Here is a 72089-nt window from a genome sequence, read left to right as displayed (position 1 = left end):
TGAGTTGTTTCGCAACCCTTAAGGTATCTACTTCTAAGAAACTCATGTTACCAGCTGTTCGTGTTTCAAATTCTGGAATATTCCATTCGTCTTCCCTGGTGAAGGAATTTCGGAAAACTGCGTTCAATAACTCCGCTTTAGCGGCACAGTCGTCGGTAACAGTACCATCGGCACTGCGCAGCGAAGGTATTGACTGCGTCTTGCCGCTTTTGTACTTTACATACGACCAGAATTTCTTCGGATTTTCGACCAAATTTCGAGACAATGTTTCTTTGTGGAACCTATTAAAGGCATCTCGCATTGAAGTCCGCGCCAAATTTCGCGCGTCTGTAAATTTTAGCCAATCTTCGGGATTTCGCGTTCTTCTGAACTTCGCATGCTTTTTCCGTTGCCTCTGCAACAGCGTTAGGACCTGTTTTGTATACCATGGGGGATCAGTTCCATCTCTTACCAATTTATGAGGTATGAATCTCTCAATTGCTGTTGCTACTATATCTTTGAATTTGAGCAACATCTCGTCTACATTTGCATAGTCGGATCGGAAGGAATGGAGATTGTCTCTTAGGAAAGCTTCTAGTGACACTTTATCCACTTTTTTAAATGAAATTATTTTGCGCTTGTTTCTCGTGGATTTGGAAGAAACGGTATTGAGCCTAGCTACAACGACCTTGTGATCACTAATCCCTGTATCACTCATGATGCTCTCTATCAGCTCTGGATTGTTTGTGGCTAAGTGGTCAAGTGTGTTTTCGCAACCATTTACAATTCGCGTGGGTTCGTGGACTAACTGCTCGAAATAATTTTTGGAGAAAGCATTTAGGACAATCTCGGAAGATGTTTTCTGCCTACCACCGGTTTTGAAGAAGTATTTTTGCCAACATATCGAGGAAAGGTTGAAGTCCCCACCAACTATAACCGTATGAGTGGGGTATTTATTTGTTACGAGACTCAAATTTGCTCTGAATTGTTCAGCAACTATATCATCAGAGTCTGGTGGTCGGTAGAAGGAGCCAATTATTAACTTAGCTCGGCTGTTAAGTATAACCTCCACCCATACCAATTCGCACGGAGTATCTACTTCGACTTCACTACAAGATAAACCACTACTGACAGACACAAACATTCCACCACCAATTCTGCCTAATTTATCTTTCCTGAACACCGTCTGAAACTTCATAAAAATTTCTGCAGAACTCATTTCAGGCTTTAGCCAGCTTTCTGTACCTATAACGATTTCAGCTTCTGTGCTTTCTATTAGCGCTTGAAGCTCAGGGACTTTCTCAGCACAACTACAACAATTTACAACTACAATTCCGACTGTTCCTTGATCCAAGAACGTCCTGTATTTGCCATGCACCCTTTGAGATTGCATCCCACCCCGTACTTTCCCGAGGCCTTCTAACCTAAAAAACCGCCCAGTCCACGCCACACAGTCTCCGCTACCCGTGTAGCCGCCAGCTGAGTGTAGTGAACTCCTGACCTATTCAGCGGAACCCGAACCCCACCACCCTATGGCGCAAATCAAGGAATCTGCAGCCAACACGGTCGCAAAACCGTCTGAACCTCTGATTCAGACCCTCCACCCGGCTCTGCACCAAAGGTCCGCAGTCGGTTCTGTCAACGATGCTGCAGATGGTGAGCTCTGCCTTCATCTCGTAAGCAAGACCGGCAGCCTTCACCAAATCAGATAGCCGCTGGAATCCAGAGAGAATTTCCTCAGATCCAAAGCGACACACGTCATTAGTGCCGACATGTGCCACCACCTGCAGCTGGCTGCACCCTGTGCTCTTCATGGCATCCGGAAGGACCCTTTCCACATCAGGAATGACTCCACCCGGAATGCACACGGATTTCTTCCCCTCCTTAGCCGCCATATCCCTAAGGGGCCCCATTACGCGCCTAACATTGGAGCTCCCAACTACCAATAAGCTCACCCTCTGTGATTCCCCGGACCTTGAAGGCTGAGAAATCCTCTGAAACAGGGCAGGCAGCTGCATCTGGCTCAGCCAGAGACAGTGCCTGAAACTTGTTTGTCAGACGCACCGGGGAGGCTTTCTGATCAGCCTCTGGGGACGTCTTTCGCTGCCTGCCACGTCTTGGAACGACCTCCCAATCAACCACAGGCGAGGGCTCAGCCCCACTGCGTGCAGCAACCGGCGCAACCACAGCGGCAGACCGATCAGGGGACAGACGGGACGAGGTTGACATCCCCGTGATACCCAAGTCCGGCTCCCCACAGTGGTGCCCATTGGCAACAGCCTCAAGCTGCGCGACCGAAGTCAGCGCCGCTTGCAGCTGTGAGCGAAGGGATGCCAACTCAGCCCTCATCCGAACACAGCAATCACAGTCCCTGTCCATTCTAATCGATGTTGAACAACAGCTACTGAAACACGAGTCAGTGCCTAGATTACGCAAGGGAAACACGCAAAGAATGTATTAACTAACCTGTACAAATGCCTAACGACTGCGCTACAATCTGCCTGAATTTACGATTACAGTCACTAAAACTCGAAATTACACCTCCTATACGAAACTCACACGCAATTTAAGTACGAATCTACGAAGTAAACGCTAAAGTGCGATGCTACAACTCTCAAATACTATAATACGCCCGAAATTTATGAATTAAACAAAGCAAGTACCCAAAAACACGCAAAGAAATTAAGAATTAAACTATGTAACAAATAAGTAAGCTAGGGGTATACGACTTGCTGCTGCTGCTGCTTATCCAACGGCGGCAGGGAGCACACTGGCTGTGACCAACCGACACAGGCCGTTCAAAACAAAAACTGGACGACTACGCGAATTTACACTATTCAGGCGCTAAAGCGCGTTGCTACAACTCTCAAATACTATAATACGCCCGAAATTTATGAATTAAACAATGCAAGTACCCAAAAACACGCAAAGAAATTAGGAATTAAACTATGTAACAAATAAGTAAGCTAGGGGTATACGACTTGCTGCTGCAAGTCACGGTCATCGGCGCTCAGATGGCGCTTAAGAAGCCTGCCTGTACTGCCTCGGTTTTGACTCTGCAAGCGGTAACTGCTGAGTTTAGAGGTGAACAGTGTTCGCGATATTAATTCTAGGGTACAACCATGCCTCGCCGACCAGTACTCCTGCTGAACAGCGCACATGTTGCACCTATTGTTTGATCAGGGACCATTGGGGACCATCTTCTTGCAACAGGATTGAGAAGATTGCGGCTCCAGTCTGGCTACCACTGACACCACGACACCACCAAGAAATTGCTACTCTGGTATCGTGGAATAGTTGACTGGAGTCTGTAATGGCATTCTGTTGTCTTCAGTGATGGAAATAATTTCTATCTGTATGCGAGTCATGGTCGTACACGTGTATTGCGTAGACTTGGTTAGATGGGTATTCCAGAGTGCATTACCTCACGATACACAGCTCCCATCCGAGGTTTCATAATAAGGAGGGGGAAGGGAGGAGCATTAATTATAACTCACTGTGACAGACATCTGGCGTTTCTGGAGGGCAAAGTAACCAGTTACCGCCACATTGCACAGCCTGTTACCTCTGTTCCTTCGACAGGAAAGTACATGATTTTTCAGCGCGACAGTGTATTATGATGTATCATGCAGCGTAACTTGCTGTGACAGTGCGAGAGAGAGACAAAGATATTGTTTATTACTCTGTGGCGGTCAACGCTCACATAATTATTCTTAGGATATAGAGTTTTTTTGTTCTTGTTAAGAGTAATTTTAGGGGAGGAGAGCCATTCTTGTGATGTAAAAAATCGACGCCATTGCGAGTTTTTGATTCACATTGTAAAATATAAAAGCATATGGAAGGAAATCAGTTAATAGAACAATAAAATATTGTTCATTTCAAAAAGGTACGTCTTATTATACACCCAGCGATATACTGCTATTGTGATTTACTAATAACCACCAGCTGAGAACAGTTCCAACGGGAGCGTTCAGTTCTAGTGAAATAGTTCGATGTTTTCTTCGGAAAAGAAGTCACTTCATGGATCATTCAAATCCACAATAGTAACTGGACATTTCTCAGAACTGAAAGCAATCTGATTGCTATGCAACAGAGCCCCGAAGAATATTTCTCCGTACTTTGGTTACCACTTTCAGCTCAACAGGGTATCTGCAGCATCTGGAGCAGATTTCTACAACAGCGGAAGCGTGTAATCGCTGTCAGTTTCACACACCGCCCTGTGTACGCTGTATGTATTTACCCACAACAGTGAACATACAGTTACTCACACACATAGAAAGACAACACTAGGTGGTGTGGGGAAACATTTCAGTATAAAGGCCCTGTAGAACTAAACAGTAATTAGCCTAGTAAGAAAGGGAGTCTTTAATAGATGTCTACCGTTAGATAGGACACGATCCTGATACAACACTCATAGTGAACCTGCAATAGGAATATGTTAGTAATTTAGTAATTAATGTTTCATTGTGTGTATATATGTCTAATTTTATAGAGTAACTACATTATGGTTCTTTGTATGTTTCATGCTAACTGAACGTGCGGGAGTATCTTGTGAAGAGAACGAGTGCGCTGTCCCAGCAGCCGAGCAGAAACTTCAAAAAGGCCAGAGCATTTGAATTACAAGCTTTCTTGAGCATTTATGCATTGTAGTGACCTTTCATGTATTAATTTTCTAAGTATAAATAGTGTTGCTATATTACTTTTACTAGAATTCCAGTATTTCAGTAGATATAGTAAGACAATATTTTATGTGTTATCTATGTACTGTTTTTGTGTCACATTGTAAAGTGTACATTAACAGCATTAGGACATTAACGTTTCTTGCGTGTGTAGAAGTTTAATAGTCACTTTTGTAGGACTTATTTAGAGGAGAAACTGTCAATTGCTCATTTACATGGTGATAACTAGATCTATGTTCAAAGCCAATAAGCAAGCACGCATCACAATGCCACAAAATGAATTAAGTAGTGTGAATGCATCGTCAACTAGTGCCACAGAATTTAATACCGCCGTAGTTAGCGATATGTCGATTACGGCTGAGCAACTAGCAATAATTAATGCGCTCGCGCCGTCCACACAAACGGTTGCTAGTTCCGACATTCATATGTCGAAAGAAGTCCAGAGAAATATGCAGCAACCAACAAACAACATGAATTTCATCTCTGACACAGACGCGTGCGAAAACGAAATGACTGTACCGAAAATTGTGTCGGTACAATCCTCATTAGGCTCAGTGCAATCGCCAATTGCTGAGATTACCGATTTGTTGTCCCAGCTGATGTCAAGTTTGACTGTCATAACACAAGGGATTAAGGCATTGGAAAACTCGCAATCTAATCTTGCAACGGCACAATCCACGTTTGCAAACGACATGAATCGTAGATTCCAGGCATTGGAAACTACGCAATCCACTTTTGCAAATGACATGAATCGTAGATTCCAAGTATTGGAGAGTGCGCAATTTAATAATAAACTAAAAGGAATAAATGATAAGATTACTGAAAAATTCCAGATTTTGGAAACAAAGCAGACTCACTTGATTACCAGTCAGGCACAACTCATAGTTACACTAGAACAACAGTATCAGGAATTAACAAACAAATACAAAGACAACTTATGTCGTCAAGATACACTAAATCATCAAGTGCAAGAAGTTATTCATGTACAGAACACTATTGCGCAAGACGTGAATACAATTAAGCACGATAACGAGCAAGCTGTCATTGAGCTTACTCGGAGGATAGACACTCTCAGCCTCGAAGGCGAGAAACACATAGAGAAACTTTTCAAAGAACATAAGATCGCATTCTCTAAGGAGATTGAAGATTGGGCGAAAGAGCAAACCGAGACAGTGCGAAATTATGTTGACAAAACCTTGAAAGAAACGGTTTCTAACGTGCAAGTTAACAACGAAGCTGCACAAGAACAACTTAAAGCAGAAGTTAAAGAGATTAAGGAGAATATAGGAGATGAATTTCCTGCTTGGAAAGCAAAGATAGAAAATACATTAAAAGCATGCCAGCAAGGTCTAGTTAATACTAGAGGGGCACATACTACTTGCAGTTTATCAAAAGCAGACATTATTCCTGATGAAACCAGTGAAACCGAATCCATGCAACAATATCCATGTATTGGTGCATATTTACGTAATGAACCAGAGACAAATTATCGAGATTATCATTCACCGCGTAGTAGCCACCAGAATACACCTGTGACTATGAATGAAGAAAAAATGCTTAAATATCGTCAATTACAGATATTTATTCCCGAAAGGAAGTCGATCAATCCCGTGGTATTTATCAAGCAATTTAAAGGGATATTGCCGCGAATGTGGACTGAGCAACAAAAAAATTATGTACGTTGCAGGATTCATACATGGAGATGGATCGATGTGGGCGTCAGAAGCATCCAATTTGAACGCGCTTTCTTGCACAAATACTGGAATAAGGGAGTACAAGAAAGACTGCGTAAGGAAGTTTTTGACCCACAACCTTTTTCTTTCAGAAATGGATCTTTAAGAAAGTATTTCGAGAAGTATATAAATAAAAGTAAATACTGGAATGAACCAATCCCGACGCAGGATATCATTCGAATATTAAAGGGCAAACTTCCACTTGAAGCTAAGGAAAAACTTCTACATGTGCCTGAACAACATGTGGAAGATTTTCTAGCCACATAGGATTCAATAGACATTCTGTTCGAAGAATCACGTGTGCGCTATAACCAACCAAGTTACCAACCTAGCAATACAATAGTAACAACAAACAGTATGGAAACAAACCTTTTGCACACAATTCACCAAACCCACAGATGAATTATTTCCAGAAAAACGTGAAATTTGGTAACGAAAATCCCGACCAGTGTAATCATGACCAACAATGTGAACAAACATATAAACGGAAATGGAGGAAGAATAATAAGAAGAGGAAAGGATACTATCAAGAAGGGAATTATCAGCAAAAACGCCGATATCAGCAACCAACCCAAGAATATCACAACCAACCACAAACTTCAGGTTGGGTACCACATGATAATGCAAATGAATGGAGAAATCAACCACCAATAATAACCGACGTTACGGAGCAGACATCTACTAATAATGGACAATCGTCAAACTAAACTCGACTGTCAGAAGCCCCGACGGTGCAGTCGAGGAGGTTTTCAGGGGCGAAAATTCAAGCGTCAATTTTTTTCGGTACAATGATGGCAGATTATTAATAGAAAAACTTCAGCAGGATATGATGCCTTGTCAAGAGGAACATATCACTGTACCCGTTGCGAAAATTCAGGCGGCAATTGAAGGCATTACTGTGCAAGTTACTTTAGATACAGGAGCAGCAGTAAATGTCGTTTCTGAGAAGTTATTTCAAAGAATACTTCAGAAAGCAAATCCACCGATTTTTCCTGTTCAATGTTGTAGAATTGTAGGTCCTACTGGTCATAAGTCTTCTCAGGTTAAAGTGCAGACTCAACTCCAGTTAGATATAGGAAATGTAGCTATAAATTGCACGTTCCTTGTAATAGAAAAATTGGTTGAGGACTGTATCCTGGGTATAGATGAATTTAGAGAGAGAAATTGGCATATCGATTTTTCTCTAGGCCGTACCAGTTTTACAATAATGGATCAGAAACATCAACTGAATCTTTTCAGGGAATATAGTACCCATGGAAAGTATTGTCAGGGACGAAAGCTGCAAATAAAGTGGATACATAGCAAACCTGTACGGTATTACCTAACTAATTACTTGCAACCAGTTTCAAACCCTGAAGATATGGTATATGAAAAGGTGCAAGAACCTGAATATTTGCAACAACACCAAATAAAGCAATTATATGATCTTCTACAGGAATATCATGAAGTCTTTCAAGAAAGACCTGGTGTAATCAAGGGATACACATGCCACTTAGATGTGATACCACACCAAGTTTTCTGCCGTATTTTTTATCCAGTACCGTGGCACCAACGAAAGGCAGTTGATGCGGAAATCCACCAGATGCTTGAATGGGATCTGATCGAACCTTCGACGAGTCCATACTGTAGTCCGTTTCATGTTGTCTCGAAAAAGGGAGGAAAAGTTCGTCTCGCGCTAGACGCACGGCAGATAAATAAGATTATCGTGCCCGTGCGAACTCATCCGGAAAATATCGATGAGCTAATTCAAAAGTTCCAGGGGATGAAATACTTAACAAATATTGATTTGAGAAGTTCATTTTGGCAGGTGGCTCTAGACGAACCATCAAAAAAGTACACCGCGTTTGTACATGCAGGTAGAAGCTATCAATTTAAGGTTTTACCTTTCGAGCTAAACGTGAGCTCAGGAGTTTTTATAAATGCTCTAGATTATGCATTGGGACCTGCACTTCGAAGCAATTTAACTTTGTTTGTGGACGACATGCTCATAGCTACGACCACATGGAAGGAGCACCTTGATTTATTGAGAAGAGTGTTAGAACGTTTCAAGGAAGCAGGCGTAACCGCAAATGTGCAAAAGTCCCATTTTGCTCGAGATAAAATCAAATTTTTGGGTCATCTTATCAATGGAAAAGGCATCTTACCGGACTCCGAGAAACTAAAGGCAATCAAAAACTTTGCAGTTCCAACAACAAAAAGGCAGTTAAAGGGCTTCCTCGGAGTTGTCTCTTTTTTCAGGCGTTTCATTCACGACCACTCTATTAATGCAGAACCGTTGTACAGCTTGTTGCGCAAAAATACTCCGTGGGTGTGGACGCAACAATGTCAGAACGCATTTGAAGCAATAAAACATGCCTTAGTCAATCCACAAATATTATATCATCCAGATATGAGCCAAGAATTCGGTTTAATGGCAGATGCTTCGGAAATTGGAATAGGTTCATGCCTCTTCCAAGTAAAGATGATAGATAGAAAATCTACTTTCTGTCCAATAGTCCTTGCTAGCCGACTCTTAACTGCTTGTGAAAGAACATATACGACTACCGAAAGGGAAGCATTGGCCGTAGTCTGGTCATTTAAGAAATTTTACTATTACTTATATGGAACGAAGACAACAGTATACTGTGACCACAAAGCGTTAAGTTTTTTGCAAACATGTAAATTATTACATCCAAGATTAGCAAGATGGACGCTCTCACTCCAAGAGTTTCAATTTGAAATTAAATACCTAAGCGGACAGGATAATTTCATCGCTGATGCACTGTCTAGAATGCCAGATAGAGATTTGTCAACTATCAACATCACGGGCAATCGGTCCGAATTTAATGTTCTTATAATGACTGATAGAATATATAGGATACATTTTCTTGACATGTGTAAGAACATGGAAAAACTACAGAATGAAGATCCTCGTTGGCATTCAATAAAGGAAACTTTAGCAAAGCCTGGAAACGATGATCTGAAGAGACTGTACAAAGTTGAGGACGACGTCTTATTTTTCAAAGAGCATGTTGATTCAGATAATTGGAAAGTGTGTATTCCCGAGAAGAATGAGAATGACTTAATTTTGCACACGCACATCACTTGGGGACATTTCGGAGTATTAAAGTGTGCTCGGAAGTTTCAAGCATATTGCTACTTCCCAAACATTCGCAGGAAAGTGCACAGACAGTTAAGGAAATGTAAAATTTGTCAGCTAGCCAAACCAGGAAATTTTTGTGTGAAAGATTTCCTACATCCTATTATACCCACTAAACCGCTGTCAATCATTTCGGTCGACGTCTGTGGTCCTCTACCATTATCAAAGGGAGGATGCAAATATATTGTAGCTTTTCTTGATATATTCACTAAGTATGTCAAACTTTATCCATTAAAATCAGCTACTGCTGCATCCATAGCCAAGAAACTGGTCAAGGATTATTGTTGTGGACTGGCAAGACAGCCAATCCACAAGAAAAGTACTTAGCTGCTGGAATACTTAACTTTAATCCATAAGTGGTGAACATCGGTCTGACGGTACATGTATCACAAGATAAATAGCAATTGATAATGGCGCCTTGCTAGGTCGTAGCAAATGACGTAGCTGAAGGCTATGCTAACTATCGTCTCGGCAAATGAGAGCGTAATTTGTCAGTGAACCATCGCTAGCAAAGTCGGCTGTACAACTGGGGCGAGTGCTAGGAAGTCTCTCTAGACCTGCCGTGTGGCGGCGCTAGGTCTGCAATCACTGACAGTGGCGACACGCGGGTCCGACGTATACTAACAGACCGCGGCCGATTTAAAGGCTACCACCTAGCAAGTGTGGTGTCTGGCGGTGACACCACAATTATATAGTCAAGGTAGGCAAACCAGAGGCTATTCTTTCTGACAATGGGTCAATGTTCACTGGATTTCGTTGGAGGCAAACATTAGCCAGTTGTGGTATAAAACAAATTCTAACATCAGTGTGCCACCCTTCGGCGAATCCCGTGGAACGAATTTTTCGTGAATTAAACCGGTTCATGAGAACATATTGCCACAACCAGCAACCCAAATGGATCGATTATCTTCACGATTTTCAGGAAATTGTAAACAATATGCCACATACTACGACAGAATACACCCCATACGAACTGATGTTTGGAAAACAGGAACAGAGTGACTGGATTCGACCAATTCCTAAAGTAGCTATGAACAAAATAGACCTACAAAATAAAGTACGACAATCCTTACTCAATATAATGGACAAGGCAAGAAAAAGGAAAATATATTTTGACAATCGACTTGGAAAAATAAAAACATATAAAGTGAAAGACCAAGTTTTAGTAAAAACGCATCCTAAGGCTTCACTTATACAGAGGAAGAACACAAAATGGCAATTATTGTATCAAGGACCATTTGTGATTACCAAAATACCCCATCCAGGAACTTATGTTTTGAAGGATGTGAAGAATGGAAAGGTGAAAGGAATGTATCCTCATCACTTGTTAAAGCAATTTCATGATGACTGAAGATTCTGAATATTGAAAATACTATTCTTATCAAATAATATTGATTAGAGAATTTTCATTAAACCTATGAATCATACTTACGATAGTTTTTTTTTTTTTTGTAATTTAGTAGTTAGTTTTTCTTTTCAGGCATAATGTACGAGAGATATGCAGACATTATGTATTGGTTTTCCACTGTAAAGATAAGTTTTCTTTTCAGTATGCAGAGAATTTAGTTATACTATGAATGATTTCTTCTTAAAAAAATTTTATTTTAGTAGATAGTAACTTCAATCGGGTTTCACAATGCATAATGACCATGGGTTAGTGACTCAAATGAATCTGGTCTATGGCAAGATATTTTTTCTTATGTCAAATTAATAATGTCAGTGTGTGCTTGTATTTGCTTTTTTACTCGCTGAGCTGAAGTCATGCTGTTCGGAAGGGGTAACCCGTTCTCAGTTTTAAAAGGACGCCTATTACTTTGTTTCAATCTTTTGTGATGAACATTGTCTTTATAATTGTACTATTGTTGTAACATACCTGTGTATGTAAATAATGTTTTGTCAATTGTTGCTCGCGAAGTTACCAACTGAGCGAATGCCTTTCAGTTATAAGCACATCAACAAGTGTTAAAGTCCATCTGAAAGATGACGAGCATAAGTTGACACGGCAGCACCAGTTGGATTTGTGTAGAGTGCATTCTAGGGTTGTTGATAGAAATGAAGAACACCTTACGACTTCCGAATATTTCGAATTCAGGACAGAGAATTAGAAAGAACTTTAGATTAGATTCTATTTCAGCTCAGCATAGATCAAATACCTTTTCCACGGAACTTACACTGACTCTTATTTTCATGTTAACCATATGCGGAAAACCATAATACCCACGAGGAGACGGTGAAATGGGAATAGAATTCCATCAGTTACCCGGAGATGACAGATAGAAGGGAATCGTAGATGGACGTAAACCAACGCGTCGACGGTTCACCTCAAGACACAGAAGATTAAGTGTTGTGTTTCTTTTGTGAACAGTGTTTAAATTCATCCAAAAAAAATCCATATTGTAAATATTTTTTTATTCTCCATTGTAATTCAATTAATTTTCTTTGCAAATGAGAAATACGAGGATGGTAAATCTACACCCAGATTTTCCTTGGTTTTCCTTTGTGGGGCTTGGCCGAATGGCTAGATTATCCGTTTGAGACATCCCAAGGCGAGTGACAGAAGCTTTGAGTGATGATAAAAAAGGTTTCTGATCACATCTCATGCCATCCTCGACAAATGAATAAAAACAAGCATGTAAGCTGTGCGTATATGCTGCATCAGGAATTCAGCACAGGCTCTGTCAGCAGTATATGCACCGAAATCTATAATTTACATTTAGATAGTCATTCACTAATACCAAAATATCATAAGAAATACAGTTGGCATTAATACTCTAGTGGACATTAATACAGCGTCATAAACACTCACCGATATAGTGTTGTGTGAACGCTCGTGTTTGTTTTTGCCCAAAAACGTTCGTCCGCAAGAGGGGCATATATGATGTATCATGCAGCGTAACTTGCTGTGTCAGTGCGAGAGAGAGACAAAGATATTGTTTATTACTCTGTGGCGGACAGCGCTCACATAATTATTCTTAGGATACAGAGTTTTTTTTGTTCTTGTTAAGAGTAATTTTAGGGGGGGAGAGCCATTCTTGTGATGTAAAAAATCGACGCCATTGCGAGTTTTTGATTCACATTGTAAAATATAAAAGCATATGGAAGGAAATCAGTTAATAGAACAATAAAATATTGTTCATTTCAAGAAGGTACGTCTTATTATACACCCAGCGATATACTGCTATTGTGATTTACTAATAAACACCAGCTGAGAACAGTTCCGACGGGAGCGTTCAGTTCTAGTGAAATAGTTCGATGTTTTCTTCGGAAAAGAAGTCACTTCATGGATCATTCAAATCCACAATAGTAACTGGACATTTCTCAGAACTGAAAGCAATCTGATTGCTATGCAACAGAGCCCCGAAGAATATTTCTCCGTACTTTGGTTACCACTTTCAGCTCAACAGGGCATCTGCAGCATCTGGAGCAGATTTCTACAACAGCGGAAGCGTGTAATCGCTGTCAGTTTCACACACCGCCCTGTGTACGCTGTATGTATTTACCCACAACAGTGAACATACAGTTACTCACACACATAGCAAGACAATACTAGGTGGTGCGGGGAAACATTTCAGTATAAAGGCCCTGTAGAGCTAAACAGTAATTAGCCTAGTAAGAAAGGGAGTCTTTATAGTATGTACACGTACGGCTGCTGCTACGAAATGTGCTCTTCATGGTTTACTACAATTGCTCTGACCATCAAGAACACCAGATCTCTTGCCACTTGAACACGTATGGGACATGTTGAAGCTGTTTTTCTGATCCAACAAGAACCAGTGCCGTATTGCGACAACAGATGCAAGATACTTGTGTCAGTCTATCACAAGAAGCTGTTCGGAAACATTTTGGTCATTTGTATGTGAGAATATACACCAATGTTGCCTCCAGAGGGGACTACACTGTGTATTGATGCTACTGTCTGGGCACCCGTCAATGTGACATCTATGTTCCATTTGGGCTGAAAGTACCATACACTCCCACAATAATGAACTACCTGGAACTTCAACTTTCAATAAAACGACAGCGTCGCAGAGGGTGTTACATTTTTTCTGGCAGTGCACACTGGCTCATCAGTAATGTCTGCGAGCTGGCTCGACTCAAATGAGCTGGCAGGAATGAAGAATGAATCTCTGAAAATGCCAATCATGACTGATGGTGAAACGTCTGAGAAACCATTGACCGACTGTTTTGCAAAGATCCTGAGATGAGTTAATAATCTTTATGGACTGTATATTTTATCTGCATATTGTAGAGGGAAACCAAGAAATGAATACACTAAACAGTTTCAGAATGATGTAGGTTGCAGTAGGTACTGGGAGAGGATAGAGTAGCATGGAGAGCCGCATCAAATCAGTCTTTGTACTGAAGACTACAACAAAAACAAGAGTGATAAGAAACTAGGTACACATTAAATAAACATTGTCCAAGAAATCTAGCAAACGAATGTCTTTATGAAGAAAATACATGAAAAAATTGCAAATATACAGACATAACTTGTCGCCGTTTTTAGCTGATTCCAAAAGCTTTATGTAATTATTGTTAATCAGAAGCAGAACACAGACGCTTCCTAGATGTAGCTGGCTGCGGCGATTTGTTAACAACATGCCACGTCATTAAAGCACCGTTCACTAGGAGCATTTGTTGCTGTGTGAATACAATTCATCTTACAACTATGCCCAAATGTAGCTTTTTTGACAGTACAAGGTTAACATACATCCAGAATCTAAGTGTATATTACTACAATTTTTACTGGACAGAATTCCATCATGAATTATTGTATCATCTGCTAGAACTGTGAGATTAAAGTTAATGCTATCGGCTGTGTCTTTAAGGGGAAATTGAATTGATGTCTTCACAATGTAAAATTTTGTGTTATGTAAGATATATGTTTAAGAGTCTATTTCAGTTAGAGATCCAGTTTTTTTACAATTTATGTTCACCAGCATCCCGTCAACATATAAACAACTATATTTCATAGTCTTTTTGACAACGTGAATGTAAATTCTTTGCCACCAGAGATACATTTTTAAAAAATTCTTTCTTTTACCGTCTGTAAGTTTCTATTGTAAACAAGATAATATTTTGCAGTACATACACACAACTGTCTAAACACTCACAGAAAATTTTATGTGTCTACGTTTAGTGAACGTTGAGAAGAGCTACATTAAATATGGAGAAAGGAAACTTATAGGAAACTTGCCCTACTGCATAGTCTTCAACTTCAAATGCATTGTGGAATTTTACTACGACACCTATACCTATCTGTTGTGTTTTCTGTACTAATCATTTCAGACAGCAGTTTGCATTTTGTAGCCTAGACTGATCTAAGGCCAACATGGCACTCCCACCATCCGTGAGCCTTCAGGAAATCCAAGTACCTCACGAACCTGGCATTTTATGATACTACCAGTGAACTGATCGATCGTCAAAATTATGTTTGTACTCCATCCAGGTATTACAAAAAGAAAGTTCGCCAAAATAATGCCCCTCATTCCAAATTCCAACTTATTCCACATTTTGCCATTTTACTCATTCTTCCTGTAGCTAGCAAAGCTTTAAATCTGGACACAAATGTTTCTATTACCTCATTAAGTCAATGACACGCCAAGTTGGATACACAGCATCCCATCAGATTACCAAGGTTAAGCACTATCAGGAATGGCAAATAATTCGATGGGTGACTGCGTGTTGTTGATAATTTTTATTCGGGCTTATGGATGGAACAGACGACAGGAGACATAGTGACATAAAGTTCCCGATCACCTGTAATGAACTCCAAAACTCCAAAACTCGGCACAGTGTTTCGTGGAGTGATGGCATGCAACACTGTTGATGGTGATCTGTCCGCTGGATGGCGATGTTGAGCTTGGCGCCTTCCTTGGAGATTTTTGAGAGGAGTGGGTACTGGGTTTCAAACCTTTCACTTCTCTCATCATCATCATCATCATCATCATCACTTCTGCACACAGCTCTCATACTTTACGATTGAACGGTGCCTCTGAGAGCGAAGTACAAGACAGACATTAACAATTAGGTAGTTCAACCTGCCCTTTGTGGCCTCCCAGCAATCCATACCACACAATTTTATTTCCATCTCATTGCACAGTTTTATAAATTTAAAAATGTTTTCTGAGACTGAATTAATTTCAATCCTTGTCTCTAACACACCTTTATCCTCACACGTACTTCAAATAAAAAATGCAGATCATAAGCGAGAACATTCTTGAAATGACAGTCGCATTCACCACCCATAAACCAACACTATAGTTAAAGGTATAAACAGAAACAAGAGCATATTCTCCAGGTTGACAATGAGTGAAACTTTATGGATGACAAATACAACACAAACCAGTGACTTTGAAATAAGAGGCTTTAAATAATATTGATAGATTTACAGGCATGCACAACGTTTAAATGGCAGAAACTGTATGCACTACGACAGAAAACCGATGATTAATATCATTCCATTTGAAGTACAGTCGCCTCAAATACATCGTTTTAAAGAGGACCTCCTATAAAACATCTTAAGATGGCTAATAAAATTAGTTATTTTTATCTAAAATCCGTTTGCATGTCCCCTCATTATGGAACATTAACAAAACTGGCGCCATCACACTCCCTGGAATTCATGAGATACGTCTCTAGGATCCGAAACTGACTCTCCTGTCCGGAGATTTTCGATACAGGTGATGTGGTAGTAAGTCAAAAGCCTCTCGATAATCGAGAAGCACCGAAACAACCGTTCTTCATCTATCCATTGAACTGAGCAAGTCCTGTGTGAAAAGTGCGATTTTCAATTTATGTCATCGAAGTTCCAGAACCCATAATGATTTTCATGAAGAACGTCATTTCGTCCCAAGTAGGTCATTGTCTGGAACTCACAATGGCTCTAGTAATCCGCTACAAACAGATGCAAAAGTTATAGGATGGTAGTGCTGTGGATTTATTCCTCTTCCCTGTTTGTAAATAGCCATGCGTGTGCTCTGTGGCAATCACGTGAAACAAACGTTTGCTCAACAGCGATGAACATGGAATATGTTCAGGGTTCCTGTTCCCCCGTATCAGGAAATTTTCGATCCAGTCACAAAGCCAGTTTGATGTGCAGTGGAAACGCATTTCTTAAATGCCACTAGTGTGATACGAATCGACGTTACATGCAAACCTTAAGCTGATGCTTTCAGCGAAATGACAGATGAGCTTATTGTTCTCCTCGTGTTTTCCTACGCAGGTACATTCATCCTGGTGTCCAATGTAGATGCAACACCGGCCGCGGTGGCCGACGGTTCTGGGCGCTTCAGTCCAGAACCGCGAGACTGCTACGGTCGTAGGTTCGAATCCTGCCTCGGGCATGGATGTGTGTGGTGTCCGTAGGTTAGTTAGGTGTAAGTAGCTCTAAGTTCTAGGGGACTGATGACCTCAGATATTCCCACAGTGCTCAGAGCCATTTTGTAGATGCAACATCGATGTACAGTTACGGAATTTCGAATAGTTTTTGAGATACAAGAAGTCCTCGACCTGTGTGCCTGAAAGTCATAGCCAAAAATCTTCCTACTGGTAACTTAGAATTACTTTGCAACACTATTTAGTAAATTTTGGAGAAGGACCTGTACAACTTGGTTCGCAAACATCTACTATGTGACAAGAATCCAAACTGTGACCTCTGAGTCAGTAAGCACGCTTTATCTGTTGAGGTTTATCATTACTGCTCTCCTACTTTTTCTGTTCTACAAAAAGGATAACGTTTTCCCGCAGTTTGTGACGTGAGATGTAATTTAATAACCAATTTCCCGTCAGTTTCCAATAGAGCTGTTCGCTAAAATGTATTTGAGTCCAGGAGTTATCTCTTGATTAAAACTGTATTTATTAGGTATGCTGCGATGAAAATAATAATGTCAAAGTTGATTGCCGCTGGTTGCAGTCCAACGGCTAGCTGACTGCTGCGTGGCGGCAATGTAGTTCAGAGGGTAGAGGAACAGTTATGAGTGATGTAAGGATTTAAATACGTGGCACATTTTGAATCCAAATAACGCGCATATATACTATCTGTATACCGACTATAGTGCCTTACGGTACGTAATAAGCTATGCTAATCTAATAACCACTGGGGAATGGAGCTCGGTAGCTAGGAAAAGAACGGAAGAAGTAGTTGCGGGACAGTGTGGGGTTGATAGCAGTAATGAGAAGTGTGAATGACTAACTGAGTTTTACAGTAAATTTCAGTTAGTAACAGCGAATGAACTATTCACAGTTTAGAAGAAGAAGTGATATCTTTGAAAAAGATAGGCAGTAATGGCAAATCCCAGATAGACTATATCATGATCACAAAGAGACCGCGAAATTTGATACCGTCAGGCATACACAAGAGCAGCTACGGACTCAGGTCAAAATTTAGTAATGTTAAATAACAGACTGAAGTTTGACTCATCTAGAAAAGTCAGTGTGCAAGAAAGTGAGATTATGATGTAGTGATGAATAATGAGGTGCATCTGAAGTTATGCTACACATAACTTTACATAAGGCCTGCCGCAGTAAATACACTCCTGGAAATTGAAATAAGAACACCGTGAATTCATTGTCCCAGGAAGGGGAAACTTTATTGACACATTCCTGGGGTCAGATACATCACATGATCACACTGACAGAACCACAGGCACATAGACACAGGCAACAGAGCATGCACAATGTCGGCACTAGTACAGTGTATATCCACCTTTCGCAGCAATGCAGGCTGCTATTCTCCCATGGAGACGATCGTAGAGATGCTAGATGTAGTCCTGTGGAACGGCTTGCCATGCCATTTCCACCTGGCGCCTCAGTTGGACCAGCGTTCGTGCTGGACGTGCAGACCGCGTGAGACGACGCTTCATCCAGTCCCAAACATGCTCAATGGGGGACAGATCCGGAGATCTTGCTGGCCAGGGAAGTTGACTTACACCTTCTAGAGCACGTTGGGTGGCACGGGATACATGCGGACGTGCATTGTCCTGTTGGAACAGCAAGTTCCCTTGCCGGTCTAGGAATGGTAGAACGATGGGTTCGATGACGGTTTGGATGTACCGTGCACTATTCAGTGTCCCCTCGACGATCACCAGTGGTGTACGGCCAGTGTAGGAGATCGCTCCCCATACCATGATGCCGGGTGTTGGCCCTGTGTGCCTCGGTCGTATGCAGTCCTGATTGTGGCGCTCACCTGCACGGCGCCAAACACGCATACGACCATCATTGGCACCAAGGCAGAAGCGACTCTCATCGCTGAAGACGACAGGTCTCCATTCGTCCCTCCAATTACGCCTGTCGCGACACCACTGGAGGCGGGCTGCACGATGTTGGGGCGTGAGCGGAAGACGGCCTAACGGTGTGCGGGACCGTAGCCCAGCTTCATGGAGACGGTTGCGAATGGTCCTCGCCGATACCCCAGGAGCAACAGTGTCCCTAATTTGCTGGGAAGTGGCGGTGCGGTCCCCTACGGCACTGCGTAGGATCCTACGGTCTTGGCGTGCATCCGTGCGTCGCTGCGGTCCGGTCCCAGGTCGACGGGCACGTGCACCTTCCGCCGACCACTGGCGACAACATCGATGTACTGTGGAAACCTCACGCCCCACGTGTTGAGCAATTCGGCGGTACGTCCACCCGGCCTCCCGCATGCCCACTATACGCCCTCGCTCAAAGTCCGTCAACTGCACATACGGTTCACGTCCACGCTGTCGCGGCATGCTACCAGTGTTAAAGACTGCGATGGAGCTCCGTACGCCACGGCAAACTGGCTGACACTGACGGCGGCGGTGCACAAATGCTGCGCAGCTAGCGCCATTCGACGGCCAACACCGCGGTTCCTGGTGTGTCCGCTGTGCCGTGCGTGTGATCATTGCTTGTACAGCCCTCTCGCAGTGTCCGGAGCAAGTATGGTGGGTCTGACACACCGGTGTCAATGTGTTCTTTTTTCCATTTCCAGGAGTATAGGTCAGTGGAAGAGGAATGGACATCTCTAAGAGGGGCAGTCACAGGAGATGGACAGATAAAGGAAAGTACAGAGAAAGTAACTGCGCAGAAACATTTGGAAAAAGAAGAAAAGCTTCCACTGATCGAGGACGAAGGTAGCACAAAAATATTCAGAAAAAGACAGTAAGAGCAATATAGGTAACTTAGGAATGAATCAAATAAGAATAGCTTGGAAGTCAAGGCGAAATAGTGGCAGGAAAAACGTCAGTAAATCTAAAAGGAAATCGTCGTCGGAAGGGTGATTTAGCGTATAGAAAACCAGAAACAACGTTCAGTGAAACTGAAAGCAATGGCGCCAACATTAAGAGTGCTGGAGGAATTCCACTGTTAAACAGAGGGGAGGGGGCGAAGAAATGGGAAGGGTATATTAAAGACGGAGTACTTATCTGACGATATGCTTGTGGAAGAAATGGGAGTCAATGTGGAAGTCAAAGGAGAGACATTATTAGAGACTTATGATCAAATGAGATTGAAAATAACATTTCTTCGCAATTTCTGAAATCATTGGGTGAAGGTTCAGCGTTTCCGATGTTAGGGTATATTCTTCTAGTGTAAGTAGGCATGTCATGGAACAGGCTGATGCAGTTCAAAACAGCTTAGAGCCTTTTGTTATTTCGGAAATCACTAGTAAGTTATGTGTAGCGACATTTGATGTGTAGACCGTTTCGCACAGTCAGCTTCACTGGGGTACGCTTAGTAAACATTGCATACTCAGAGGATGGTCTCTTGTGAATACTTTTTTGGTTGGAAATAAACTCTCTGACATTAAGCAAACAAGAGTGAATATTAGAAAAGAAATGGATGACATGTTGGCTGATTGGAATATCCCGCGGAACAAGAAGCGTAATTGCGTTTTTGTCATCGACGAATGTGGCAACTACATAAAAACTTCGGAAAATAACAAACGGCTTCCTTGCGTTGCACATGAAATTAACACAGTGCTTAGTCACACTTTCTATAAAAGTAGCTACTTGTTAAATGATAACCCAAACATTACAGCATAAAGAAGTACTGCCAAATACATTTTAGGATGCTTGACAAACAGTACCCTCTGATCATATTTGGATTCACCTCGAAACCAAAACATTAGCACACTCTATGCCAGCGTGCTTACACAGAAGTTGTTCCTTTACTGACGTGAAAGAATTTAGCTCATAGAAAGCAACCATGTGACAACTTGCAGGAAGAAATGTAGATTAACTCAAACCATCTAAATAGTCCACTAATGAATTAGAAGGCGAAAATAATCTTCGTTGCAGTTAGTTCTTTGTTTCCAAAAGCTTTAACAAATCTTCAGTGTCAGTGACTGTGCCTGTGAGATGAGTTTCATCAGTGCATTTGTAAGAGGTGACTCCTGACGATATGGCGAAAAGACACATTACTAATTAATTAGCGAAACTGACATATACCAACAGATATGCTGCTTTAATAAGTGTTACAAAGGATTAAAAATCAAAGCACAGGTCTTCTAGGTATTAAATTTGTAGTTACACTAATGTAAAGAAATTGCTACGTTCACGTGGCCGTCATTCCGTGATCACATTAACATAACCGTTTTCGTATAGGTAGTGCCTAGCGTCTCGTCCACATACGAGTCGGAGAACCACGGCAGCCATTGCGGCAATGGTGTTCCAGTTATTTTCACACCTACCGTATTCTCCTGACTTGGCTCATTTAACTTCTGTAGGACCTCCTCAAACCACTTTTCTATAGTCTGTCGACCCCATAGCAGGACAGCTGCACACAGTTCCAGGTATTCCGCGAAATGATGTCCACGCAGGTGTTTCTTCATAGCCTCGAACTGGTGGAAATCAGAAGGAGCCAGTTCACAATAACATAGCGGTTGTGGCAGTATCTGGAACACCATTTCAGTAATTGCAGCACAGCAGTAATTTCCCCCCTCGTGCATCGACAAATGTTGTCGTGTTGCAAGGGCACTTTTTCGTGGCGGTACACAATATAAACATGCTGCCACCAATCGCTTGTGAACATCCGAAGTGTTTACAAAAAAAAAAAAAAAAAATGGTTCAAATGGCTCTGAGCACTATGGGACTTAACATCTGAGGTCATCAGTGCCCTAGAACTTAGAACTACTTAAATCTAACTAACCTAAGGACATCACACACATCCATGCCCGAGGCAGGATTCGAACCTGCGCCCGTAGCGGTAGCGCGGTTCCAGACTGAAGTGCCTATAACCGCTCGGCCACTTCGGCTGGCGAAGTGTTTACACCTTCTTTCACAGAAACCACGTCGTCCAGCGCTAGACTTGGTGGTAGTTAGGTCAATGGGCTGTAATGTGCAGGGATTACACTCTAGTGAATGTCTTGTCATCTAAAATCGGACCAAGTGTTGTGTATGACGTCATACACAGTGGTAAGGTCAAGTGGGCTACAGAGAGTTGTGGTCATCGTGGAAAAGCTGGACAGCAGCAGAAACGATTATCGAACAATTTAATACAACACACGAAGATTTACTTAACTTGTATTTCTCCTAGTGTTAGAAGGAATAATTAAGAGGCCAGCTATCACAGTATCAACTACGATGAGGCTCACTGTACACAGCGCGAACGATGATGTTGTAGGAGTGAGGCATTGAAAGCAAATGGTCGGTGAGCCTACGCTGCCTGTGTTATATTCCCGCGGCATATAGCACTCATAGTCCAGAGATGCTGGAGATGTTTGTCAGCGGGCGCACACCATCGTATTCGCCACATCCCGTGCGACTGCTATCGGCATCTTACGGAAACTTGCTATACTATTACAAACTGTAGAATCCTAGAGGGACGATATCGATACATGATAACACACTAAGCTCTACATACTTTTAACACTAACGATGGGTCAGTTGTGCATCATAAATGATGAAAAGATAGGCGAAAATTGATATAGAATGCTCCTCATACTTCTCTTGCTTTTGTTCACTAACACAGAGCATTCAAGCACAGGGTTATCCTCACCCTTAAAGAGAGGTCGTTTGAGGAATTGGGAGAGTAAGAAACCCTCAGGAGAAGCCATGGTAAATCTCTGTAGCTTAATGCACCTCTTAGATGACATCTTGAATTAGTAATATTTGAGCTCAATTATATGATGACTTGATCTAAAAGTTAGCATTTCAATATTTGAAATTCATGTCAGTGGCCGCTCGTAGCAACACGTACATATTGATCTCGCAAATGGTTCATTGGTAGACCACGATTACTGGAACTTTTTGCTTATGTTAAAGTGCGCTTTCACAAGTGTAAACCTTCGCTATTAATTATGTTACTTCTTGTACGCAAGTAGCTTCATATAGGTTTTGTACGTGGCGTAGCTCAGGCGGGGTACTCTGGATGAGATGATTCGCATGGAGACGATTTGATTATGAAGAAGAAAAGAATATCAGAATTTAATACCCCGTCGACGACGAGGTGATTAAAGACGAGGCAAGAGCTCGCAAAAGCTAGGGGAGGAACTCGGTGGTGTCTTTCCACCGTAAGTTACTTAGGAGAACAAAGGAAACATTGATCTAGATTGCAGGACCGTTCTTCTCGTGTGCTTGACCTGTATCTTAATCACTGCACCACCTCTGTGCCATTCGATGAAACCAGTCATTTTGAAAGTATAAAAAAAAAAAGCAAGGAGGAATCAACGAGCTCTGGTACCATGGAAGATCTCCAGCACCAAGGAAGACGAATATGATGTGTATAAGCGAGTATTATTTTATTCTATCCTCATACGTCTTAATGAGATAGCATTGAGACAGCAATTAATAGTTGCTTCTGGGAGTAGTAACTTTCCATGTAATCTGCAGCCATTTGCGAAAGTTTGTGACAATAAACAAACTTAATTGCAACCACTCAACACTTTATTTAAATAGAGAAGCAGTGCTTTGTTTTGGAGCCACTTCACTTACATAAATATGCACGGAAGGAAGGACAGGGCACAGCATAGCTGGACACTGCGATAAATCACAAGAGTTGAAAGGCTGAATCTCTACACCAACCTAATAAAAAATTGTTAAGGCGGGAATGTTAGGTGAAGCTGCATGAAGCAGGAGGTCTAGAACAGGTGTTGCTCAAGAAGTCAAAACATCGCCACACAAGATAAACGCAGCAGTCGTTAACCGTTGATAAACATTCCAAGATATGTATTACGTCGGGTGATCCGTGAGGCTGTACGCGGATGCAGTTGCTGTATACAGAGATGTCGGAAAACTCGAAAATTGTAGCGAAATACCGAAACACTTGCAGCCGATTGATGCTTATTGCAGGCGCTCACAGTTGACCCTGAGCACAAACAAATCGAAGGTATTAAGCATAAATGTGTACAAACGTCTTAAGACACTTAATTGTTTGAATTTGCAAAATGAATGTTGTTTAGCTACGAGGTGGACATTAACCAGCACGATTTTCTTTCGTGTATCTTTCTTTATTGCGAAGATGTGAACAGTGTCATTTTTAATTGGTATTCTGTATTTTTTTCCGTAATCTACTTTCTCTCTCCTAGATTTGTTCGGAAACGTACAGGAGATATATACATAAGATACCTTTCATGTACACATGACAAGCACACTGTGCAGCTATCTGGACTAACTTAACTGTCCACTCCCTGGAGTTTACATGAAACAAATGTAAACAAATGAAAAATTGGAACTGGTTATTCAGTTAACCGTACTCAATTGAAGGTTAAAAAAGATTTACTGCTGTTAATATTTTGATAACGAAGAAAATTACAAAAAAGACAATCATGTTAGCGCATCCCTGGTAACCAAGATCTGCTTACTCCATTAAATTTCGGGCAGCCAACCGCATAAATATCACTTCTTCTAACATTTCGGCTGTACACCTTTCAGTCATTCTTAGAGTGAGTCGAAGGACTGATGCTACAGCACTCGCTCCGCCCTTTCAAACGCGCGGGCCGCATCACCGCGCACGTGGCCACAGATACACAATCTAAAGAATGGTTGATAGGTGGAAGAGAAGTACACATATGTATGATCAGAATCTGTTTCTGGTATGTGAGTACGTGGCCAAACCACGAGGGGAAGTCGACGTATCATCGTTGGCTGCACTGTGGCAACGTCTTGTCAAGTTTATTAAAGCAGTCGCCGAATTTCTTCTCCTGTCTAAGCTGAAACAGTCCTATCTATTAATCAAATTTTTCACCAAACAAATTTCAGCTCCTTCTTTCACCAGAGAGTCCCAAAAAAATGACGTCGACGTTAGAATTTCGACAGTTTCGTAAAGTATATAGTGATCAGTGACAATGCAGTGCTCAGTCTCGATCGATTTACTGGGTTGTAAGAGCCCTATGTAGGTATAGTGTTCTGTGAATCTTTTATTAACTGTACGAATCGCCTGTTCAACGTATGGGAGGCCATACCCACAGGGTACCGTGTAAACTCCAGCCTTCCGGAACATCAGATTATCTTGAACGAAAGCAAAAAGCCCTCCTGTATTAAGTGCAGCACGAAAACTAACTTTCTGCTTGCCGAGGATGCGTTCTACTCTTGGCAATAAGCTTCACTCATATGGTAGGAATGTTAAAATGAAAATTAATGTTTTTTATTTCACTTTTGGACCAAAAATTATTTATGATGGGCAATATAAATGGGAAGTCCTGTAATTACTTCATCCCACGTACGATTTCAGGATGACAAGAAAGAAAAGAAAAACCGAGCTCATGCTTATGACATTGACAGTTCTCATGCTCCACGCACCATCCACGAATGGAAGTTATAATGATAACAGAAATAACATACATCACACGCAAGAATGTGATTTGCTGAGTACAGTTATAGACTTACACGAGTACAAGAAACCCACACCTCCGAACCGCCTACTGGTCGGGTCGGAAGTCCCTGTGTTGCGACCGTATTCAGAGAGGCAGTAACCGGAGAGAGGCAACGGGAAGCGGTCACGACTTTAGGAATACGGACTCAGCAAGCTCCGGAGGGGAAGAGGATTAAGAAGGCGAGGCGCGGATTAAGAGCGGATCTGGCCGTCTGGGTCGCCGAAGCTGCCAGCTCCACAGGGGGACAATGAACGCCAAACTGCCCTGCTGGCTAGCCAGCTAGCAGGCGCTGCCAGCAAGCTGCACTGCAGCTGGCTAACAGAGGATTATGAGATGTGCAGTTCAAGTTTATGAACAGACCGACAATTACACCTTGTATAGCAGGCAGTGCGCGTAATTACCTACTGAATACTTGCTTGTACCTTATTTTAGTTTTAAATTCAGCCCCTGATACAAGGTTGGTTTCCTTGTATGTAAATGATGTCTCATGTGTTCTGTCGCACTGTAAATACCATTCCGCCGGCCCACCTCAGCGTTACCTAAGTGCTAATACCTGAAGGTATAAATGTGGTTACCCTCGAGATAAATGGTAATCTGTCTGCAGTAGTAAAATGTGCGCAAAACCGGGAATTTAATTAAACGTGGAAAATTCCCAAGTAATCAACGTATCCCATCATAAATTAAGACTTTCGGAATCCCGCAAATAATTCCCTGCTATTCTTGTCGACGGTATTTTCATACAGCACCCGAAGACAGTGAAGAATTTGATTGTAACCTACGATGAGCATTTCAACTGGGTGGTAAATACTATCACTACGTACAGGCAGTCTTTCACTTCCCTCTAGGTGGTCCTCAAAGAGTTTTGGAATATCTTCTCATAGGATGTGAAACGTACACTTGTTCATAATGCCTAATATAAATTATAGTCGTAAATAACAAGCAAAACTGCAACTGTAATTTAATAAATTTGTAAGGGTTAAGGTGAAGACTGCGTTAGAATTCGGCACCTCTTCTGTGAAAGATTCACTAGCAGGCAGATCGTCAATCAGTAAAGAAATCTCATGACAAATTCTCCCCCATACGTTTTGTCGTCATTTTGATTCTGTACACTGCAGATCTAAAGACGAAAAATTCTGCGTCACTGCACACTTGTTAAGATCTGCTTTTTCCGCCTCTCTCAGTATTATTTCTGGCACTGAATGATTTGTTAACTGGATTTCATTGCGTTTCTACACCTAGTGTTACATTGTCTTACTTCTCTGGTAGTACGTCTTGAACTACTGAAGTAGGACTGTGGTCTGAACGTAGACGCAGGCCGTTTCAAAGGCGAGAATACGTATTATTCCACAATTATGTGACAGTTTGGGGTACTTTTCTTTAAAACAAAAAAGATGGTTTTTACGTAACTTTATTATGATGAGTTCTAATTCATTGTTAATAGTGCAGTACATACTAAATAAAGATTTTTCTTAGTCTATGAACATAACATATAAACAAAAGAGATAAGTTAATCAACTGTCCAACAAGGCTCAGACGATTTATCGAGTATACATCTGTAGTCAATATGCTGGTAATATTTCGTCTCCTTGCATGTTATTCTTTGTAAAGGAAGCAATTTTTTGGTGTAAGTCCATTGCTGATTGCACTCATAGTGAAAGTATCTAACCAAAATTGTATCCTCTTATTCTGTGAAAGTATTAGTGATAAGATTGTTGTAAATTAATTATTCAACAAACCTGCAACTGACTGCGTCTGTGAACTTGTTTCTTGCACTCCTCCATTTTGCCAGAAATGCAACATTTATTTAACTCAGCAATCAAATTTAAGAGACTAATGCCGTTTGTGCAATGGCATTAAGATGGTACTGGAAAATTAACTTTTGGCCCTGATGTTTACGTGGTTCTTTCATCGGTGGGTAACTTTAGTTTACTACTCATTTTCATATTCAATACAAGCAAAGGATGTGGATTATGATTCAGGCTGTTAGATTTAAACACAATGTATCTCAATATATATTGTTAAAATTTTAAGTCATACACAAAACCTACTATTTCAAACATTTTCGTAGCACGAATCATTCTTACAAAAAATTTTACAAAACGCTTGCTGCGTCAAACCTTGAACATACAAATCCTAACTCTGAACATTATCTAACAAAAACCAATTTGAAATGATTATATACCTTCTCTCATTTACATGCTAAAGTTTGGTCAGGAGCAGCGACCCACCTTAACGCTGTCACCACACATGTGCTTCCTCAGGGCACCAAGCTGAGATTCCTCGGTGTTTTACTGCACGCTCCCGGCTCTCTTAACCACCAAAGAACCTCCTACTCAAAGATATTATACTCATTCCACCATGCGGTTGGCAACTACCGACTATATTCTGGAGCTACCCTGAACAGACCTTAGCACATACCTTTCAATAGTTTATATCTTCCTTCCTGTAATTTGTATTTGTTGCTGTACCTCTCAAAAAAAGAATATAGAGTGTGTTTTCTTCACTACAGTAATTTCTAAACGTTGTATTCTTGTCTTATGTTGTATGCAACTGATAAAATGCTTTCGTAGTACATACGTTGTAAAATATGTAGAGTTCTTGGATAGATATGAGAGAGAGCCCTTTGGCCCTAATATTAGCAGGTTGGGTAAAAATACATAAATAAATATAGTACATAAACTGAGAAACACATAGGAAGTGCAGTTGTGATGAAAATATAAGATGTAATGGCAACAAACAAATCTGACCTCTTTGGGAATGTCCTGGTTGGAAACGGTATCAGTCTCCAAAAACAGGTTAAATCACCAATAACTTCGAATGTGCGTAGAGCAGCTAAAAGAAGTTGAAAAAGTTACATGCTTAGTATACTAGGTAAAAGAGGCAGTACCTTAGTTTCTTAGGGGGACCTCGAAGCATTTCTCTCTGAGCAGAAGCACACAGAGAAAATGGAGGTAGAGTGTAGAAAAAACTTTTGATCAAGCACTGGTTAGAATTCTGTCTAGTAGAACAGTTCGTGATTGACCCTCCATAGTATTGTAGCTGTAAAGTAGTTTCTACAGAAACGGAGAATACTGCACGAATGGTGTAAAACAAAACCTAGAATTGCAGATAGAGACACCCTAAACCAGCCACGTTTTGCTGTCTGAATGACAATGTGGTGGTGCTCAATGCGTACTGTAACAAAAAGAGTAAGGACAGATCTCTCACAAAGACCAGAAAAATTCTGTTCAAACGAAACGTCTGTTAGTTGCACCAACGTTTGTTTCGCCACACACATGGCTGACACAGAAATGGAAATCAAGCGTTGCAAAGCAAATGCAGAAATTCTCAACTCGGTTTTTACGTTCGTTTAGAGAGTCCTTATTATCTAGGGACCCGCTTACACAGCGACGGTTCTGTCGCTAGTTCATCGCACAGGCTAGTTCATCGCACAGGCACCACAGTGCTGGCGTTTCCGTCATACATTATAACCACAGCTGTGGGTACTTTCACGAGGGGCAGTATCCTCAAACTTCACGATATGCACCTGTTGGCCACGGAGAATCCCCTTGATATGGTGGCAGCGAACAGTCTGCACCGGTACAACGTCAATGTGTGGGCGAGGTTTATTGACAATCACCTCATGAAATCACTCACCCATCCACAACGTCTCACAGGTGAGCCATATCTTCACTTCCTCCAGATAATCCTTACTCCTGTATTGGAAGAAGTTCCTTTGGTGGAACAAAGGGTTATGTTTTTTCTACATAATGGTGTTCCAGCTCATTGTTCTCTTGCCTGGGGAGAACCGGTACAGACAGAATATATCCACCCGTCTTGGATGTTCCCATGTGTGCTTTAAATCATTGAAATATATAGTGTCAAAATTTGTTTATTTTCACACGCATGTCTGTGTACAACACCTGGAACGCAGTTTTGACCACATTCCCTTTTGACGGTTATTGTTCCTTATCGCCTCAGGGACTGTTTCCTGAACTTTATCTTCATTACCAAAATCACGCTACATTTATTTGTGTTGGAATAACTAAACTTTGTTACAGCCATCATTCTTCCTTCACTCTATGCGCAAATGGAACCGGGAAAATATTTACTGGCTAAATATCCTCTTTCATGCACTTCACACTGATTTACGGAGTAAGATATTTAGTGTAGTGAGGTTCTGAGGGATCCACTTGTACGCGGAGCCAGATTCTCCAACATATTTCATGAAAAATGACATGAAATGGATATCACAGGTAGAAGAGATTATATCTTTGACACCACTGAACCATAGATGTGGCCTGAGTGGCAGAATCTATTGTAAGTAGGGGCGGCGAAGTGTAGAGGCAGTTGCCGTACACTCTGTTAAAAGTAGGATGTAAGAATTCAAGCTAGTGGCTAACTGTTGGCTAGCTGTTGACCTATGGAGGCAGAATAATACAGTTTTGTAAGGTAATGAAACTTTGCATATTTAGTTTTAAGTATGCAGCAACGCAATATGGATTTTGCTGATTGTAACAGTACAGTCCCTGGAATGTAGGAACCAAGTATCTTCCATCAGATGTGATGTATAGGTTGATTAGGTATACCCGATTTGTAATATTTTGTGTATTTTGTAGTCCTGACACAGGCAAGAGGCAAGTTAAATTTTGGTCTCTATTTTATTAAAAGATGTTAGACTTTGTCCTGTAACAATCCAAGTGTGTTTAATTACCTCAGTATATGAGAACTGTAGAACAGTTGAGAAGTCCGCTAATTTTGAAGTTAATGTAAAATGTTTCATATTAGATTTTGTGAAGGAGAAATTTTATTTGGAATACAGTTTGCAAACTGAAGTCTTAGCATATCCCGTTATCAGTACCTCATCCTCTTCCATGTCGTGATTCTTTAAATCCAGTTAGTATTTTTCAAAACAAATGATTTTTCAATCAGAGCCAGAAAAATATTAACGTGACAGAATCATAAAATAATATTGTATGAAGCTATTCTACGACCGGAATTGCACTTCGCTGAATCAGGATTAAATATTTTGTATGCGTACTGTGGAGCGTACAGAATTCCAAGATTTCATCCGTTGCGGCTCAAGAATCAAAAAAATGTATTTCATTATTTGCCTGCATAGGGAATTTTATCAGTTTATTGCACAGGGTCATAGAACTCGGTGTTCACGAGACTGAGCAAATCTCAGAGGGACTGATTTCATTAGACTGATTACATACTGATTTTGCAGATTAAGTTGTTTAATTTCTCTTTGGATTACAGTAAAACTGATAAATTTGATGAAGGACACCATTTGCTCAACAACACATCAGAGAATAACTTCGGATAACACAAAGTTATATTTTTTAAGGATCGATACAAGGTCATTACTCTGATTACTCTGATGGCTGCCATGTTTTAGGAAACTTTAAACTATGGTGTACATTTAGGCAGCACCCGCAGTGAGAGATACTGTCACCTATTGACTATGGGTCTGATACGTGACAGCAGTGCAGCGTACAGTATATTATAACAGATAAAACCCGCACCTCCCTATAACGTCATGTATTTATGAGCGCGAGTAAATGAAACAGCCTGCCGTGAATCTGTGCATATGTCTGCCGAACGGCAGAATTTTTGAATAAGTTTATAAAGTAATTTGACGTTCTGGAAGTAATGAAAACGGAACTGAAATGATACTTTCTCTTTTTTATTTCAAAAATATGAAAGCGATTCCTGTCTTTTATGTTAAATACATGAAGTGAAAGTATCGAACAACACGCAGCAGTGAGACGAGGCATATCGTAATTCCATATACCTCGTAGTTCGTATTCAGAGCAGTTCATTTTTTTTTTTTTTTTTTTTGGTCATCAGTCTACTGACTGGTTTGATGCGGCCCGCCACGAATTCCTTTCCTGTGCTAACCTCTTCATCTCAGAGTAGCACTTGCAACCTACGTCCTCAGTTATTTGCTTGACGTATTCCAAGCTCTGTCTTCCTCTACAGTTTTTGCCCTCTACAGCTCCCTCTAGCACCATGGAAGTCATTCCCTCAGGTCCTAGCAGATGTCCTATCATCCTGTCCCTTCTCCTTATCAGTGTTTTCCATATATTCCTTTCCTCTCCGATTCTGCGTAGAACCTCCTCATTCCTTACCTTATCAGTCCACATAATTTTCAACATTCGTCTATAGCACCACATCTTAAATGCTTCGATTCTCTTCTGTTCCGGTTTTCCCACAGTCCATGTTTCACTACCATACAATGCTGTACTCCAGATGTACATCCTCAGAAATTTCTTCCTCAAATTAAGGCCGGTATTTGATATTAGTAGACTTCTCTTGGCCAGAAATGCCTTTTTTGCCATAGCGAGTCTGCTTTTGATGTCCTCCTTGCTCCGTCCGTCATTCGTTATTTTACTGCCTAGGTAGCAGAATTCCTTAACTTCATTGACTTCGTGACCATCAATCCTGATGTTAAGTTTCTCGTTGTTCTCATTTCTACTACTTCTCATTACCTTCGTCTCTCTCCGATTTACTCTCAAACCATACTGTGTACTCATTAGACTGTTCATTCCGTTCAGCAGATCATTTAATTCTTCTTCACTTTCACTCAGGATAGCAATGTCATCAGCGAATCGTATCATTGATATCGTTTCACCTTGTATTTTAATTCCACTCCTCAACCTTTCTTTTATTTCCATCATTGCTTCCTCGATGTACAGATTGAAGAGTAAGGGCGAAAGGCTACAGCCTTGTCTTACACCTTTCTTAATACGAGCACTTCGTTTTTGATCGTCCACTCTTTTTATTCCCTCTTGGTTGTTGTACATATTATATATGACCCGTCTCTCCCCATAGCTTACCCCTACTTTTTTCAGAATCTCGAACAACTTGCACCATTTTATATTGTCGAACGCTTTTTCCAGGTCGACAAATCCTATGAAAGTGTCTTGATTTTTCTTTAGCCTTGCTTCCATTATAAGCCGTAACGTCAGAATTGCCTCTCTCGTCCCTTTACTTTTCCTAAATCCAAACTGATCGTCACCTAGCGCATTCTCAATTTTCTTTTCCATTCTTCTGTATATTATTCTTGTAAGCAGCTTCGATGCATGAGCTGTTAAGCTGATTGTGCGATAATTCTCGCACTTGTCAGCTCTTGCCGTCTTCGGAATTGTGTGGATGATGCTTTTCCGAAAGTCAGATGGAATATCGCCAGACTGATGTATTCTACATACCAACGTGAATAGTCGTTTTGTTGCCACTTACCCCAATGATTTTAGAAATTCTTATGGAATGTTATCTATCCCTTCTGCCTTATTTGACCGTAAGTCCTTCAAAGCTCTTTTAAATTCCGATTCTAATACTGGATCCCCTATCTCTTCTAAATCGACTCCTGTTTCTTCTTCTATCACATCAGACAAATCTTCACCCTCATAGAGGCTTTCAATGTATTCTTTCCACCTATCTGCTCTCTCCTCTGCATTTAACAGTGGAATTCCCGTTCCACTCTTAATGCTACCACCGTTGCTTTTAATGTCACCAAAGGTTGTTTTGACTTTCCTGTATGCTGAGTCTGTCCTTCCGACAATCATATCTTTTTCGATGTCTTCACATTTTTCCTGCAGCCATTTCGTCTTAGCTTCCCTGCACTTCCTGTTTATTTCATTCCCCAGCGACTTGTATTTCTCTATTCCTGATTTTCCCGGAACATGTTTGTACTTCCTCCTTTCATCAATCAACTGAAGTATTTCTTCTGTTACCCATGGTTTCTTCGCAGCTACCTTCTTTTTACCTATGTTTTCCTTCCCAACTTCTGTGATGGCCCTTTTTAGAGATGTCCATTCCTCTTCAACTGTACTCCCTACTGCGCTATTCCTTATTGTTGTATCTACAGCGTTAGAGAACTTCAAACGTATCTCGTCATTCCTAGCCTTACACAGTACTTAATCTAACTTAAAGTAACTTAAGATAAGGACAACGCACACACCCGAGGGAGGACTCGAACCTTCGACGGGGGAAGCCGCGCGATGCGTGGCAAGACGCCCCAGACCCTTGATGTTACTGTTTCCGTCTGATTATTGTTCCGTTTACAGGGAGCTCAAATGATTCATTATGTTCATAATAGTTCAGAAATCTATAGTTTTACACAAGAAAATCTACTCTGATTACCTTGATGGACAACCAATCACTCAAAACAGGCAAATAACTTACCAATCTAAGTGCTGAGATTTTACATTTATACCTCTTTTATCTCAATTTGGCGGTGTGTATGAGCCGTGTGCGGCTCGCGTTGATGCCGTTCATAGCTTGGCATCTTGTAATAGCGATATTGGCGTCTCGTTTTCTTAGTGTGTTCACTGGCGCCACTACGTTTGCTCGCCTTGTCTGTCCGTGAGTGGCAGCAGCAGCGCTTATCGACAGCGCGAACTGTGGCACTATCTTTTGAACGGCCTCTAGTATTTCCAGGTCGTCGTGTGTCCAGGGAGTTGAGTTGGGATGGAGCAGCAGTGAGGGCCGGGCAACCATTACTCGCCCGACCGCTGGCGACACACATACAATGTCCGACGGATATTCGAGTAGTTCAACTGTCACCTGTGTGCGTGTGTGTGTGTGTCCGCCCGTCGCAGTGCCCTCATGGCAATAAGTTGTCAGTTGACGATATACTGGGATCTTTTCCGTGCCTGACTTGAGTGGCGATGACCGTTGGTTGGTCGTTCGGTCCGTCGTCGTAGAGGACGACGTGCATTTGGTTTACCGACCGTTTCTGGCTTCTCAGTGTTTGTGCCGACTTATGATTCGTCCATGTTGTTTCACAGTGACCGGTTTTAGTACTGTTTGAGACATTGGGGAATTGTCCTCGCCGATCTGCGTTTATCTTGTGTGGTTTTTAATGTACTGTTATTTATATGCTGTCTGCGTTCTGGGTCGTCGTGTGTGTGAGGCAGTTCGGCTTCGTACGGAGCAGCCAGAAGGTCCGCAGCGCAAGGGCAGGCCAGGACCGCTGGCGGTGTGCAGGCACTGTCAGACGAAGGGGCTGTAGCCGACGACCGAACGCAGGGCGTTTGAACTTGAGTGAACCGTGTCCAGTACTCAAACATCCACTATTTGAGATTTCGCTGTCGTTTGTGTGTTGCTGCTCCCAGGGTTGGTGAGACCATCCGTAACAGACTGGGTGTTGTGTGATGTCCTTAGGTTAGTTAGGTTTAAGTAGTTGTAAGTTCTAGGGGACTGATGACCATCCATGTTAAGTCCCATAGTGCTCAGAGCCATTTGCACCAAACAGCCAACCGCAGCAAGTGGGGTCTGTCAGGTTGGCAGAAGCTATTGGCCGCCTTCTACTCCTTGTTTGGATTTAGTATTATCCTTATTAGTGAAGTGCAACCAGTGGTATTTTCTACCTTGTGGGCGCTAACGCCCCAGTTACCTGCCCTGGTGGTTAGCGTACTTTTCTGCCAGTGTACCTTTCCTCGTCGTGTTGATGTTGTCCGACACGGCGTGTTGTTCGCCAGCCTCATGAATTGTTCTGTGCATATGTTTTTGGGAGGTCTGCTGTAGTTCTAATGTCTCCTTCAGCCTCGGGTGTTTTTCTGAGGACGTAGTGCTGTCTGCCTCTTCGCCCTTGCCTAAAAATATTCCATTGTTGTACCGGTAATCGGACGTTAGGCGAATTGGTTAGTCGGTCGGTCGGCGCTTAAGCTACACCTAGTGTGAGCTGACATACTGTGACGTGAATACAACTCTCGGCTGCCTGTCTCACCGCTTACACAGCTGTAGTCACTTTCCTCAGGTACATCCAGGGATCAGTCCATATTATTTGGACAAGTAGTCATAATTGTTTAAAATTTACCCTAATGTTTTTACATGTTACTGCTTCCCCACCTGTAATTCCGGCTTGCAGCCTTTAATTGTTTGTAACACTGCTTGTGGCCTTCAGCCGACAAATAATTTTCAATTCTATTTTAGTGAGGCCTTCAGCCGTCAGTATAGCTTCTTACAAATTATTAAGATTATTAGAAAAGGTTTTAGTATTTCTAAAGTGTAGTTGTTCACGTTATTTGTAATTCAGGCCTCGCCGGCCGCGGTGGTCTAGCGGTTCTGGCGCTGCAGTCCGGAACCGCGGGACTGCTACGGTCGCAGGTTCGAATCCTGCCTCGGGCATGGGTGTGTGTGATACCCTTAGGTTAGTTTGGTTTAAGTAGTTCTAAGTTCTAAGGGACTTATGACCTAAGATGTTGAGTCCCATAGTGCTCAGAGCCATTTGACCCAATTCAGGCCTTCAGCCCTTGTGTATTCTAAACTTGCTTCTGGCCTTCAGCCCACAAATAATTTTCAACCTTCTCAATCAGGCCTTGAGACGTTGATTGTGTGTAACATTGTTTGTGGCCTTCAGCCGATCAATAATTTGCAATTTTTTCTTAATAAAGCCTTCAGCTGTTACTATAGCTTGTTACCGTGTTTGATTGTTAAGAAGAAAAATCTTAGTATTTGTTAATGTGTGACTGTCTTCCTCACTTGTAATTCAGGCCTTCAGCCGTTGTGTATTCTGAAATTGCTGCTGGACTTCAGCCGTTAATTGTTCGTAACATTGCTTGTGGCTTTCCGCCGACAAATAGATCCACTTCTGTCTTGATAAGGCCTTCAGCCGTCACTATAACTTGTTACAGTTATTAGGATTGCTAAAAGCGTTTTGGTATTTTTAACGTTTAATTATCCACCTATTGGTAATTCAGGCCTTCAGCCTTTGTGTATTTTTGAAATTGCGTCTGGCCTTTAACCCACGAATAATATTGAACCTTCTTAATCAGGCCTTCAGCCATTGATTTTGGGTAACATTGCTTGTGCCTTTCATCCGACAATAACTTGCAATTCTTCTAATAAGGATTGCAGCCGGCAGTGAAGTAAAATCTTTTAAAAAATGAAGTACATGTGTTCTCTGTGCAACCAACGGTAACTGACTAGGCCCCGTCCACATCTTTCCTGCTTTCCCTAGCTACTACGTTTCAGTGTATGCGTGTGTAATATTAAGTGACCCATCACAGTCAACTGTAGAAGTAAGGCTAGCCACGTACAGGTTCGGTGAAAGCATTGGTCTAGTACTGAATAGCCGGATTGGTAGTAAGATATCAAGTGTTCGCTGCCGACAGAGAAAGTTTGCAGTGAATTAGGCTGTCCTCCAAATCAGTATCATTGAGAGCAGTATTCATCTATATTGGCACAGGACAGACTATATTATTTAGGGCGTTAGTCTCATACAAGCGACGATCACCAAATTTCCTTTTAAAAGCTTTGCGACATCATATATGCAACGTAGTACAATTCCGATGTGGGAATGTAAACACCGACATGTTTGGTATGACATTCGTGTCTTTCCAACGTGCGTGCAGTAAATGCGGAAACGTGAATTATGGTGACGTTATTATCAAATGCGTCGCTACAGGACCAACGTACTGTCATTCGTTTCTAGGTTGCCGAAGCACAAACACATATAGACATCCATCAGGGAATGAATAATGTGTATGGAATAGCACGTCTGCAAATTAACCGAAACGTCTGTGATAAACTGCGGCAACGGGTGCCGCTGTAAGTCCCAAATTACAGTTCAAATGAGACACTTTTGAGCACCCGCCCTCTAATTCTGATCTCCCCCAGTGCGATTATCATACCATCGATCCCTCGTAAAGGGGAAGGTTCGACGATCCCTGTCGACGAGGATGTCCAGCAGGCAGTTATTAACTTCTTCATGCAGCAGGATACTGTATCATTCCAAACGGGTGTCTTGAACGTGGTGCGTCGTTAGGGTGATTACCTCAATGCTCACGGCGATTTTCCCAGAATGGCATACCGATGCTAGACTTTACGACCTTCGAACGAAAACTTTTTCGTGAACCAGATCACCATCGACCAACTTTCAGAGTTGGTACTAAGGGCAAAAAGAAGCGAAAAATATCAGGTAATAATGGGCTCCAAAATGCTTATTTTAAGAAATATGATCACTGGCTACTCCGCAAATATGGACACTAAAGTGAATACCTTGAGAGCTATGAGAAGCAGAAAAAGTCTATAAATATGGACATTAAAGTGCATACCTTAAGAGAAGTTTGGCTGTGTGGTTCTGGTGCACCCTGTATATATATTCACATATTTTAAGATACTACATAAAGAAATTAGTTACATTTAGTCATATATAGATATTATATTGCTTATTTCAGGTTCATAGTATTTTATATACCACTTTTTATTAATTAATTTATTTATTTATTTTTTGGACAGCCCATTTGATGGGGACTTGACAATATAAGGGTCAGTCAAATTAAAAGTGAGAACTCACCACAGAGGGTCATGGAATGGTTCCACACAAAAGTAATCACCACCGCGTCAAGACACTTACGCCACTGGAAGACGAGATGACCAATTCCTGTTTCGTAGAACGCGGTCGGCCGCTGACGAACCCACAACCGCACCCGCTCCTGTACTTCCAAGTCCGACTGAAAAAAATTGGATCAAATGGCTCTGAGCACTATGGGACTTAACATCTGTGGTCATCAGGCCCTAGAACTTAGAACTACTTAAACCTAACTAACCTAAGGACATCACACACATCCATGCCCGAGGCAGGATTCGAACCTGCGACCGTAGCAGTCGCGCGGTTCCGGACTGCGCGCCTAGAACCGCTAGACCACCGCGGCCGCCAAGTCCGACTGAAACGGACGTCTACGAATGTCTTTTGTCAACTCGTCAAAGATATGAAACACACAGTGAAAGACCCGGCCTGAAAGGAGGATGCTACAGGGATTCCAAACGAACTCGCTGAAGCGTAGCCTCTGTCCGAATGACAGTGCGTGGGCGTATGTGATCCTGTAACAGGGTGATTCGGTCCGACATCATTCCTGGACGTTTTGACCTTATGGAGTCCCAGTTTCTGCAATTTGCCTTCACTGCGTTGTGCATTTATTGTGGTTCCACTCTCGAGGAATTAGACCAAGCCGGCCGCTGTGGTCGAGTAGTTCTAGGCGCTTCAGTCCGGAATCGCCCTGTTGCTATGGTCGTGGGTTTGAATACTGCCTCGGCCTTGAATGTGTGTGATGTCCTTAGGTTAGTTAGGTTTAAGTAGTTCTAAGTATAGGGGACCGATGACCTCAGATGTTAAGTCCCATAGTGCTCAGAGCCAATTAGACCAAACGCCCCTTTAGTCGAAGAAAGAAACAACTTGTGTGAACGCCTTTGAATTTCTCAGGCTGAGGAGCTGTAAGATATTTCCATTGTTGGCTTTGACGTGTGCCCTCGGTCTGTCAGAAGGCTGTCGGGCGGAATTATCGTGGTGCACGATAAAGCCTGCCACCATACCGCCAGTAAGACGAGTACTAAGCTTCAGCGGTTTGGTGGGGAAACAATGCAGCCTTCTCGGTCCATAGCGGACATTCTTGGACGTAGGTTTCAGGTGGACGTTGACTGGCGCGGTTGTCAATCCGTCAGCGGCCGACCGTGTTCTACGAAACAGGAATCGATGGTCTGATCTCACAGTCACGTAAATGTCTTAACGCGAGTGGTGATTACTTTCTAATGAAACCATTCCAAGGTCACGTTATGGCGGGCGTTCGGTTTCCTTTTGATTGCCCCTCATGTATACTATTATTTAACAGTTTTCGGTTACTGTATAAAATATTTAGCTCTATGTAAATCCATATGCAAGTTCGATTTGAAATTTACACTACTGGCCATTAAAATTGCTACACCAAGAGGAAATGCAAATGATTAAGGGTATTTATCGGACAAATATATTATACTAGAATTGACATGTGTTTACATTTTCACGCAATTTGGGTGCATAGATCCTGAGAAATCAGTACCCAGAACAACCAACTCTGGCCGTAATAACGGCCTTGATACGCCTGGGCATTGAGTCAAACAGAGCTTCGATGGAGAGTACAGGTACAACTGCCCATGAAGCTTCAACACGATACCACAGTTCATCAAGAGTAGTGACTGGCGTATTGTGACGAGCCAGTTACTCGGCCACCATTGACAAGACGTTTTCAGTTGGTGAGAGATCTGGAGAATGTGCTAGCCAGGGCAGCAGTCGAACATATTCTGTATCCAGAAAGGCCCGTACAGGACCTGCAACATGCGGTCGTGCATTATCCTGCTGAAATTTAGGGTTTTGCAGGGATCGAATGAAGGGTAGAGACACGGGTCATAATACATCTGAAATGTAACGTCCACTGTTCAAAGTGCCGTGAATGCGAACAAGAGGTGACCGAGATGTGTAACCAATGGCACCCCATACCATCATGCCGGGTGATACGCCAGTATGGTCATGACGAATACACTCTTCCAACGTGCGTTCACCGCAATGTCTCAAAACACGGATACGACCATCATGATGCTGTAAACAGAACCTGGATTCATCCGAAAAAATGACGTTTTGCCATTCGTGCACCCAGGTTCGTCGTTGAGTACACCATCGCAAGCGCTGCTGTCTGTGATGCAGCGTCAAGCGTAACCGCAGCCATGGTCTCCGAGCTGATTGTCCATGCTGCTGCAAACATCGTCGAAATGTTCGTGCAGATGGTTGTTGTCTTGCAAACGTCCCCATCTGTTGACTCGGGGATCGAGACGTGGTTGCACGATGCGTTTCAGCAATGCGGATAAGATGCCTGTCATCTCGACTGCTAGTGATACGAGTCCGTTAGGATCCAGCACGGCGTTCCGTATTAGCCTCCTGAACCCACCGATTCCACATTCTGCTAACAATCATTGGATCTCGACCAACGTGAGCAGCAATGTCGCGATACGATAAACCGCAATCGCGATTGGCTTCGATACAACCTTAATCAAAGTCGGAAACGTGATGGTACGCATTTCTCCTCCTTGCACGAGGCCTCACAACAACGTTTCACCAGGCATGCCATTCAACTGCTCGTTGTGTATGAGAAATCGGTTGGAAACTTTCCTCATGTCAGCACGTTGTAGGTGTCGGCACCGGCGCCAACCTTGTGTGAATACTCTGAAAAGCTAATCATTTGCATATCACCGCATCTTCTTCCTGTCGGTTAAGTTTCGCATTTACAGCACTTCATCTTCGCGATGTAGCAGTTTTAATGGCCAGTAGTGAATTTTCGTGATATTTTACTGTCCTCCTTTTCTTTCTTTTGTACAGCTCATCTCAAGAGAACATAAAAGTAATTGGCAAACGGTATAGAAATATGTATGAAATTCCTGAGTTAGCAGGACAGAGCGGATTAGTTTGTGGAAAGGGGACAAAATGAGTTCCTGTCAGTAGCACTCAACATACAACTTTATTTATCAACACATAATGTTACAAAACTTTAATCGACCTGCTTTGATTAACCTTATATCGGCTGAAGGCCACATTCAAAATCCAAGACACAAGGCCTAAGCAAAATTGAAGTACAAGATTCTTCTTGTGGTTTCACCCAAGAATATTTTATAAATCTTCAATCTTATCGGCTGAAGGCTCAAGCATTGAATTTTAATGGAACTAGCTTGGAGGTCGCATATTAAGGAGTTTCAATCAAAAGACAGAAGGCCTTAGCTTAAACATTTCATATAAAATAAAGTAACAATCTCATGCCTTAAGGGCAAGAGAAGGACATTAATTTAAGAGATATTAATACTCTGCTTAAGGCCACACATCAACACAATAATTTAACAGTGTAAGGCCGTAAAAGCTTTGATGTAAAATTCGGCTGAAAGCCCCATACAGGGAATAACAATCGTATGTCTAAAGGGCAAGACAGGAACATTAATTCAGGATCTATAAAAACTCGGCTGAAGTCCACACATCAACCAAATAACTAAAACTGAAACAGGGAAGTTACTATGTAACAGACACGGAACGGCTGCTACGTCCCGACTGCACTTCTGCCGCGTTCCGACTCAGCGACCCCAGGTCCGATCTGACTTACCGACACACGACGACCGGGAAGTAATAGCCGTCCAGCAAAGATAATACGGCAGGGCTAATATCGATACACGCTGCTGCTGCCACTCACGGGCATGCAAGACAGCATTTCAGTGACACCAATAATTTAAATTAAAATGACGAGGCGGCCGTAAGGTAAAAACAAGATGTTGAAAAATAGACGGCACGAACATGAGCCACGCACGGCTCAATATAATAAAATTAAGGTAGCCTAAGAATTATTATATGCATTCAGATATTGTACATTAAATGTTTTGTGACTTATTTGCTATCATTCCTTAACTGAAAGTATCTTTAAATTTTTTTTGAGTTACGCTACATCCACGATGACAGTTTCACTTAAGATCTGTTAAAGCGATATTAGCATAGTTATTTCTCTTAACATGTAACATGTAATATTTACTCACGTTTTACGATGTGCTCTACGTCCTTGAGTATCTCATTTACTATGGGTGTATGAAACTCAGTCTGTGTAACGTACTCTAACTTGACCATTCGTCCAAATGCCGTGGAAGTAATAGTGCATACTTTATAACGTTAGTTCACTTGCTTCTGCGACAGGTGCCGGCCTTACCACACTGAGCACGTTCCTCTCCGGAGCGAAGCTGAGGACTGCCAGAATTTATGTGCAAAGGAGATACTGAAGCTCCTGGTGGCAGCTGACAGATGGCGGCGCGCCACAGGGACCGCTGCCGTGCATAATTGACTGCGGGCCACGGCCTCAGACGGCCGCCAGTGACGTCACAGCACTACTTCATGCTCGCGCGCGGTCAGCCTCCCTTGGTGCGCACAGCTGCTCTGGAACTTCAGGCGTTAGGTGCGCGACAGCGGCAATTCATGACCATGTGTCACGGAGTACGTGCACCTACGGTAAACGTGTAGATGGCTAACAGAAATGATGGCGATTACTGTGCGGCGCATTGCACCACAAATATAGTGCTTGCATTAACGTAAGCACGACATGTTCTCGTTCCAGCACAATATGTCTTTTACTTCAAAGTCGAAGTTCTGCAGCTTCCATACCCCCAAATCACCTACAAATTTAATCGCTTATTCTGCCTAGTATACTGCATACTCACTGCAGTTTAAATCAGTTAATTGTTGGCTTTCCTAGTGTTCTAATTTTAATTAGTAGCGGTGTATAATATTATCACAGAAGAAACGGTAAAAGATAAAAATATTGGAAACGGTAACATTGGATGTGAAAGTCAACCGAAAGAGGTTCCCGTTTTATTAACCAGTGTTTTAGGTAATGTAATGACATAATGTATACGTCACTCTCTGTGCCATTCTGTCGTCTTAGGAAAGAAATTATTGAAAAAACTATCAAAAGATATGATCCTAGAATTTCAGATTTAAAATGTAATATGAAGCAAATTCGAGCTCTTTCATAGTTTCGCAGGAGAATCCAGTACAGCTATTTCAGTTTAACGAGAAGAAAGAATACCTCCGTGTGAGCTTATGACAGAAAAGGAATGCCACACACAAACACTTACCTGAAGAATTTCTCTCTCTCTCTCTCTCTCTCTCTCTCTCTCTCTCTCTCTCTCTCTCTCTCTCTCTCTCTCTCCCCCCCCCCCTTTTGTGTGTGTGTGTGTATGTGTGTGTGTGTGTGTGTGTGTGTGTGTGTGTGTGTGTGTGTGTGTGTGTTTTTGTGTGTTGGCGGATTGGACTATGGGTGTGTGTTTTTTGTGAGTCCTTTATTGCCTTACCCTGATTTCGTGGTACATCGATATATGGACGAGAATGAAGTAGACGAAAACATACTGTGCACAGGTAACCATAAAGCAAAAAAGCAAGACAGAGGGTGTTGGTCATAAAATTTCTTACACATATACAAAGCTACATTTTACGCAGCCAAGATAAGTGGTTAATATTTGCAAAGCAGTTTTTAATTCCTCGGCGAATTTATTCAGGAAATTGTCTGTGTACGATCTGTATACAGTTTACCGGTCCTTATTATTCAGTACCAGCATTACAAAACCAATGGTTCATTTCCTACGGATGTTCATTTAGTGGCAAGTAAATTGTGTATGTAAGAAATGTATACAATTTTTTGTCTTTAGCAACCAACACGACACTTAAACGCCCAGCGATTCATTTCCTAAGGAAGCTCATTTCGTGTTAAGCTCTCTGTTGGCAATACACAAAATCAACAGATATCATAGTGGCTAGAGGGACTAATATAGACAATAACACTGGTTAAACAATGATTGTTCGTTCAGCGAAAGTGGCTTGTGAAGTTTAACGTGGAATAACGGTGTGGAAAATGATCTTTATCTTTTGGCATGCACTTAGCACCTGGAAAGGTCTAGGCTACTGAACGAATGACCATCTTGGCCACTGTTGCTGGTGTTGTGATATACGGGAAGGCGTTCTCGTTCATGGACTGTATGAGAACACAAATGACTTAAAATATTAATTTGCAGTGTCAAACGACAGCTTATTCTAAATGTAGAAAAATGTAAGTTAATGCAGATGAGTAGGAAAAACAATCCCATAACGTTCGAAAGCACTGCTTGACACAGTCACACAGATTAAATATCTAGGCGTAATCAGCAAAGCGATGTGAAATGGAGCGTGCACTTAAAGACAATAGTAGGGAAGGCGAATTGATGACTTTGTTTCATTGGGAGAGGCATAGGACAGCGTTGTTCACCTGTAAAGGAGAACGTGAATAGGGCACTAGTGTGACCAATGCTTGAATATTGCTCGAGTACTTGGAGTTCCCATAAGCTCGCATTAGACGAATACTTCGAAGGAATTCAGAAGCGGGTCGCTAGATTTGTTACCGGTAGGTTCGAACAGCACGCGAGTATTACGGAGACTCCTCGTGAAGTCAAGTGGGAATGCCTGCAGCGAAGATGACGTTCTTTTCGTGGTACACTACTGAGAAACTGGGCAGGGTTGAGCCGTGGTTAACACACTGGACTCGCATTAGGAGAGGACGACCGTTCAAACCAGCTTTCCGGCCATCCTGAGTTAGGTTTACCGTGATATTCCTAAATCACTTCATGCAAATGCTGGCTGGTTCCCTCGAAGCAGCATGGTCAATTTCATTCTTCATCCTTTCTTAATCCGTTGTCGACGGAACGTTACGCGCTAATTTCTTACTTCACTACAGAGAAAATTTAGAGAACCGGCGTTTCAAGCAGACCGCAGAATGACTCTATTGCCACCAACGTACATTTCAGGTAAGGACTGCGAATATAAGGTAAGAGAAATTGGAGCTTATACGGAGGCACATAGACAGTCATTTATCCCTCTTTCTCTTTTGCCGGTGGAACAAGAAAGGGAATGACTTACGAGATACCCTCCGCCAAGCACCGTACGCTGGCTTGTGATGTGTTTATATAGATACTGATGTAAATAGAGGGATCGCAGTCGTTGACTGTGTACAAAGACACGGGAAGTATTTATACAGTTTCTTTCACAATTTACATTACAGGCTTATAGGGGTTGTAGAGCGGTCTCTGTTGATAATGTTTTGACATGGTATGCACCGTTCCGATGTACTTACGTTTTAAGATCGTATCACTTTCAGATCTCCAGCTTCACGGCACCCACGCAGACGAGAAAATGAGCTTTGACCTATAGGCTCTACAGGAGCCTACAACGTGGACAATATTTCGACGACTCGTCGGCGGGTTCTCTTCTGCGTAGTGATGGACGTCCTCCTCAGAGTCGAGAATGCGGCGCGTCCGTGGAGCAGCGAGTATGTACCAGTTCTTCGTACTCGTTGTTTTGGTCGGATAAGATGATAAATGATGTCATAATTACAAAAGAGACTGCCGACGGCAGTGTACGTACAATCAAAGGGGAAGCTGAAACCGATCCGATCTCCAAATTAATTTTGCCTCCAAACGATACATTTTCAGAGATAGGTTCCTTATCAAAGTGTTGTTTACTAACCTATTAAGTCCTCTCTACAACCCGTTAAAGCTGCAATACGAATTATGAAACATTCTTTATAACTGAAAGAATTTCAATACGTTACGTCCAATCTATCAATCGTTAACATTTGGGATGTACTGGGTGATTATAATTTAAGTTAAACTTTCAAAACGCTCTAGAAAAAACACCACAGGTCAGAATGACGTCAAATTGTAACGAAATATTATCGGAGAAGAGGGGAAACGTACGGAAGAAGAAAAAAGAGTAGTGTGAAAATTGATCAATAGATGACGCTGTATGTGTCATAATTCGTAAATGAAAATATCTGTCATGCACACGACCCACTGTTAGTGGAAACACGCCGGGTACACGGCTTTTCCTCCTTTCGTGTCTGCGACGTTCGCCATGACTGTTTCAATGCCGGATCGCGCTCTGATTGTAAAGCTGTGTTATAAGAATGATGACTGCACACGTTACTCTGTAGAAGTTCCGGAAACTGAAGGGTTTGGAAAAAGGCGTTGGTCGGATGACTGCCGTGGGTCTGGAGAAAATGATTCGGAAATTCGAAAAGACGGGTTCTTTTGGTGTGCAACCTGGTAGAGGGAGGAAATGAATTGATTCGACGTTAGTGGAAGCACTGACCACAGCAATGTAGGAGGAGAAGACGAGTGGTGGAGTGCAGGCGTGTAGTGCACGGAGAATTGGCGGAACATTGGACACAACCGTGAGCACGGTGCGTAAAATGTTACGAAACATTCTTCTTTGCTATTCATTCAAAATTACCCATGTGCAAGAGTTGCTTCCTATTGACCTGCCAGCAAGAGTGACCTTAGCTTCAGAATTTGTTGCTTTCATGGAAGTGGACAATGATTGGCTGTGGAAGATTTTACGGACAGACGAATGAAGCCCACTTTCATCTGACAGGATATGTCAATACACAGAACTGTGGAATGTGGGCAACGGAAAATCCAGAAGCAAATCAACCAGTACCACTTGATCCTGAAAAGGTCCCTGCGTGGTTCGGGTTTACGGCATCGTTTATCATAGGGCCATATATTTTCGAAGAGACAGGTACTTCCATCCTGTTACTTTTACCGTCACTGGTAAGCGCTATGAATGTCTTTTGCGCAACTACGTGATTCCAGCTCTCCAAAAGCGTCTGTGTGTGGATGGGATCATCTTTATGCAAAATGGCGCACCTCCTCATATCGCAAATCCAGATAAGCAGCTGCCGAAGCGCCATTTCGGAAATTCTAGAATTATCAGTCGTCGTTTCCCTACAGCCTGGTGGCCACACGGTTAAAGGCGCTTCAGTCTGGAACCGCGCGACCGCTACGGTCGCAGGTTCGAATCCTGCCTCGGGCATGTATGTGTCATGTCCTTAGGTTAGTTAGGTTTAAGTAGTTCTAAGTTCTAGGGGACTGATGACCTCAGATGTTAAGTCCCATAGTGCTCAGAGCCAATTGAACCATTTGAACCTACAGCCTGGCAGTACCGATCACTTGATCTTAATCCGTGTGATTTCTGACTGTGGGGCTATCTGAAAGATGTTGTGTTCAGCGTTCCGAATGCAAACTTAGCTGCACTGAAGGAAGGCATTGCGCAACACATTCAGAACGTGACCCGGAAACAAAAAAAATGGTTCAAATGACTCTGAGCACTATGGGACTTAACTTCTGAGGTCATCAGTCCCCTAGGACTTAGAACTACTTAAACCTAACCAACCCACGGACATCACACACATCCATGCCCGAGGCAGGATTCGAACCTGCGACCGTAGCAGCAGCGCGGTGCCGGACTGAAGCGCCTAGAACCGCTCGGCCGCCCCGGCCGATGGAAACACTTCGATCGGTTGTGGAACATTCTGTTTCTCTATTTCAACTTGTTGCAGAAAACGGTGGCCAGTATATTGAACATGTTTTCCGCCAGTCGTACGTAAATTAATAATCCCACTTGATTTTGACTGAAGCTTTTTATGCAGGTTTTGGCCTCAGGACCAAAACCGATGTGAGTGATGCTTTTTGTGAGGTTTTTGCCCTCAAGACATTTATACACCGATTATTCCCATCCGATGTGATATGCCTTGCCGTGGTGGATGGACTTACGTAACGAAGAGTATCACACCTATGTACCCATGTACACTGAGTAGTACAGTTAGTTTATCATTGTTGTATGATTCATTTGTCATTTGTAGTCGACCACTATTAAATTATGATGCTTACTGCGCCATTTATTGCTACACTTTGAAACTATTTATTTTTCTTCTCCTGTACGATAATATTCCGTTGCAGTTTGACGTCATTCTGACCAGTGGTGTTATTTCTAAAGCGATTTGAAAGTTTAACTTTAATTATAATCACCCTGTACATAGCAGAAGGCTGTTTTTTTTTTCTTTATCGTATGTAGTTGGATCAATTAAGCGCCTAAAACCTTTTAACATGCACCCACAGCTATTGACGCACTGCCCGCCATACGTACTGTGATAGCTACTTACATTCACTAGAAGAATGGGAGCATGGAGAAGAGAAGCACCTTCGTTCAGTGACTATAATACAGAACGGAAGCTGTATGTGAAGAAGTAAAAACTGAAATCAGTCTATTTTAATACCGTTTTGTGTACACAGGGTGCTTCATTAAAAGTGTTTACCTCTGTAACTTGGAATGTAATAGGTGACGGGAATATTCATTACGGTAGGTCAAGACAAGAAGCATTCCACTTTCTACGGAGCTTTGAACATATTTTATTGTTTTATTTACCAAAGAGCCTCAGCAGAAATATGAAATTTTTAAGTGGAAAAATTGTTTTTTTGGCGTGCACTGCAAGTATTTAAGCCAACAGTGTGCAAGTCAATTTAAATCACTTTCCTATCTCGTTTAGGATGGGAACTATAACCTTTCAAAGTTTCAGGGGCGGATACCGCACACTGCACATTACGCAATGCGCTCTCTAAAGGTGCTATGTAAGAGATGTGACGTCACCGGCGCCGTGGAGCGACAAGCTTCCTCGACACACTGTTAGATTTACGACCGTTGCCGTACACTGCTGTATACGTGACAGGTCAGACCACACAAGGAAACGGGCTTCAGAGTGCCGCGGTTGCGTTTCTTTCGTTGACCTACAGCGAAAAATTTTTCCGTCCTCTATTACTTAGTAAGATACAAACACTTATACTGAAACACCCTGTATATTCAATAAAATGACGAAAATAGCAACTGGACCTGTATCCGATGGTACGAAAAGGCTGCATCATTTATTCAGCCGTCACTGCTTTTGTTACAGCCGCACGTGGCAATGCTTTTTCAGTCCCAAATCAAAATCCATTCGTTCGGTATTCCATTGAGAACGTCGGCCGCCTCATGAATCTGCGTATTGTACAGACAGCTGAATGTCACTCCGAATATATATCAGTAGACGTACGTGGAAAAATTCAAGTTTGTGACGTCATGACAGTTTTAGCATACACCCTGCTGCAAGAAGAAATTAGTGCACAAAAACCAGCGTGCCTATATAACATGCCGTTCCTATATTGTTTTTTATCGAAGAAAAGATATCACAATATTAGGCACTGCTGGCTGCATACAGTCGTGGTTGCTGCTTTTTCCTATGAATAGTTAGCACACAAATAAAAAAAAATTAGTAGCCTGCATTTTTTCCAACTACAAGGAACTTCAAGAAAATGAATTTAAACACCGGGCGGTTATGATTAAACTCTAGCTACTCAGTGAGGTTCCGTGTGGGCTGTAATTATCATACGTTAACGAAACTTGGTGGATATGCTAAATCATTATGCGGAACCGATTTAAGCTGGAGAACAAATTAGTTAGAGTTGTGGGCACCAGATACAGTTTGGAGCTACACAGTGTATGATGGTATGAAATCCACGGTGTCAAATGACAAGGAGTAACGTGAGTGAACAGTATGGTTATCGAGAAAAGAGACCGTGTGCTGTTGGTGAAACAATTATATGTGAACGGCAGCAACCACCTGGCTGCATTGCGGCAGTATCGACGACTGAAAGGTCTGAGCAGAGGTTCAAATGGTTCAAACGGCTCTGAGCACTATCGGACTTAACATCTGAGGTCATCAGTCCCCTGGAACTTAGAACTACTTAAACCTAACTAACCTAAGGACATCACACACATCCATGCCCGAGGCAGGATTCGAACCTGCGACCGTAGCAGTCGCGCGGTTCCGGACTACAGTGCCTAGTACCGCATGGCCACCGCGGCCGGCGGTCGAGCAGAGGTCCGGTGTCATTAATGATGATTTAAAGAATATGGTAATGAAATTCAAAAACACGAGTCACCTTGGAATAGGAGGGCTTATAGATTTCTTGAACCACACCGGAAGCGGTTGCATCAACTAACCACTGTGACGAATGATGGTGCATTTTTGGAGTACACTTGCACCAACTCACCATGAACAATTTCTGTGCTGTTCCCTTTCAACGCAAGAAGACGTTTATTGCACGATTCTCTGTTTTATCAGTTAGATGAGACATTTTCCTTTTAGCCCTCTTATCGCGAGCAGATTTCAGAGTGTACAAGGGCTGTAGCCAAGTACCTGTGCACAAACTAAAAATTAATTATATATACGTATATATTTCCCATGTGATAATTAAAACTTTATGACTACCCCGTATAACAAGGCAGAGATGTGGATAGCTATTTAGGGAATGTACATCACATCCTGATTAAAAGTTCTTAGAATTTGACGATTGGCACGCGACACTACATCTTTAGAGAGCTGTGCCTCATCTGCAAAGGGGACTACTTATAGAACACTTACGCGATCCCACTCACGAGTAGTTTTCAAGTGATAGAATCTCCAACCGATTGGAATAAAGGAGGACACAGAAGCAGTTAAGAAGAATGCTGCTAGATTTATTACGGGTAGAACCTATCAACATGCGAGTGTTATGTAGGTGATTCGTGAGCTCAAATGGGAATTCTTAAAGGGAAGATATCTGCCTTCCCGCACAATAACAGTGAGAAAATTTAGAGAATCGGCATTCGCCGCCGACATAAGAATCGTGAAGACAGGGTAAGAAAACTTAGGGCTCATACGAGGGCCTGTTGACAGTTGTTTTTCCATTGCTTCATTTTAGAATGCAATGGAATGGAAAAGGAAATGACTAGAATTGGAACAAAATACACTCCACCATGCCCCATATGTAGAGGTCGGGACAGAATTACATTCAAGTGGACAAACAGCTGACAGTATCTTCTGCTAAATATCGGTTGCTGTCCTCTAGAATTGCTAGCTCTTTTTGGGACTGTTAATTTGTGCTACTTTACTCTTCGAAATCTGATAAAACTGGAAGCTGATGTATTTAAAAATAAAAGATTTCAGTATTTTTTATGGTTCTGTCCCTCAATCGGTAAAAACGGAACTCCCATAGGAGCATTTTGTTACCTGTCTCTCTATCTGTCTCTCCGACTGTTAAGACCCAGTGGTAAGAGGAGTTTGACTACAGTGTGATGCAGCAACTGTCGTCATAGGAAAGCTGTCAGGACCAGTAATGATAAGCGAACAAGTTAATAAAACAAACAGAAATTTTCCTAACATGCATTTCTTCAAGCAAACAACGCATCATTACAAGTAATACGGCAAGAAATAGGGTCCAGCTGTCAATGTTAACAAGGAAGACGCCTGCTGTGATGGGTAAACGCGAACGAGGGCGTAGTAGCGAAGGTGCTTCAAGTGAAAATGGTGTTAGTAGCTGTAGTACTTCGCGACAGCAGAGGACGCTCATAGTACAGAGCCACGGAGATTTGGTTCAGTGGGCAGGTGCCACTGGGTCCGCCGGATCCCTCACAGTCGCTCTCAGTGTCTGACAGGAACTTTGTAGTTCTGCTGCCAACGTAAAGATGCTGGTACAGTGGTATCGATACGTCATACCAAAACTCATTGCTGTCAGGAACGGATTGTTTGTTGTGGTCTTCAGTCCTGACACTGGTTTGATGCAGCTACCCTGTCCTGTGCAAGCTTTTTCATCTCCCAGTACTTACTGCAACCCCCATCCTTCTGAATCTGCTTAGTGTATCTCTTGGTCTCCCTCTACGATTTTTACCCTCCACGCTGCCCTCCAATGCTAAATTTGTGATCCCTTGATGCCTCAGAACATGTCCTACTAACCGGCCCTTCTTTTTGTCAAGGTGTTCCACAAATTTCTCTTCTCCCCAGTTCTATTCAATACTTCATCATTAGTTATGTGATCTATCCATCTAATCTTCAGCATTCTTCTGTAGCACCACATTTCAAAAGCTTCTATTCTCTTCTTGTCCAAACTATTTATACATGCACCAAATTGAAACTTACGACACGCATTAAGAGCGATTGTCCCTCAGTGGCGTGAAAAATTTAAGCTTCTAAGTCAATGCAATCAAAAGAAGCGTATACACACAAACTAGTTGTTGGATGTTTAAGGGGGACTAAACAGCGAAGGTCATCAGTCCCCACAAACTAGTCCTGAGAACCTATAGGGTACTTCTCCTGGACATAGAATCACAAAATTTGGCAAGAAGCAAGGTTTCAGAGCACAAAAAAAGGAAAAAGTCCTAAAAATTGTCCATTTGTAACAATATTACACAAAATAGTTTTACCATTTGTTGTCCATCTGTCAGTTAAGAACCCATTTCGTGAGGAACAGGTAGAGGTATCAAGCTGAAATTTATGTTAAATACAAAGGTCTATGGGTCCTTGGTGGTGTAAATAATTTGTGCTGTTACGTTAATGCTATCAAAGATACGCCCATATGTATATCACATATTTTGATACGAATTCACTCGTCAAAAGCCGGCCGCTGTGATCCAGCGGTTCTAGGCGCTTCAGTCCGGAACCGCCCTGCTGCTACAGTCGCAGGTTCTAATCCTGCGTCGGACATGGATGTGTATGATGTCCTTAGGTTCATTTAGGTTTAACTAGTTCTAATTCTAGGGGACTGATGACCACCGATGTTAAAGTCCCATAGCGCTTACAGCCATTTGAACCATCACTCGTCAAAACAGATAGATGTACTATTCGATATACGTATCTGGCCTGGTCGTCCAGCGATAAAATACTTGCCTGGAAACCGAGAGATCGTGGGATCTAGTCTCGGTCAAAATTACGAATTTTCAGTCTTCGTTTTAAGCTACCTTTTCACCTTTCACGATATGAGAATGTAATTCCTTTCGGAAGTCAAAAAATATTGCATCTACATACACTACTGACCATTAAAATTGCTACACCACGAAGATGACGTGCTACAGACGCGAATTTTAACCGACAGGAAGAAGATTCTGTGATATGCAAATGATTTGCTTTTCAGAGTACTCACACAAGGTTGGCACCGGTGGCAACACCTACAACGTGCTAACATGAGGACAGTTTCCAACCGATTTCTCATACACAAACAGCACTTGACCGGCGTTGCCTGGTGGAACGTTATTGTGATGCCTCGTGTAAGGAGGAGAAATGCGTACCGTCACGTTTCCGACTTTGATAAAGGTCGGATTGTAGACTATCGCGATTGCGGCTTATCGTATCGCGACACTGCTGCTCGCGTTGGTCGATATCCAATGACTGTTAGCAGAATATGGAATTGGTTGGTTCAGGAGGGTAATACGGAACGCCGTGCTGGATCCCAACGGCCTCGTATCACTAACAGTCAGTCCTCATGGCTGTAACGGATCGTGCAGCCACGTCTCGATCCCTGAGTCAACCGATGGGGACGTGTGCAAGACAACAACCATTTGCACGAACAGTTCGACGACGTTTGCAGCAGCATGACTATCAGCTCGGAGACCATGGCTGCGGTTACGCTTGACGCTACATTACAGACAGGAGCGCCTACGATGGTGTACTCAACGACAAACCTGAGTGCAAGAATGGCGAAACGTTATTTTTTCGGATGAATCCAGGTTCTGTTTACTGCATCACGATGGTCGCATCCGTCTTTGGCGACATCGCGGTGAACGCACATTGGAAGCGTGTATTCGTCGTCACCATACTGGCGTATCACCCGGCGTGATGGTATGGGGTGCCATTGCTTACACGTCTCGGTCACCTCTTGTTCGTATTCACTGCACTTTGAACAGTAGACGTCACATTTCAGATGTGTTACGACCCGTGTCTCTACCATTCATTCGATCCCTGCTAAACCCTACATTTCAGCAGGATAATGCACGTCCGCACGTTTAAGGTCCTGTACGAACCTTTCTGGATACAGAAAATGCGTGAAAAGGTAATCACATGTCAGTTTTAGTATAATATATTTGTTCAATGAATACCCGTTTATCATCTGCATTTCTTCTTGGTGTAGCAATATTAATGTCCAGTAGTGTTGGTAATTTTGTTTGGGGCCGTCTCGAAACGAAATAATTTAGCAGTGTACCCTTTCACGTCTAGTACAAGCTCAATGGGGTGTGCTGTAAGCGGTGAATATGTTCCTGCAAGCTGCGGAAAGGGAATCTGGCGTTACTCGGTGGGTGACGGCGGGCGGAATGGTGACCTCGAGGGCTCAAGAGTAGCGGCGCGAGGAAATGAGGTGCGGCATCGCGGCTCGGCGTGCGACGTCAGAGGAGAGCACGGGGCCTAACGAGCGCCAGGGCTCGGCCAATTACCGCCCCGATAGCGCGCCCTCGCCATTAGCAGCTCGTCCCGGCCTATTCAGCCGGCCGCTGCCAGCAGCTCGGGCAGGCGCCGCTAATCCCACACCGCGCGACTTCAGCTCCTCGCTTTGGCCGCGGCTCTCCATCTCACCCGCCTAACGGAGCGAGCAGGTGGCGTCCGTCTCCAGCCGCCCTCGCGTCGGCTCTGCTATCCTCTCAAGAGTGCGCCGCAGGGAGATTTTTGCGTGCCGAAGCTCAATTTTGAACCGCTTATTTTTATCCAGCGAAGCGTCATTTCCCACCAACTCGGAAATCTCTTGTAAGGGAATGCCTGTAATATTTTCTGTAAATAGTGCAACTCAGGTTTGACGAACGTGCAAGGGGAAATAAATTTCCTTGAGACAGAGAAGCTTCTGCTTACAAAGCAGCACGGATTAAGAAAGCATCGCTCGTACGAAATTCACCCTGCCCTTTCCTCACGTGACATCCAAGGCACCATGCATGGAGGGCGACTAGCAGATTCGGTATACGATTTCCGGAGGGTGCTTGACACGTTTGCCCCTCTACAGATTATTGACGAATGTCCAATAATACGGATTAGGTTTCCAGATATGTGAGTAGCGTGGACATTTTTCATGTAATAGAAACGAGTACGTTATCCTCGATGGTGAGTGTTCATCAGAGACAAGGGCAAAATCAGTAGAGCCGAAGGGATGTTTGATAGGACCGTTGTTATTTTCTATATGCACAGATGATATGGCAAACTGGATAAGCAGCAGAGTGCGGCTTTTTGTCGATGATGCTGTGGTGTACGGCAAGGTGTCGTCGTTCAGTCACTGTAAGAGGATACGAGATGAACTAGACAGAATGTAGGAAAATGGATGTTAATGCGGATGAGTAGGAAATACAATCCTATACTGTTGAAACTCAGAATCACTAGAGTGCTGCTTGACGGTCACATCGACTATCTGGACGTAAAGATGCAAAGCGATATGAAATGGAATAAACTGGTCATGTTGGTTGTAGGGGTGGAGAATGATCGACTTCGTTTTATTGGGTGATTTTTCACAATGTTTAGGTCATCTATAAAAGAGCCGGCGTGTAGAACGTTTGTGAGGCCCATTCTTCAGTACTGATCGGGTGTTTGTGGCTCCTCGCTAAGTTGGATTAAAGAAAGACATCGAAGCAATTCAAAGGCAGGCTGTTAATTTGTTATCTGGAGGTTCTAACAACACCCCATTATTATAGAAGTCTTCGTGAACTCAAATTCGAGTCCCTGGGGAAAGACTGTTCTTCTTGCAAGGCACTATTGCGGAAATTTAGAGAACCGGCATTTGAAGCCGACTGCCGGACGATTCTACTGCCGTCAACTTACATTTCGCATAAGGGCCGCGAAGACCAGATTCGAGAAATTAGGGCCCGTACGGACTGTCGTGGAACGGGAAAAAGTGACTGGGAGAGCTAAGTGCTACCCCCTGCAATGCACCATATGGTTGCTTGCGGAGTACATATGTAGATGTAGATGCAGAAATCCTCGGTTGTGGGATCACGATTGAAAGCGTCTGGACAGCGATGTAGGTTAGGGTCTGGGATTCTCACCGCGCAGCTATTTACCCTCGAGGGCCCTCATTTGCTAGTAATTGTTTAAAAAGAATTTCAGATAATCTTGTGACTCACTAGGAGCTTGAAATTAATGCTGATTTTCAAACGACTTGTTTGATTCAGCGAAATCAGGGAAATGTTTTGTGTTATCCCTTGAATTCAATTCGAGAAACACCAGGTGTCCATTCCCCGTCACGCTGTATTCATACCCCACTCTCTTACCACTGTTTGCAGTAGAGCTCGGTAGTTAGCAGAGAAACACGAATCTGCAAGATATACGATAGAGTAATACTCTTCCCTTCTTAAACATGAAGATCTCCCTATCCATCTCCCTAAACTAACGTATTCTATATGTCTTTACAGAGCTATTGTGTTAGGAGACCATACCTTGTAGTGTAATCTTTTGGTAACCATTAATTGTTTGCGATCTTCCTTTGATTGTTCATGTGTTTAAACTGGTTCATCACGTCTCACGACGTGGAGATCATGTGTAACACAGGCAAATCTCCCCTCATTGATGCGGAAGCAGACCGCCAGTCTCTTCCAAGCCACTTTTGCCGTCTTCGCGCCAGAATTCGTCTCCGTTGTGCAGCGGTCGATGATCATTATCGCGGCCACGATTTAATTGCTCCCCTTAACAATTCCTTAGGCAGCAGGAAGTAAGCTGGACTGGAGGAAAATGCAGAAGTCTAACATTCCACTTTGCCTACTCCAGTAGAAGCTACTCTGAACACGTTACCGTACATATTCAACAGACGTACTTTCAGTAAACATTTCCTACCAAGATGGGTGTTACAGATGGAACACTAGGCTTGCAGAAGTTTTGTAAATGAAACAAAATTCAAACAAAATGCGTTATATAAATAGAGATTGCAGTAATGTGGACAAAAATATAAAGTTATGAAAACGAAGAAACTAAATCGAAGTAAATACATACCAATAATTAAAAACATATGGATGGGGGTTCCAAATGAAAATGTAAAAACTATTAAAAGGCCGAAAAACTGGAGCAAATACGAAACTTAATACGATGATTAAACTGACGTATGGATGGATTAAAAATGAAAAATACATATATTAAGTAATTAATTGAATATCTATAATAACTGGATCCGTTTCCATACAGCGAGTCGCACCCACAACCTTCAGTTTACCAGAGAAATAACCGAAAACCTAGACTACGATGCCATTTAAAAATGAGGCCTCTAGTGTATCACAAGAAATTCTGAACTTGTGTTTTGAAGATTATTCGGAAACGAGGACCCAGTAGCGTGAATAATTTCGGGTTATGATACCAGGGACACTAACCCACCATCTAGCAGGTGATTTCCGAAAGTCGACCCCACCAATTGGAACTGGGCTAGTTTAAGAAATGCATAATGGAAAACGCTAAAGGCTGCTGAAAGGTATATTTATTCACGGACAACCAGTTTTAGTCAGTGATCCTCTCAAGTACCAACATATTCGAAAAAATGTACAAGAAACAACTTTCATAACGCGGTACATAGGCTTTGAAAGTTACTCAACTATGATGAAACCTGTAAGTAGTATCGTTGCATTCAGAGTGATACAGAAACAGCTACCATACAGTAACTTCATGATATTTTTCTGTTAAAGTTTTTATTGTTTCTTGATTTTACCAGTATCGGATGTATTATTGATTTGCAAATGGCTATATTGTATTTACTGGAAAATTTGTTACTCAGCTTTAGAATGTTTTGGACGCCTTAGAGCCTACAGCGAGAACATTTTAAAATACATTAAATTCTCGAAAACTAAATGAAATCCAAGGAAAAGTGGATGTTGGAATTTCATGATAAACGTATACCACCTGACGGCACAAAAACTGGCCGCCGGAAATCGCAGCCAAAGCAGAAATCTGGTGTAGCATTAAGATGAATGAAATTCATCACACCGTAGTTGTCTATTTACCTGCAGAAGAAGAAAGATTAGTTCAAAAATCTGAAGACACCGATCTTGTCATTATTCCAGACCTGTTCCAAGAAGGCACAAAATCTTCTCTGCAAATGGAATATGCTGGCATTAACGATAAGTATAGCGCACGTCAACTGAAGAAGCTTTACATGTAAAGTCTCTCATGTTCGAATCCATTTTTACTTTTTTGTCATAACAGACACTTTCTTCTGGTTCAACAATTTGTTGTCCATAAATTTCATGGTATTATACGAAACACGGATTATGCGACGGAATTTTCGTTATGAATCAGTGATAGTCACTTCTGGTCGAGAACGGCTTCCCTGGAGGGGAAAATTTAAATATGCCACCTATGTTTGACATAGTAAATCAGAATTATTCACACTGTTTTATTGATATTACATGATAGTAGACTGGCAGTTCGTTCCGGCGAGTTACATCTGCAACATTCGTTCTGTAATCGCCAGTGACAGTCCAGTGAAAGTCCAATGCCTCCACTACATCAATCGAGTCACATAATACACTGAACCGCCAAAGAAACTGGTATAGGCATACTTATTCAAATAGAGATATGTAAACAGGTAGAATACAGTGTTGTGATCGGCAACGCCTATATAAGCCAACGAGTATTTGACGCAGTTGCTAGATCAATTACTGGTGCCACAATGGCATGTTAGCAACATTGAAGTGGGACACAGCATCTCCGAGGTAATGATGAAGTGGTAATTTTTTCGTACGATCATTTCACGAGTGTACCGTGAATATCAGGAATCCGGTAAAACAACAGATCGCCAACATCACTGCCGACGGAAAAAGATCCTGCAAGAACGGGATCAACGACGACTGAAGAGAATTGTTCAACGTGACAAAAGTATAACCCTTCCGCAAATTGCTGCAGATTTCAATGCTGGGCCATCAGTAAACCTCAGCGTACCAACCATTCAACGAAACATCATCGATACGGGCTTTCGGAGCAGAAGGCCCACCAGTGTACCCTTGACGACTGCACGACACAAATCTTTACGCATCGTCTGGGCACGTCAACGCCGACGTTGGGCTTTTGATGACTGGAATGTTGCCTGGTCGGACGAGTCTTGTTTCATATTGTGTCGAGCGACGTGAACGAGTATGAAGACAACCTGATGAATCTATGGACCCTGCATGTCAGCAGGGACTGTTCAAGCTGGTGCAGGCTCTGTAATGGTGTGGAGCGTGTACAGATGGAGTCATATGGGATCGCTGATACGTCTAGATACGACTCTGACAGGTGAAATGTACGTAAGCATTCTGCCTGATCACATGCATCCATTCATGTCCATTGTGCATTCCGGCGAACTTAGGCAATTCCAGCAGGACAATGCGACACCCCAAACGTCCAGAATTGCTACAGAGTGGCTACAGGAACACTCTTCGGAGGAGTAAACACTTCCACTGGCCTCCAAACTCCAAAGACATGAACATTATTGAGCATATCTAGGATGCCTTGCAACGTGCTGTTCAGAAGAGATCTCCACCCACTCGCATGGACACCGCTGCAGGACTCACAGTGTCAGTTCCGTCCAGCACTACTTCAGACATTAGTCGAGTCCACACCACATCGTGTTGCGGCACTGACGTGTAAGCCTTTGGAACGGATATTAAGTGGTAAAGAAGCCACGTGCTGTGTCGTTTTGAAGGTCGACAGTATTTTAATAAGAGTCGTGAATTGTTCTTTCTGTGAACTTCGCAAATTCTATTGATTAATAAAATTAACTCTAATCCAGATATGTGTTATCTTTTTAAATAAATTATCACTACTATGGTAGACTCTAATATACAACAGAACATCATCAACAATTTGGCATACACTTACGGATAAGCGATACCTGTGTGTACATCCATGTCTTGTCATTTTCAGCGACTCGAATCTCTGGTATTCCCGCATATTTTCTAATGTCATCTACCTACCTTCCATTAGTTCGTCTCTTCAGTCTTTCCTTATTTCTTGCAAATAGAGAAAAGAGCTTTCTTTGCTCATATGCCACTCACCTTCCTGTCTCTTTTCCAACCTATCTCAAATTATTTTCACTACAATCATAGTTATGTATTGCATTCCAATCTTTCCCCTAACGTACTCGTATTATTTACTTCCATACCTGTGTCTGACAGTAATTTTCAACATGAAGCACTCCACTAGTCGCTGGACCACCCTCAGTTTTGAATGGTGCTATAGGCCACTTATCACTATCAAGAGCAGAAACTGGTCATGAAAACTCTTTGTAAAATTTAAGTTACTTGCACATTGAAAACTTAGCTTTGAAATTTATTTAGTTCACCAATAGCACTCTAGCCCAGTTATATGCTTCTATTCACACTGTCTGGCAAAAATAGACGAACCACACAAAATATATATATTTTTAAGTTTTTTATTTATTTATTGATTCATTTAACCTCGGATGTCAATGTAGCATCGTACACATATACACCGTCGGCGCACAGGTAAATCAGGTTCTACATAAATTCGGCTCGACTCTATGATCACCGAAATTACATCACATAGCCTCTCTAACCATAAAGGCCGGCCGAAGTGGCCGTGCGGTTATAAGTCGCTGCAGTCTGGAACCGCAAGACCGCTACGGTCGCAGGTTCGAATCCTGCCTCGGGCATGGATGTGTGTGATGTCTTTAGGTTAGTTAGGTTTAACTAGTTCTAAGTTCTAGGGGACTAATGACCTCAGCAGTTGAGTCCCATAGTGCTCAGAGCCATTTGAACCATTTTAACCATAAAGTTTCTGTTTGTTTGCTCCTCCCGTTCGAGTTTCTTCCCTTTTATCTGTTAGGAAAAGTACTTTTCATGGACTTATGTTTCGAATTTGGTAGTAAATGAATGGGAGTTTGTTGCCGTACGCGTTTCGCTTCTTTTATTCATGAAGCATCTTCACTGGCCTGTAATACACGTGTGTTTTTATTTGTGCGATAAATGCAGTATGCTCTAGTTACAAGTATGTAAATGTGTAACGTTTTCTCATCTTTTCCTCTTGTATTTCAGGTTTGAAATAACTTTAGCGGCACGGGTTTCGCGACGTTAATTCAGCGTTTGAAGTTACTTAAGAGTTCCACCGTTGCTAGTCCATGTGTGTGGTTCTGGATATGACTTTAATCCGTTTCCCTAGCCTTCACAAATCTTGCCTAATAAATCTATTCCCCTTTTTAGGTCATTTTCACTGCCCGACAGCAGTATGGCTTCGTCTACATACAAGCGGTAATTCAAGCGGTAATTATTGTAATCTTAATTGCCCCGTTAAAAATCTCTTTCCATTTCCGAACTGTGTCACCTAAGTAAATGTTAAGAATTGGTGAATGGTGAAATGTGCACCCGTATCTCACTATTTTGTTTGTTGCTATAGGCTATGTTGGAGTACCATTTGTATGTAAAATTATAGTCGTGTGTTCGTACAGACTTTTTAAAACGTGTATTATGTACTGTGAATATCCTCGTTTATTTTTACTTCTCCATAGTTTTTTTCTATGAACATTAACAGAATCAATTAATACTAAATAGATTTCCCTATTGTACTATATTTGTTTTTTTTATTTGTTCAGTTGTAAATACTGCATCTGGTGTCAATCTGCCACTCCGAAATCCCATTTCGTCTTCGACTAATAAACTCTCTGCTATAACTTGTAACATTTCGTTCATGAAGCTTAGATAAACTTTGTATGTGGTGTCCAGTAAGCTAATTCCTCTATAGTTTTCGCAGCAATTGGCGTGTCCGTTTATAAATAGTGCTATCACCTTTGTTTGTGACCACGGTTCTAGTATAGCTTCCCTCTTTCCAGCACATACTAAGTAAATGTAGTAAGCTCTTTTGTAGTAGGGAGCCTTGATATTTTAGCAGTTCGACGTTTTTACCATCAATACCAATCTCTCTTTCTTTTCCCTTTGTTAAGTTCAGAATTTCTCTTGATTCATCCATACATAAGTCGTCTACATATCGTATTTCAATTTCATCTTCTATATTCTCCGTGGAACACATTTCTTCATGTACTTGTAACGTTGTGTGCATTTTGCTTTTTGGATGTTATTTATTAGAGCAACTTGTTTTTCTGTTTAAGCGAGAATTATCATTGTTTTATATCATTTGCCTTCCGTGAAAATCGTCTTCTATCATGATTATAAGCCTGTCTCAAGATTCTTGACGAGCTCGTTTCACTGATCGACTTGATGCATTGCCCTCTTGTTTATAAATTTGATGATTCTCCTATGTTGGTTCATTGAGATACTTAATCTAAGCGTCTTGTAGTTTCTTTACACCTTTATTTAATTCTGGTGTCCAAATTTTAACTGTTTATTCTTTCTGATCTTTTGCTTTTCTCTCAAGGCTTCTTCATTAGCTTTCTTAACTGCACTTTCAATATTTTTCGATTTCATCTCCATTTCTCCCCCTTCTTCTTTCTTCTCTAGTTATTGTTTAATTCTCTTCTGGTACAGATTTAGTATAATTTGCTCATTTATTTGATATAATTTACAGATTTCTTCCTTCTCTTTTCTTCTATCAACATTTCGTTCTTTCTGAATAGAGTATCCGTTTTAATAAAAAATTTTAAGTCACCAGAACGAGAAAACTAGTTTTTGATGTGTCTGGCACTTAGAGAGAGAGATAAAAATAACAAGGATGGAGCAACAAGGCGCTTTTCGTTGAATATATATTATGTGAAATGTTTGTGTGTATATAATTTCTTGAGTAAATAAATGTTGGTGTTCTGAGATGTTTGGATAACATTTTTCCTATTCCTTCAGTTCTTAATGGTGTGGATAAATTACTATGCGGCTTCTGCCAAGAACATCCAATACAAAGTTTGCTCTGATCATTAACGACCTCTACTATCATTGCTAGTTCCTGAATTCCTTTATTATATTTCGATCTTTTGTAAGAAGGATAGTCCCTTACAACCACAATTTCACTTTTTAAAACACCAGACAGCTTTCACAACAGACGCAGTTTGGACTCCGATGTTAAATCAAAACTAACCATCGTTACACGCGCGTGGCAGTATGGGATTAATACGTCTGGAGTGCTACAGTAGATTCAGTTCCCACGAGTAAGCTATTGATACAGGTGAGTCGTTAGTGAAAAGAGGATTAAGACTGACGTTGCAGACCTCTTGCCAGGCTGATCATCTGTGCCGCAATGCGCTGTTGCCATTTTTCGGGGTGTACTCAGCCTCGTGGTGCCAACTGAGGAGCTACTCGACTAAACAGTAGCGGCTCCGGTCAAAGAAAACCATCATAACGATTGGGAGAGCGGTGTGCGGACCACATGCCGTCTGAGGATGACACGGCGCTCGGATAGTCCCGATGGGTCACTTGTGGCTTGAAGACGGAGTGCTTCCCCAAATTAGCGCAACTTTAGTATTTTTCACTGAGTCGTAAACTATGTGTGCTGTACTTCGTTGCAAGGGCAGAGGAAAGAAGAGGAATGGAGAAAAAAAAGAAAAGAAGAAGAAGAATTTCATGATGCCGTTTGCTATCCGAGATCGGCCTCGGATGATGAAAATCTACGCGTGAATCAGACGCAATGTGGCAATACAGGGAGCATGAGAAGGAAAGAACGCAATAAAGGAGTAGGCGGGTCGCGGGATTATCACACAGAAAAATTGCAGCCTCGACGAAGTGTAGGTCTCTAGAAGAGCGAACACGGTGCATGTTCCGTTATACTGCAACACGGAAAGAAGAACGTGAGAGAACAGGAGCCCTTCGGGTTTAGCCTTTATCCCTGAAAACTTTTATGTTTGACATCTGAGAAAGAAGTTTCGTCCTACCACTAAGTTTCAGGCGCGCCGCTTGCCCCTCAGACTTGCTGCTGCAGTTTTCCGTTCGTCCACTTATGGTCCACTTCAAGCATTGATTTCTGTTGCCAGTCGACCTCTGTGACTCACTATGTTATGATACACATTCTTAAAGCTGTTCCAGATCAGTGGACGGAACTGAAAATACAAACAGTGACCAATACGTTCACAAAATGCGGCAGCAAGGATTTTTCTTGTTTAAACAGCAACAGCTACAAAATTGAGGCTTCAAATCCGCAATATGGTATATATATATATATATATATATATATATATATATATATATATATATATATATAATCAAGCCCTTATTCCCCAAATTACAGATACATAAAAGAAGTTTTACCGTCTCCTACATTTGTAACGTTGTCTACATTTTTTAACACATGAGATCATCACACTTATTGTCATTTTCTGTCTGATTTAACGTAATACACCTTGTGTACTAAAATGGTCGTAATGATACAGCTTTAAATGTGTGTAGATAAGGGCTGACTCCGCATAGAGCATTTTGTAACGAATTCGAAACTGCTTTATTTTGCGCGAAAGTAAATGTGCTTTGCTCTTTATGTGGCATGAAAGATTTGCCAAACAAAGCTGCATTTGGCATAGATTGATATTGTAGTAATAAAGTTAATAATACTGTTAAGGATAATAATCATGTACATCACTGCACAGCTTGTTCTGGAACCCGTCTTGCAACATATTCCAACAGTTGTGAGAGAAAGTACGTGAATTTCCTAATATCTGTCGCTTAATATCTTTTTAGCAAAATGACGAGAAGTTTGCAACAAGTATGTTTTATAGCAGATGACATTATGCACATTTTTCTGTCACTGGGAAAGCCCGCATCAAAAATAATGTCTCTGTAGTTGACCTCTGGACGGAAGAACAATAATGGAATTCAAGCGGTCAAAATGCAGAAAAATCACTTTATGTTACTCCTCAAGTCGTTTAAAGATCAGATCGATCCCAGATAGAAGACTACTGATAGTAAATAACGTCTGAACGTATGAAATCGTCTGAAAATTCAGAGGATTCGTATAGAATTTACCCATTTAATAAAAACCAAATTCGTATTCTCCACGCGTCAGATGGAAGGGTTTACGAGTGTGACTTTTGATAGGCACAAGGCGGGCCATTCTCTGCCAATAGGCGTGCCTGATCATATGGCAGTGTATCTAGAAGGAAATGTAACCACAGGGGCAAAGGTAAAGGGCCTTAAGATACTGCTTCTTTTCCTACCACCTGTGTATCACCCATTGCACCTGAACCAACATCAGAGGAGAGAATCAACAATCAAGATAAGAGGTACTTTGCTGAAAATAAAACTGATCAGCCAGCAACTTAAGTTCGATTAAAAAGAGAAATACTATGTTTTCGTAAATGTTTGGGTATGCAGACAGTTTGTTGTGTGCTTCAAAAATTTCTCCAATGACTCTATACCATGCGTAAATTGTCCAGTTTTCCTCAAAATCCTGATTTCTGTACGATTTGAGTCATAAATTTGTTTTTGTGAGCGTGTCTTTGATAGAGAAATTTCTTCATAACTACAATTTTATAAATTTGAAGCTATTGTAACAAATATAATAAAACGATTCTTTCCTGTATGTTATTTGTAGTATTTGAAAGAAACAAAGATACGTACTCAAGTATTTTTTCTCGGTAGTCGCAATATGGGCATGGCCAGTCTCATTACTGAAGTATCCGTATCTCCTGATAACTCTACCACAGCCATAATTCTCAAGTCTGTCGACCTTCTGTTGTTGTGTTCGGTAGACGTTTGCGTGCAGATAGTTCTTCCAAATAAAGTACAGTTGTAATCCCAGAATCGTCTCTCGCTGTTCGCAACTCACGTAATTGTTAAACGAGATGGTTCACTGTTCGTTACGCAAAACAGTATGCTAGTGACTTACTCGCTAACATTTTACATCAAAAGTTTTTTAATAAGGTTATTACCCCCTTACAGTAAATATTCCCACATTCATTTTTGAAAGCAGAGCAATAAATGCTGCTCTCTCTATCACGGTAGCTACCCGATCATAGAGCACGCATATCTGTGGTGAGATCAGCGTACTGCGTAAGCCACCAAAAACAAACGTATAATATCACACTTTCTTCGCATAACGCTTTTTCATCACCTGTTGCGGTGCGGTTACAGATTCAAAGCAAAATAAGTCAAATGAGGAAAAGCTACTTCTCGTACGCAAGTACCGCGAATGTCTAGTTGTAGTTACCCCACTAATAAGAGACATGCAGCGTGTTGAGAAACATCGAGACATATAGTCGTAAAGATTTAATAGTGTTAGAGATAAAGTATCTGACTGTATACTTATATTGTTTGAGGTAAGTTCTAGATAATCTATTTGTTAACGTGGGACGACCTGTCAATCAGTCCAGTGAATGTATATACAATTCGAGTTGATTATACCATGAGATGAGATTTATGTAGGGCAATCTCAATCATTATCACTGTATTATACAGATCTCTAAATCACTGTGCTTATTTCAGACTAATCACAAATACGAAATTGCACTACTTGTACCTACGGCATGGGTAATAATTATTAATGATTAAAATTTTAGTGTACGTAAGAATGAACAAAGATTAAAAAGATAATATGAGAAGTGAAAACCCGAACACTTTCTTAAAAATATTTCAAAGTGTGATAAATCACTGCTTTTTTGCTCCAAATTCGAAGTATGTCGTGACACTTCCACAGTAGTGTTCTAGGAAAAGGATTCCACAGTGCCGCCGTAGTGTAACTTATTAAAACAGACCCAGAAATATGACGTAGCGCGGTAATGAAACCTAAAATTGTCTGTATTTATCCTTTTTACGGTTCTGTGACTCAGTCAATAAAAAAAGGAAACCTTATATAATCAATTTGTTGTCTGCATGGCTGCCTATCTGTTTTTCCGATTATTAAGGCGGGTCCACACTGAGCGCGCCGCGCCGTGCCGCGCTGCGCAAAACGACCTTGCGCGGCTGTGCGCGCTCAGTGTGGACAGCGAACCGCGCTGCGCCGCGTCGTGCCGCGCCGCGCAGTTTTCCGGCTGTTGTCGGTACATCAAAGGAAGTGGTGCGTTTGCGCGCGCTCAGTTTAGACGGGGCTTCGGCTCACTCCATCTTCAGACGATGCGCGCGCTCCAACTGGAACACAGTGTGCGCCTCGGAGCGGCGCGGACGGCGCACAGCTCTTTGGCTAGGCGCAAATTGAGACGCGTATAGGGCGTGTGGCGCGGAGCAGCGCAGCGAGCGTTTTTGTAACATCACTGATTCAAATGGGACCGCGCAAATCGCGACGCGACGCGATTGGGACGCGACACGCGCCTGCGCCAGGTCGCGCGGCGTTGTGGTTGAGGCACAGTTTCTCGCGTCGCCCGTGCCTCGCTAGCACCGTGGGAAATTTGAGGCGGGGAGCGGATAAGTAGCCCGGCCATGTGCTCACTTCGGAACGGCGCATATCAGCAATGGTAGCATTGCCCATACGATAAATTTTGCCTTGCTGTATACTAAATTTTATTGCCTTTGGGTAGTGTTTCGTTTTACGCCATTTAAGCGCATTCTTCGTTAGTACATTATACTTTTCTGCTATTTATATCTGTATAGTTTTGTTTTGTTTTTCTTCTGCCAAGAAAAATGCATACTTCAGTAACTGATGAGCCATTGGCCGCTGGAATTGTATCATATGCCGCCGCGATGTTTTCAGATCGCAAGAAGGGACAGAGGGTAGAGAATAAGGAACTAAGGAATATTATAAAATCATGTGATTAAGAATCAAGGCAGGAAAGTAAAGCAAGGTTATATTCTCGCTGCCTAATATGCTGGCGTATCTGTACGATCTGTTACAGAAATTTAGAAAGCGATAATCTCCACAGGTGTGATCCCTTTGTGCTCCTGGTAAAAAGCGTCCAATATCTGAAGTATTGACGTCTCACTGTGATTACTCTAATATGGATGTAATAATGTAATACGACACACTGTACTACATGCATGTGAACATCACATTTCCACTGCAAGCTAGAAACAGTCGAAAAGCAGTCACAAATAACCATGTTTTAATTGGTTCGCCATGATGAGAAAAAGCATTTCAATTGCTGCATGCATATTAATCAGCATTAATAAACTACTTGTACAACAGGCTACACAAATGAAGAAAATGGTCGGTATTATTACGAAAGTAGGAATATCCTAAAAGAGTGTTATGATTAGATACATTTAATATGTTGAAATGTGCTGCTGACAAAGGCAGACCTACTTTGATGACAATGTTTTTCGAATTCCAACTCACAAGGCACACATGGCTAGCTTGTGCATACCTGTCGCGCGCATTATCCTCCGCTGCTGACAATACACTGACCATTGTGAAGGAATAAAATCCTTTGTTAAGTTTCCATTCCAGACGCTCATTGTTAAAAATACGGTGGTTTATGGGGATTCCACCAAAATTCCAACAGAATTGGCAATCTATTTTTGCGTGAGTTGGTAACTTTTCTCATTCAAAGAAGCATCACCGTTTGTGAGTAACGGCCACATTTCTCTTGGTGACTGGTTTAATTGTACTTGCTTTGTCACAGTGTAATTTGTCAAACTCATCTCACAGCAGCTATTGCGACAGACTTCCGAAACGGAGTGCCTCATTAAACAAGTAATTGGCAATCACAGAGCTCAATAGCTTACGAAAAACTCATAGTGTCTTTTTGCAGTAACATAAAAGAAGAAAATTCATGTTTATTTTCATACTAGGAAGCTCTTGATTCGGTAGCTGTCGATAACTCTTAAAAAATTACAGTCACTGGAGTAAAATAAATAAAAAGGGAAGTATAAATACTGATATATCGCCATAGATAAGAAAGTTCCGGGTATTTAAGAATTGGCGAAACACTCTCCTCCTTGTGTGCTATCACTCGCCAAACTTTCCTTTCGATGTCTCGAGTGGTTTAGGAGATATGAGAGATTTTGCGAGTATTTCATTCTCGCGGGCGTGAGATCGGAAGTGAGCGCGCTACATGGGATCCATTTTCTCGAGATCGGAGGCAAACAGAGACCTTCTCCCAAGGCTAAACAAAAATTCAACATGTTCGCTAAATTTCATACGCAGCAACATATGCTATAATACGCACCAAACGCAAAATCATAGCGACCCCTAATTTTCGTTGCAAACTTTTTCAGTTTGGCGTAGTGTCTTACTAAAATGTGTACATCACAATAAGCACGGTCATTAGCGAGATTATGGGCACTTGACCACGAAGGTGGCATGTAACGCTACAAGTAAGGCAAAAATCAAATATTTTCAGTGAATGGTTTCTGTAAAATTGCCCGCATCTCGTGGTCGTGCGGTAGCGTTCTCGCTTCCCACGCCCGGGTTCCCGGGTTCGATTCCCGGCGGGGTCAGGGATTTTCTCTGCCTCGTGATGGCTGGGCGTTGTGTGCTGTCCTTAGGTTAGTTAGGTTTAAGTAGTTCTAAGTTCTAGGGGACTGATGACCATAGATGTTAAGTCCCATAGTACTCAGAGCCATTAGAAAGGGATAATCTCCACAGGTGTGATCCCTTTGTTCTTGTGGTAAAAACCGTCCAAGATCTGAAGTATAGAAGTTTTACTGCGATTACTCTGATATGGATGTAATAATGTAATATGACACACTGTACTACATGCATGTGAACAACCTATTTCTACTGCAAGCTAGAAACAGTCGAAAAGCAGTCACCAATAACAATGTTTTAATTGGTCCTCTGTGATGAGAAAAAGCATTTCAATTGTTGCATGGACATTATCAGCATTAATAAACTAATTATACAGCAACAGGCTACACAAATGAAGAAAATGGTCGGTATTATTACGAAAGTAGGAATATCCTAAAAGAGTGTTATGATTAGATAAATTTAATTTGTTGAAATGTGCTGCTGACAAAGGCAGATCTACTTTCATGACAATGTTTTTCGAACTCCATCTCACAAGGCACACATGGCTAGCTTGTGCATTCCTGTCGCGCGCATTATCCTTCGCTGCTGACAATACACTGACCATTGTGTTGAGCGACAGATCAGTTGTTTATTTTTCTCAATAACAACTATTTTATATGCGATCACGCATTGTCAGTTTGGCAAGCCCTAGGTGAGTAAACAGTATCAGGCATGTGCCTATCATTCTGCCTGAAGGAACGCTCGTCATTATTTTAATACTGCTCAGATCAAGAGAAGGAATAAAATCCTTTGGTAAGTTTCCAATCCCGTCGCTCAGTGTTAAAAATACGATGGGTTACGGGGGTTCCACCAAAATTCCAACAGAGTTGCCAATCTGTTTTTGTGTGAGTTATTAAGCTTCTCTCATTCGAAGAGACATCACCATTTATGAGTAAAGGCCACATTTCTCTTGGTGACTTCCTTTGTCACAATGTAATTTGCCAAACTCATCTCATAGCAGCTATTGAGACAGAATTCCGAAACGGAGGGCCTCATTAAACAAGTAACTGGCAATCACAGAGCTCAATAGCTTACGAAAAACCTCATAGTATCGGTTTGCAGTAACATAAAAGAAGAAATTTCATGTTTATTTTCATACTAGGAAGCTCTTGTTTCGCTAGCTGTCGATAACTCTTAAAAAATTACAGTCACTGGATTGAAATAAATAAAAAAAGAAGTATAAGTAGTGATATATCGTCATAGATAAGAAAGTTCCGCTTGTTTAATAATTGGCAAAACACTCTCCTCCTTGTGTGCTATCATTCGCCAAACTTTCGTTTCGATGTCTCGAGCGGTTTAGGAGATACGAGAGATGTTGCGAGTATTTCATTCTCGCGGGCGTGAGATCGGAAGTGGGCGCGCTAGATGGGATCCATTTGCTCGAGATCGGAGGCAGATAGAGATCTCCTCCCAAGTCTAAACAAAAATTCAGCATGTTAACTAAATTTCATACGCAGCAACATATGGTGTAATACACACCAAACGCAAAATCATAGCCACCCCTAATTTTCGTTGCAAACTTTTTGAGTTTTGCGTAGTGTCTTACTAAAATGTGTACATCACAATAAGAATGGTCATTAGCGAGGTGATGGGCACTTCGTCACGAAGCTGACATATAACGCTACAAGTAAGGTAAAAATCATATATTTTCAGAGAATAGTTTCTGTGAAATCGTTTGAGAAAGATAAGAGGTTGCGCGCGCTTCGGTTCAGTCAGCGCAGAGCGCCGCCAGTCGGCGCGTGCCAAGTATGGTATATGCGTAGCAATTTGCGCTGGACCCGCGCGACCCGTGCGGCACGTGCGTGTCGCGCTGTAGTGTCGTGTCACGTCACACGTGCTATACGCGTCTCAATTTGCGCCTAGCCTTACAGCTGTGCGCGGGGTGCAGCATTGCGACGCAGCACGGCGCGGCGCACTCAGTGTGGACCCGCCTTTAAGCATCTTTTTTGTCAGGAACGGATAGATATATCAAGTTGGAATTTACGTCATATATTAAGATCTGTGATCCCTTGGCCGTGTAATAAAAGTAAGCTTCTAAATCAACACAGTCAAAAGACACGGCCATTTATGATGCAAATTTTGATACTCGAGTTCTCATTCATCAACTTACAGCGTTGATCTAGACTCATGAAATTTGGCAAGAAGCAAGGTTACCCTGTACAACCAAAGAAAAAAATCCGAAAACTCTAAATTTGTAACTATATCGCACAAATGGTTTTGACATTTATTATCTGACTTTCTATCCTTTCGTCTGTTAAGACACCTTCTTTTAGGAACGGGTTGATGTAATAAGTTGAAATTTATATCACATACTAAGGTGTATGGTACATTGGAGATACAATAAACATTAGCTTCTAAGTCAATGCAATCAAAAGATATGGCCATTTATATCATATATTTTGATATCTGCAAACACATTCATCCAAAACTATAGGTTCTTCCTGTTGAACTAGAATCAGGAAATTTGGCAAGAATCGAGGTTTAACTGTGCAAGTAAAATACACTATCCGAAAATTGTGCATTTTTAATTATTTCGCACGAAAGAAAATGGCATTTGCTATCTCTCCGTCTGCCCATCGCCTGTTTAGCCCCCATTTTCTCAGGAAGGGGTAGACGTATCAATCTGAAATTTATGTTATATAATGAGGTCACTAGTGCTTTGGTGGTGTAAGAAAAGTACTCTTCTAAGTCAATGTAATCATGAGATACGACCATTTATGTCCCAAATTTTGAAACTCAATCTTTAACATCTGTACAGTACTTCATGTAGAAACATGAAATTTGGCAAGAAGCAAGGTTTCAAAGTACATGGAAATGAAAAAAATTGTGAATTTGTTGTTATGTTACATGAAAAAATAATTCTTTTGTCACCTGTTATGTGTCGTCAAACTTGAAATTAAAACGTTCTCCAAAGTCTTGGAATCCCTGAGACCGATGTCTTGCCAGTTCAATGTCGATAACAGGCAAACATCATGCAGACTCCATATCCGGAATGCATGAACTGTCTGTATACATAATTAAGTTTGCACGGAACCCTCATGGTATGGGTGTTACTTTCACCTGATTTTTTTTTTTTTTTTCATATAGCCTAAAGGTAGTGAATCTGGTTTGTGAAACTTGCTGTAAACAAGCCAAACGGCCATGCGCTAATCTCTTCAAAACCTTATGCGAAATTCTTTCTAGATATTAAATGTAAAGTGTTTGGATGCCTAAGAATGGCGTCTGCAAGATCCGCTGGCCATTTGAATGGTATGTGTGTGGGCTAGGTATGTAAGGATACTCAAAATATATAGTAGGCCCATGGATGAACCTTACGCCATAGCATAGATAAGTCACTTCGGAACCACTTTACGCTTTCATTTTGTGCAGCTCATGTTTACTCCATGTACCGGTATATTCCAGTTCCACCTCATCAGTCCAAGAGGTTTCAAGGCTGAATTTAAAAAAAAAAGTTGAGGAAAATTAAAATGGTGTTGCACTTTGTGTCCTCCCTACTTGAGTACAACGCACAAAACTTTCGTACAACCTTGTGAAACTCTCAGAAAAGTCCTTCTTTAGGATGTTGTT

The sequence above is a fragment of the Schistocerca americana genome, chromosome 8 (assembly GCF_021461395.2).
Source record: "Schistocerca americana isolate TAMUIC-IGC-003095 chromosome 8, iqSchAmer2.1, whole genome shotgun sequence".
NCBI classification, from domain to species: Eukaryota; Metazoa; Arthropoda; class Insecta; order Orthoptera; family Acrididae; genus Schistocerca; species Schistocerca americana.
Note: the sequence above shows the minus strand (reverse complement) of the source record.